The 72,089-nt window shown below is 41.7% G+C and overlaps 2 protein-coding genes across 4 annotated transcripts; both read right to left on the bottom strand.

The window, feature by feature from the left end:
• Positions 1-31,376: 31,376 nt before the first annotated feature.
• LOC112216257 (cysteine/serine-rich nuclear protein 2) lies at positions 31,377-43,623 on the bottom strand. The gene is made up of 5 exons (XM_024376107.2): positions 42,900-43,623; positions 39,287-39,459; positions 37,805-38,067; positions 37,234-37,530; positions 31,377-34,868 (listed from the first exon to the last, which is right to left on the bottom strand). The coding sequence occupies exons 2-5, from the start codon at positions 39,444-39,446 to the stop codon at positions 33,876-33,878; spliced, it is 1,713 nt and encodes a 570-aa protein (XP_024231875.1). The 5' UTR covers positions 39,447-39,459; positions 42,900-43,623; the 3' UTR covers positions 31,377-33,875.
• Positions 43,624-44,250: 627 nt separating this feature from the next.
• Positions 44,251-57,224, bottom strand: LOC112216256 (transcription factor CP2). Of its 3 annotated transcripts, XM_024376104.2 has the most exons (18): positions 56,901-57,224; positions 56,144-56,379; positions 54,970-55,121; positions 54,772-54,848; positions 54,513-54,618; positions 54,194-54,300; positions 53,852-54,004; positions 53,634-53,744; positions 53,282-53,370; positions 53,049-53,097; positions 52,132-52,158; positions 50,336-50,380; positions 47,163-47,256; positions 46,946-47,036; positions 46,705-46,811; positions 46,357-46,499; positions 46,159-46,210; positions 44,251-46,052 (listed from the first exon to the last, which is right to left on the bottom strand). In XM_024376104.2, exons 2-18 carry the CDS (start codon positions 56,263-56,265, stop codon positions 46,015-46,017), a joined length of 1,563 nt encoding a protein of 520 aa, XP_024231872.1. In that variant the 5' UTR covers positions 56,266-56,379; positions 56,901-57,224; the 3' UTR covers positions 44,251-46,014. The 3 variants fall into 3 exon arrangements, with proteins under 3 accessions (XP_024231872.1, XP_024231873.1, XP_024231874.1); XM_024376105.2 differs by lacking the exon at positions 52,132-52,158; XM_024376106.2 differs by lacking the exons at positions 50,336-50,380; positions 52,132-52,158.
• Positions 57,225-72,089: the final 14,865 nt, after the last annotated feature.

The following is a 72,089-nucleotide window of genomic DNA, read 5'->3' as shown; positions in this document are numbered from 1 at the left end:
CCAGAATACAGCAGTAAATCACCCAAACCCCAGACCCAGTCCCAAACCACTGGGCACCAGAAATATTATTTACAGCCGTAATAGTTTCCTTATGTGAAAAATCGTTGTTTTCTTTTTATCTTTATGACTGATTTGTTTTATTCTACATTCTCTACATTCTTCTACAATTCTACATTCCAAAGTATCTCTATTTTTATTGGCTGGATTGACCTCTTGTGATAATAAAGGAAAACAACTCTGAAACGTAGACCCACACACTGACACACAAGAGGAAGCAATATCCCTTTGCAGCAGAATATCAGTTTAGGAGCAGAACTGTTACTCAGTTCATTCTTAGTGGAGGAGAGTTCTGGATACTTCAATTCTCACTGAGATCCCTTTCCCTCTTAAAGCCCCTGGAACCCTGGAAGGACCTGTAAATATCACAGTGAGGTCATCACAAATGGTTATTCATGTAAGTACAGTTCCCTGGTGAAGAGGAGCCTGGGGTATTATGACAGCCAGCCACCCATTATGACAGCACTCTCCTTCCATCCGTCTGTCACCTGTTTGATTCTTGCTAGTTCTGTTTCCACAACAGCAATCTGAGATAGGATTTTAGGGGAGTCGTGTGCGTGGCTAGGAATAAGAGAGATTCCAGAAAAAAACTGTGCATCAAAGAGGAAAAAAAATAGGCATCCCGGACCTCTTCCACGGGCTTCTCTATATTCTCTCCTGGTGTCTTACTTTCATTCACTTCTAACATACCTGTTTTATGCCAAAGTTCCTTGGAAAGAAATCATTAACTATATCGCCACCCAAGCAGATCACTCCAAAACAGGAACCAAACTTTGTGACACTGGACCCCTGTGGTGACACCATAAAGGCAGATCATTCTGAAAATGTTTACATCCTATATGTATGAGCTCACAGTGGGAGAAATTACACAAGAAAACAATGACATGGGGGACTCTCTCTCCCCCCTAAAATAGTACATTAGAGCGTTAGTGGAACCTTTCCAATGAATAACCAAAACACAACAACATGATATTTCTCAATAATATACATTAGTCTAGACTGTGAATACCAAACATTAGGAACACATTCCTAATATTGAGTTGCACCCCCCCTTTTGCCCTCTGAACATTCTTAATTCGCCGGGGCATGGACTACAAGGTGTCAAAAGGGTTCCACAGGGATGCTGGCCCATGTTGACTCCAATGCTTCCCACAGTTGTGTCAAGTTGGCTGGGATGTCCTTTGGGTGTTGGACCATTCTTTATACACACTGGAAAATGATGAGTGTGAAAAACCCAACAGCGTTGCAGTGCATGACATAAACCGGTGTGCCTGGCATCTACTACCATACCCTATTCAAAAGGCACATAAATCTTTCATTTTGCTCATTCACACTCTGAATGGTACACATATACAATCCATGTCTCAATTGTCTCAAGGCTTAAAAATCCTTCTTTAACCCGTCTCCTCGCCTTCATCTATACTGATTGAAGTGGATTTAACAAGTGACGTCAATAAGGGATCATAGACTGACTGGCTGAATCTAGGTGAAAGCTATGTCATGGAAATGTTTTGTATACTCAGTGTATATCAGTGTTTCCCAACTCCAATCCTTGAGAAACCGAAACAGCAAACATTTTTAAATGTTTTAATTTAACCTTTATTTAATTAGGCAAGTCATTTAAGAACAAATTCTTATTTACAATGATGGCCTACCAGGGACAGGGGCCTGGGATTACAAATAAAATAAATAAATAAATACAATATAAATATAGGACAAAACACACATCACAACAAGAGAGACAACACTACAGTCGTAGCCAAATGTTTTGAGAATGACACAAATATTAATTTTCACAAAGTTTGCTGCTTCAGTGTCTTTACATATTTTTTTTATCAGATGTTACTATGGAATACTGAAGTATAATTACAAGCATTTCATAAGTGTCTGTCACGCCCTAACCATAAAGAGCTTTTTATTTTCTATGTTGGTTAGGTCGGGGTGTGACTAGGGCGGGTCATCTAGGTAATTATATTTCTATGTTGGCCTGGTATGGTTCCCAATCAGAGGTAGCTGTTTATCGTTGTCTCTGATTGGGGATCATATTTAGGCAGACATTTCCCCTTTGTGTTTTGTGGAATCTTGACTTTGTATACAGTAGTTGCCTGTGAGCACTATAGCAGCGTCGTGTTTCGTTTTGTGCATTCATTGTTTTCTTTGAGTTTCACTTCAAAATAAAGAGGATGGAACCATACCACGCATTATGACGATCGTGACCGTGTCAAAGGCTTTTATTGACAATAACATTGTCAATATTTGCATGGTTGACCCTCGATTTTTCAAGACCTCTGCAATCCGCCCTGGCATGCTGTCAATTAACTTCTGGGCCACATCCTGACTGATGGTAATCAATGCTTGGAGTTTGTCAGAATTTGTGGGTTTTTGTTTGTCCACCTGCCTCTTGAGGATTGACCACAAGTTCTCAATGGGATTAAGGTTTGGGGAGTTTCCTGGCAATGGTCCCAAAATATCAATATTTTGTTCCCCAAGCCACTTAGTTATCACTCTTGCCTTATGGCAAGGTGATCCATCATGCTGGAAAAGGCATTGTTCGTCACCATACTGTTCCTGGATGGTTGGGAGAAGTTGCTCTCGGAGGATGTGTTGGTACCATTCTTTATTCATGGCTGTGTTCTAGGGCAAAATTGTGAGTGAGCCCACTCCTTTGGCTGAGAAGTAACCCCACACATGAATAGTCTCAGGATGCTTTACTGTATAAATATGACACAGGACTGATGGTAGCGCTTACCTCGTCTTCTCCAGACAAGCTTTTTTCCGGATGCCCCAAACAATCGGAAAGAGAAAATGACTTTACCCCAGTCCTCAGCAGTCCAATCCCTGTACCTTTTGCAGAATATCAGTCTGTCCCTGATGTTTTTCCTGGAGAGAAGTGGCTTCTTTGCTTCCCTTTTTGACACCAGGCCATCCTCTAAAAGTCTTCACCTCACTGTGCGTGTAGATGCACTCACACCTGCCTGCTGCCATTTCTGAGCAAGCTCTGTACTGGCGGTGCCCCAATCCCGCAGCTGAATCAACTTTAGGAGACGGTTCTAAAGTTGGTTGATTTAGGTGATTTAGGTTGATTTAGGTGCAATCTTACTGGCAGCAATATCCTTGCCTGTGAAGACCTTTTTGTGCAAAGCAATGATGACGACACGTGTTTCCTTGCAGGTAACCATGATTGACAGAGGAAAAACAATGATTCCAAGCACCACCCTCCTTTGAAAGCTTCCAGTCTGTTATTCAAACTCAATCAGCAAAACAGAGTGATCTCCAGCCTTGTCCTTGTCAACACTCACACCTGTGTTAACGAGACAATCACTGACATGATGTCAGCTGGTCCTTTTGTGGCAGGGCTGAAATGCAGTGGAAATGTTTTTTTGGGGATTCAGTTCATTTGCATGGCAAAGAGGGACTGATCACTCTTCATAACATTCTGGAGTATATGCAAATTACCATCATACAAACTGAGGCAGCAGACTTTGTGAAAATTAATATTTGTGTCATTCTCAAAACTTTTGGCCACGACTGTACATAAAGAGATCTTGAAAATAAAAGAGAGCTGCACACTCTAGGAGCTCAGATGCAAAAATTTAATTACCAACGTTTCGACAGCCAAGCTGTCTTCATCGGGGTATAATCACAAACACTGCGGGATGACTCGTTTATATAGTCTCGAAAGACACAGGTGTCTGTAATCATGGCCAAGAGTGGCCTAATATCATTGGTTAATAATCAAATGTTAAAATGTCATACAAAGAACAGCATAAAAACAACAAATGGATAGCATACAATCATAGATTAATTTGACTACACAAGCTTACAAACACTTACAATGGCAAAGTCACAATAATCACAAGAATGGCTTCAGATCAAAGTCTACGTTGAGACCGAAGGGCGCAAGGATTTTTAAATTAAAGATCCAGGCAGCCTCTCTTATTTTCAAGTTTTCTTCTCCGCTAGCCAGCACCTCGTCTTAAGAGGTGTGCGTTTCTTTTTCTTCTAGATGTATATAGAGATACCTAAGACGACAACACAGCATGGTAGCAACACAACAACAACATAGTAGCAACACAACATGGTAGCAGCACAAAACATGGTACAAAGGGCAAGAAGGTAGAGACAACAATATATCACACAAAGCAGCCACAACTGTCAGTAAGAGTGTCCATGATTGAGTCTTTGAATGAAGAAATTGAGATAAAACTGTCCAGTTTGAGTATTTGTTGCAGCTCATTCCAGTCGCTAGGTGCAGAGAACTGAAAAGAGGAGAGACCCAGGGATGTGAATGCTTTGGGCAACATTAACAGAATGTGACTGGCAGAATGGGTGTTGTATGTGGAAGATGAGGGCTGCAGTAGATATCTCAGATAAGGGGTAGTGAGGCCTAAGAGGGTTTTATAAATAAGCATCAACCAGTGGGTATTGCGAAGGGTATACAGAGATGACCAGTTTACAGAGGAGTATAGAGTGCAGTGGCAAATCTGATGGCCGAATGGTAAAGAACATCTAGCCGCTTGAGAGCACCCTTACCTGCTGATCTATAAATTATGTCTCCATAACCTAGCATGGGTAGGATGGTCATCTGAATCAGGGTAGTTTATCAGCTGGGGTGAAAGAGGAGTGATTACGATAGAGGAAACCAAGCCTAGATTTAACTTTAGCCTTCAGCTTTGATATGTGCTGAGAGAAGGACAGTGTACCGTCTAGCCATACTCCCAAGTACTTGTATGAGGTGACTACAGTACCTCAATCTCTAAACCCTCAGAGGTAGTAATAACACCTGTGAGAAGAGGGGCATTCTTCTTACCAAACCACATGACCTTTGTTTTGGAGGTGTTCAGAACAAGATTAAGGGTATAGAAAGCTCGTTGGACACTAAGAAAGCTTTGTTGTAGAGCATTTAACACAAAATCCGGGAAGGGGTTGTTGATGTAAATTGAGAAGCGCGTTGTCCTTAGGATCGAGCCTTGGGGTACTCCCTTGGAGACAGGCAGTGGCTGAGGCAGCAGATTCTCTGACTTTATACACTGCACTCTTTGAGAGAGGTAGTTAGCATACCAACCCAATGACCCCTCAGAGACACCAATACTCCTTGGCCCACAAGAATGGAATGGTCTACTGTATCAAAAGCTTTGGCCAAGTCAATAAAAATAGCATCGCAATATTGCTTAGAATCAAGGGCAATGGTGACATCATTGAGGACCTTTAAGGTTGCAGTGACACATCCATAACCTGAGTGGAAACCAGATTGCATACCCGCAAGAATACTATTGACATCAAGAAAGCCAGTCAGATGATTATTGACAAGTTTTTCCAACACTTTTGATGAACAGGGCAAAATATAACAGTTAGGATCAGCTTGATCTCCCCTTTAAACAAATGATGAACCGTGGCTGCCTTCCAAGCACTGGGAACCTTCCCAGAGAGGAATGACAGGTTAAAAAGGTTGGAGATAGGCTTGGCGATGATAGGGTCAGCAACCTTAAAGAAGAAAGAGTCTAAACCATCTGACCCAGATGTTTTTTGGGGGTCAAGTTTCAGGAGCTCCTTTAGCACCTCAGACTCAATGGAAGGGGTGGGAGATGAGGAAATGTTGGATGGGCAAGGAGGCATGGCTGAGTCAATTAGGAATCCTGACTTAATGAAGTGGTGATTAAAGAGCTCAGCCATGTGCTTCTTGTCAGTAACAACCACATCATCAAAATTGAGGGACATGGGCAGCTGTGAGGAGGGTTTATTCTCCAGGTTTTTAACCATTTTCCAGAACTTCTTGGGGTTAGACCCACAGAGAGAGAACTTCTCCTTAAAGTAGCTAACTTTGGCCTTCCAGATAGCCTGAGTGCGCTTAATTCTCATTTGCCTGAAGGATCCCCAGTCAGCCTGAGTATGCGTGTGCTGAGCCTTTCGCCAAATGCAATTCTTGAGGTGGAGTAACTCTGCAAGATCACGATCGAACCAGGGGCTGAACCTCTGTTTAATTCTCATTTTCTTTATTGGGGCATGTTTGTTAACAATACCTCTGAAAATATAACAAAAGAAGGTCCACGCGTGTTGGTCCAAGTGTTGACAAACTCACCCTGATTAAACTCAACCAGATATTGACGATTAGCTAAAAAGTTGAATTAGGTGTGTTTTTCCAGGGTTAAAATATAAATGTGTAATGTTGGGGGTCCCGGAGGCCTGGAGTTGGGAAACATTGGTCTATATTATCTCATCAATTCCAAACATCTTCTACACTTCCCAGATCATTCCACTAGTGGAAAGAACCCACCCTCCTACGCCATAAGGCCTGCATCGAGATATACATTTCCATGACACCAACAGAGAAAAAAGCCAAGCCAAGCACAGTGTGTGGAAACTCTTACCAGTGGAGGAGACATACAGGGCAAAGCTTTGTTTTCACAGGTAGTCTCTCTTGTGCTACTGTGTAACAGGAAATCAGGTCATTATAAAGTTAAAAACATGGATTAATAAATGTGCCTTCTACTGAAACTTAAACCTCCATAAACAGCAGTCCAGTTGGTCCCCTGCTGGGAACGAGTCGCATTACTTCTTTCCAACGTGCAAGACAGAAATAGAAAGAAAGTCATTAGCAACAGTATATGGTTTCAATTAACTTGTGAGGTGAACTGGTCTGCCATTGCAAACGTTGAGATTAGCCATAAATAGGGACTTTTTCATCTGATGGAATAAGAGTGTTCATCCACCCTTTCTCAGCTTTACAATCACATATGCCTCCTCTGATTCCCACCACTGTTTGATTAAATGTAAACCTATACCTCCTCCTCACTCATGCTCTCAAGAGTCCCTTGACTCTCCAGGGTCAAGGGTCAGAGCAGGGTCAGCAGCAATATGAAGTGGGAGAAACAGCAGCACAGGGTATGGAATGCTGTGGGATAAAGTGGCAGAATACAGCTGTCCAGATTCAAAAGAGGACCGACAGCATCAAGTAACAGTCATGGCTTTATCAAATGGAAGTGGCCACAAGAGGCAAAGGTAGAAAAGAGCATCAGACAGGGTAGTGTAAAGCAGTAGGGAAAGCACAGTGGTGTCCAGCAGCAATCATCACAACAGGAGATGCAGCAAGCCACAGCATCCTAAACAGAGCCGATGGACAGACAGATGGACTCAGAAGCTGTTGCGTTGCATCCAGGGAGTCCAGCTGAGGTAGCTTTCCCATGAAAGTCTTTATTTCACACACATGCTAACACGCACACACACACACACACACTCACTCACTCACTCACTCACAGAGAGAGAGACAGAAAGAGAAACATCCTCTCATATCCTCTCATTAGCTGGCTTCCTAAGAATGTGCTATTCAAGATGAACTCACCACAATGGAAACTGGCCAAAGAAAACAGGTAGATAGCAAAGTGGGATAACTCCTCCATGCATCACAGCAGCTCTTTCTGAAGGCAGGCGTGCATCCCAGAGATACAGAACCTATTACACAATGAGTCATGTGTCTCTCTCACCAGTTCCCCAGTTCAAGGTTTTGCTTAATCTGATGAGTGTGACTGACTCAAGAGAGCGCAAGTTTGTTAAAATGTGAATTAGTCTACTTCTTCTTTGGTTTTGAGTATGTTTCTCATCTGGATTCACACCCCTCAGCTACAGAAGAAGAGAGACAAGCTGAATGAGTGGGAGGTCACTCTCAGTCATACTATGAAAATACAGTAATAAAACATTTGATATCTAAAGTGCTTTTCATGTACATCTCAAATTCACTGTGGGTTCTTTCCATTTCATGCCTGAATGCTGGATATGATTATCAAGATTGAGGTCATGAGGTCATGAGGTCATGATTCATTATCATTATAATGCAATTACATAAGATGATTTCCCTAGCCATTCGTCAGCATCAGTGCTGTATCCACCATCCCCACGACCCCGATTAAGTTAACATTATCCTCTACAATTGATCTCAGACCTTTGACCCTCAGGGGAACCCTGTTCTTGACTCCACTGTGTCCAATCACCGGAAAGACACTGTGTTAAAGCAATTTTACACCAAAGAGAAAGTTGCAGATTGATTTTAACCAAATCTAATACACAGACGATTAGAGGTGAAATTGTACTTATTTGCATCAAATGCATAATCACAGAATGACTTTAGACCAAACACTCAGCCTAGGCAGACGGATTGCCTCCCACATTACAAATGCTCCAGCGTGTTCCAGTGATGTTGCCCTGGGTCTGGGATTTCCAAGACTAGCCAAAGTATAGACCATTGCCACATTCCCACTTTGTCCAGACATATGTGGTAAAGTCACTTGTCTTCTGTAAGATATAAGGTATTCAGATGACGTGGTCCCCTGATTATTGTAAAGAAACTATGTAAGCCTATAGACATTCAAACATCCGCCTCTCTTAGGGAGAGCTGGGAACAGGGCCAACTGCTTGTTAATGGCCTGGATGCTTGTATTGCAGCAGCAGCCACTTACTTGATAGAAACAAGAACTGAGTAGTAACAACGTGTATGATTAAACATTACATAAAAAACTACAGTAAATTTGCTGTTCAAGCTGTTTTTCTAAATTGTGTATGTTCCAGACACAGACTGCATGGCGACTGCAGCCCATTGTTAGAGCAGTTGGAAGTAAAAGTTGACCAAGTTCTCCGTAGAGACAGAACAGGGAATGTTTGCCAACCATTTTTTAGCCGACACAGCTGTTTTTCCTGCTCCCAAGGGCATAGCTTGGCAATGCGGTCATCTTTTTGCCTTTGTTTAGTTCCCTTCTTTTTGCTTGCTTTGGCATCATCGTTCCTTGCCCCTGGGCTAAAAATCGAAATCATCTGGTTTTAGTACAGTCGTACCCATATAGCAGCCGATAACTGTCACAGAAGAGCTATGGATGGAACAGCAGTCATCTCAGCTGCACAGATTATAATTGTAAGGTCCTTGATTGGGGGAAAAATGACTCAGATGAACTGAAAGAGTGGTGAAACATAAGTGTGTGTGTATTTGTGTGTTTGTGTGTGTGCGTGTGTGTGTGCGTGCATACACACACACGTACAGTTTAATGCTATTGTTCAATAGAGTTTGTGTGCTATGGAAAATGGGTTCTCCTCAGTTGAAGTTAAGTGTGTGCTATTAAACTGGTCCCCAATATAATGTACTTATGGCACTCTGAGTCAGACTATCACTGAAAGTGGACTGTATTGTGAAATTTAGGGCCCAGTCAGAAAATTTTTCTCTTTTGAGTATGGTTGAGGGACTTATGGAATGGTATGTCTATGCCTTTTGGCTCACTCCCTTTTGGCATAGAGGAAATAGCAGCTGTCATACAAATGGAATGGTGTCCAACATTAACACACACACACACACACACACACACACACACACACACACACACACACACACACACACACACACACACACACACACACACACACACACACACACACACACACACACATACACACACACACACACACACACACACACACACACACACACACACACACACACACACACACACACACACACACACACACACACATCAAGCATGTTTTCTCTACAGTGCTTCGTTTTTTCAGGTGCTGTAGTTTGGGTAGCCATCACCCATTTTGTATTATATGTTACGAATTACAATTTGCAAAGCGTACAATATGTTACGATTTGCAAAACATACAATATCTTATGAATTTGCAAAACGTATGATATGTTACGAATTGGCTAAAGTTAGCTAGCTGGCAAAGGTTAGCTAGGCTAGGTGTTAGGGTTAAGGTTAAGTTTAGGAATTAGGTTAAAAGGTTAAGGTTAGGGTCAGGGAAAGGGAAAGGGTTAGCTAAAGGGTTTAAGGTTAGTGTTAGGGGAAGGGTTAGCTAACATGCTAAGTAGTTGCAAAGTAGCTAAAAAGTAGTAAGTAGTTGAAATGTTGCTAATTAGCTAAAGTTGTCTGTGATGAGGCTCAAACTTGCAACCTTTGGGTTGCTAAAACATTCACGTTATGTGCCCACCCATCCACCCTGACCAACCACCCTAAGTAAGCATCTGTCTTATGTAACCATACCAAATATAACATATCATACTATTTTGAATGTCCCATATTTACATTTAGTATGTTAAGAAGTTGTCTATGAGACCAGGCTGGCACAGCAGGAAATGCAAACTTGTAGGGTTTGAGGTTTAAAAAGGCTTCTAAAGTTTGTAATTTCCACTTTAAAATGTCAGTCTTGATTTAACCTAATGAAAACTGTATCAACCCTTACAAAAAATGTCCTGTAGCAAACTGGCTCAAATTAAGATCCTGCATCTATATAACTCTCGGTTCCCCCAGCATGTGAAGACCAGAGAGGAAGGAAATAGCCATTGGCAACTTTAATTAATAGTACAATTTTAGAGGGAATGAGCTCAATGAAATCCTAATGATGGCATAGCACTGACATTGCTTACAGAGGGAGCACATTCTTTCCAGGCCCTGAAGCAAAGTTTGCAGATTGGTACACTGGAGCTATGGGGTGTGGCACCCCTCCACTCACTTCTCTCCAGCTCTCTGACCATTACTTACAACAGGCTAGGGTATAACCAGAGAGGGAGACAGGTTTTGTATTGCTGTGTGAGTATTGAAACTAGTGTTTATTCTCACATGTTTTAATCATTATATAACGATTGTGATCATGCCCGATAGGTTATTTCCCCCACATATAAAGCTCTTCCACAGCCCTATACTGCACTCTCTTCCGTCATCACCCCTGATGCTATCAGCTCTAGCTGAGCTCTTCCGGCCATTGGAAAGGCTACACAATGCACAGACAGAGAGGCAGGAAAGAGTAAACGGGTGATACAGTGCAGTCTGAGCCATGGACTTCTGCCACAATTGTTCCAGAGGTCCTGTGTGTGTGCTGGACCAACATTCTCCAGTCACTCTGAATGATGGTTAATGTAATAATGCCACACACAGGCTGGGATCTCAGATGGAGGGGCTGGGACTGCATGGTGATAATAAGGCTTAAGGGTGGCAGTTACAGAGAGTGAGGGTGAGGTAGAGGGCAGTTAAAGAGAGTGAGGGTGAGGTAGAGTTCAGTTAAAGAGAGTGAGGGTGAGGTAGAGTTCAGTTAAAGAGAGTGAGAGTGAGGTAGAGTTCAGTTACAGAGAGTGAGGGTGAGGTAGAGTTCAGTTACAGAGAGTGAGGGTGAGGTAGAGGGCAGTTACAGAGAGTGAGGGTGAGGTAGAGTTCAGTTAAAGAGAGTGAGGGTGAGGTAGAGGGCAGTTACAGAGAGTGAGGGTGAGGTAGAGTTCAGTTACAGAGAGTGAGGGGGAGGTAGAGTTCAGTTAAAGAGAGTGAGGGTGAGGTAGAGTTCAGTTAAAGAGAGTGAGGGTGAGGTAGAGTTCAGTTACAGAGAGTGAGGGTGAGGTAGAGGGCAGTTACAGAGAGTGAGGGTGAGGTAGAGTTCAGTTAAAGAGAGTGAGGGTGAGGTAGAGGGCAGTTACAGAGAGTGAGGGTGAGGTAGAGTTCAGTTACAGAGAGTGAGGGTGAGGTAGAGTTCAGTTAAAGAGAGTGAGAGTGAGGTAGAGTTCAGTTAAAGAGAGTGATGGTGAGGTAGAGGGCAGTTACAGAGAGTGAGGGTGAGACTGGTGAGGTTGTGAGGCAACAGCTGTCAGAGAATGTCAAACTATTTTACACCTTTATTCTTGGAGTATAAATTCCAGCATGTGTGCTGCTGTAACACCACCCTCCAGCTTGGCTTGGGGATGTATGTGGCTATAGTATCTCATGACAGATGAAACAGGCCAGACCGTACAGAAAGACTTGGTTCACTTCTGGATGCCGATATAACTTTGGTATAGGTCCAAAGGAAGCATATTTTACATCACTCTGTGTGCACCCTGATCCTTGACCTCATAGCCAGCTGCAAACTCCAAAGTCCGTTTTTTTCCACATTGGCAGCATGAATCAACTGACAGGAAGTCACTTCTACACAGCGGCGCTCATGGGGAATAGAGGAGAGACGTTGTGTCACTTTGCCCAGCAAGTAGCTTCCTGACATTAAAGTGAAAGGGAAAAATATTATCAGTTCCCCAAATAAAAGCATGTTCTAAGCATTTAGCATAACTAAAGGGCAGCATTGCCTTTCTTAGACAGGTGAAAAGGGTAGGAGTATTTTCTTGTCCAGGAATTAGAAGTGAGAAGAGTTGAAGTCTCCTCCTTTAGAGGAGAGTGGGGCCTTTTAGAGGAGAGTGGGGCCTTTAGAGGAGAGTGGGGCCTTTAGAGGAGAGTGGGGCCTTTAGAGGAGAGTGGGGCCTTTAGAGGAGAGTGGGGCCTTTAGAGGAGAGTGGCGCCTTTAGAGGAGAGTGGGGACTTTAGAGGAGAGTGGGGCCTTTAGAGGAGAGTGGGGCATTTAGAGGAGAGTGGGGCCTTTAGAGGAGAGTGGGGGCTTTAGAGGAGAGTGGGGTAAGTTGAGCACAAAGGGTTAGTAGAGCCACCCCTTCCAACTGGGCACACATTGGTTGAATCAACGTTGTTTCCACCTCATTTCGTTGACCCAACGTGGGATGGACGGTGAATTGACATCTGTGCCCAATTGACATTGAGTTGTTTCTAGGAGCCAATGGCCATGGGGCAAGTTAAACCAATGGCCACCATACCCCCAAAAAATGATTATATTTTGTCAGTTTTATAGATAATTTGTATAGTGTCTTTGCAATGTGTCATGCATATGAACTCAAAGAAAATGAATATGTGCAGTACCTGCACAAAATGGAGGCTATGATAGTAGCAGAGGCACACACTCTCTTAATCTGATGACAGAGTCTGAACTTGCTAAACAATATAAAGAATCTCACGGACCAGTTTCATGGGCTTGGTAGCCTCAAATGCAGAGAACTTGCCTACAAAATGGCACATGGAAATAACATCCCTGTCCCAGACAACTGGTCAGAAATGGAAGGGCATGTGATATTGAACAGAGATCTAAATCTGAATGTAGGCATACATTTAAGATATGTAATATACCACACCCCCATTCCATGAATTAAACTTTGACCTACCAGCACCATCATCCACTGTCACAGGACACCATCACCCACTTTCCTCAAGGCGGCTCAATTTACCTTGTCCCTATGCTCAACTTATCCCATACCCAGGGTAAGTTGAGCCAAGAGACCACTTTTTATTTGACAAGTAATGTTTCCAAAGCTGTTATGTTTACATGAATTGTGATTATTACCAGGGATACACAACCTCCTGCGATATATGTAGATATCTTTGTAAAAAATGGCTCAAGATACCCCACGCTCCCCTCGATTAGTATATTGATGAATGGCTAGCAGCAGGAGATCATGACAGATGTTATAACCCAGGGAGAGAACATCAACATAAACAGAGGGCGACAGCTGAAAATCTAATACAGTTAAAGGAGGCGAAGCGAGCACTAGACGGATTGCTGACAGAGAAGGTAGAAAGAAACCTACGATTTTTAAAACAAAGATACTATGAGAATGGGCATAGGGCCAGTCGACTTCTGGCATCTCAACTCAGGAAACGGTCTGGGTTGACAATTGCCCAGAAAATGTAAAGCAATCATTTAGACGAACTATCTAAATATCTAAAACCTTTGCTAAGATCTATAAGACATTGTACTCTAACACAGACGTGGGGATGTCAACAGAATGGATCCCTTTTTGGATTTCATTAATTTACCCAAAATAGATCAAGCTGCCTCAAAAACCATTGATTCTCCTATAACAAGGGAAGAGATTGAGGAATAATAGGAGTCCTGGATCAGATGGCTTGGCTACTCAAATGAGTTACTGACCTCATTAGCCCACTGTTGGAATGGGCCTATTCTCTTTTTTTTTTTTTGAATTTTACCCCCTTTTCTCCCCAATTTCGTGGTATCCAATTGTTAGTCTCATCGCTACAACGGGCTCGGGAGAGACGAAGGTTGAAAGTCATGCGTCCTCCGATGTGTATCGGAGGACGCATGACTTTCAACCTTCGTCTCTCCCGCACTGCTTCTTAACACAGCGCACATCCAACCCAGAAGCCAGCCGCACCAATGTGTCAGAGGAAACACCGTGCACCTGGCAACCTTCGTTAGCGCGCACTGCGCCCGGCTGGTGCGCGATGAGACAAGGATATCCCTACCTGCCAAACCCTCCCTAACCCGGACACCGCTGGGCCAATTGTGCGTCGCCCCACGGACCTCCCGGTCGCGGCCGGTCACGACAGAGCCTGGGTGCGAACCCAGAGTCTCTGGTGGCACAGCTGGCACTGCAGTACAGCGCCCTTAAACACTGCGCCACCCGGGAGGCCCGGAATGGGCCTATTCTCATGTTGTGCAGAAGGAGGAGCTCCCGCTATTCTGGAAGAAGGAGATTATATCTGTCCTCTACAAAGACTATAAAGATCCCACAAAATGTGCCTTATACAGGTCAACTGTACTTCTAAATACAGACTGTAAACTCCTGACCTCCATATTGGCTAAACAGTTGGAGGCAGTGATTACAACAATAATACATCCAGATCAAACAGGTTTTATTTATTGGTCGTCACCTACCTGACATCATACGTACATTCCTTTACATTATGTCCCACTCCATTCCCCAACCAGTGCCATCCATGGCATTGGCGCTGGATGCTGAAAAGGCAATCGAACGAGTGTCATGGCCTTTTCTCTTAAGAACATTGGAAAAATGTGGATTTGGTCTGAATTTCATTCAATTAAATCAGTCATTATACTCTGCCCCACAAAGCAAAGTCCGAGAAAATGTCCGCTTCTCTCGGTCCTTCCAACTGGAACGAGGATGTAGACAAGGTTGCCCTCTATTGCCACTACTGTTTGTCATACGCATTGAACCCTTAGCTTAAATAATAAGGAACAATACTGATATCAAAAGGATAACGGTTGGGTCTGATACGCATAAAATATAATTGTACACTGATGATGCTGTGGTACACATGTCTGACCCTGTGAATTCTGTCCCAAAGCTCAAACAATTTTGAAACAATTCCTCACTGAACTTCTGGAGAGAGTTTGCTGCACTGAAAGTAAAGGGGCTGAATAATTTTGCACGCCCAATTTTTCAGTTTTTGATTTGTTAAAAAAGTTTGAAATATCCAATAAATGTCGTTCCACTTCATGATTGTGTCCCACTTGTTGTTGATTCTTCACAAAAAAATACAGTTTTATATCTTTATGTTTGAAGCCTGAAATGTGGCAAAAGGTCGCAAAGTTCAAGGGGGCCGAATACTTTCGCAAGGCACTGTATCACCCCCTATATAAAAACATTGCTCTCTTTTAAGTGGCCGAATGAAGGTATCACATATCTAGGAAATACTATACCTGCAGATCTGGATAACTTATACAAAGCCAACTACACCAAGCTGATAAATAGAATCAAAAGAGATCTGGACTGCTGGTCTGTGTTGCTACTCACCCTATCGGGAAGGGTATAATCAATAAGAATGAACGTATTACCTAGATTCCTGTTGCCCTTTCAAACACTTCCAATGTCACCATAAAAATATGTTTGTGCTATTTATTAGACAAACTTATCTACAGATTTATCTGGCATGGAAGACATCCCAGGGTCAGATATAAAGTACTACAAATGTCAAAACAACATGGAGGGTGGGGACTACCTAATCTGAGACACTGGTTTGGATCGCAATTTAGGGCCATGACAGTATGGATGTCTAAAGCTGTAGGTTCAAGGTGTCTGGAAATATAAAAGTCTGAATGTCATCGGTCCCTCAATCTGTATTGACATTCACTGAGGACCCCCGTTATTCACATTAAGACCACAAGATGTCAGCAAATTATTTCCCCAACACTTTCCCTGGCTGCCACTGCTATTGCTCAAAAAACATGTCCTCTGTGTCATTACAACTTTTGGAAATATTTCAACTAAACGATTTTGTGATAAGTTATTCACATTTTTTGAAATTCTTGAAAATTTGTAGATATAATCCAATTTAAATGTGGTGGATAAATAAATAAATAATCCACTTGTTTAGAGAGACAAATGTCAATCATTTTTGAGTACTGAATGCTAGAAGGGGAGAAGCCGTTGCCAGATTGGAAGACCTGATGCACAGTGGGCCGTGGGAAAATCTAAGTCGTTCTACACAACATCTACTGATCGTTGCACACCTGTGCTGAAAGACCTCTAAAAATCAGCATTATGTGTCTGTTACTGTGCCTGCTCTTTACTCAATGCCAAAAATATAATAAAATAAAATGTATTGGTCACATACAGATGGTTAGCATATGTTAATGCAAGTGTAGCGAAATGCAAGCAGTAATATCTAACAAGTAATCTAACAATTTCACAACAACAAAGGAATGAATAAGAATATGTACATATAAATATATGGATGAGTGATGGCCGAACGGCATAGGCAAGATGCAGCAGATGGTATAGAGTACAGTATATACATATGAGATGAGTAATGTAGGGTATGTAAAATTATATAAAGTGGCATTGTTTAAAGTAACTAGCGATACATTTATTACATCCAATTTTTTATTATTAAAGTGGCTAGAGATTTGAGTCAGTATGTTGGCAGCAGCCTCTCAATGTTAGTGATAGCTGTTTAGCAGTCTGATGGCCTTGAGATAGAAGCTGTTTTTCAGTCTCTCAGTCCCAGCTTTGATGCACCTGTACTGACCTTGCCTTCTGGATGATAGCAGGGTGAACAGGCACTGGCTCGGTTGTTGTTCTTGATGATATTTTAAGCCTTCCTGTGACATCGGGTGGTGTAGGTGTCCTGGAGGGCAGGTGTTTTGCCCCCGGTGATGCATTGTGCAGACCTCACTACCCTCTGGAGAGCCTTATGGTTGTGGGCGGAGCAGTTAGCAGGGACGTCGCTTAGCCCCCCTAAATAAATCAATATATCAGTCAATATATTTTCTCTGTGATTTCTTCCCTCAACCTTTTGCTCTCAACCGTTCCATCGCATCTTAAACTTCTTACCAGGCAGGCACTAGAACCTGGGGGAGGCTGCTGCTGCAGAGCAGAGGCTGCTGCTGCAGAGGCTGCTGCTGCAGAGGCTGCTGCTGCAGAGGCTGCTGCTGCAGAGGCTGCTGCTGCACTGCTGCAGAGGCTGCTGCTGCAGAGGCTGCTGCTGCATGCGCTAGTGACCATTAGGCCTACCTGTAGCTAACATTTTGGTTAACGTTAGCTACTGCGGTGGCTTGAGACTGCTAGCTAACAGTAAACAGACAGGAAAAGGCTCTGACAGGACGGATTCATGCAGATAGGCTACGATGTGAATTTGTGGTAAATTAGAACAGAGAGAGAGAATATTCACTACTATCGACTTTGGTCATAATCAAAGCTTTGTTAAACAAAACATTTTTATGTGAGGTTGCCTGTAAGTTACAGTGTAACATACGTTGCAAGCTAGCTAACCGTAACATCTTTTAAATTTGACATAAGTTATGTGGCGATGATATCTAATTAACATTGTATTTAATGTAGCTTTGCGATCTGTGCCAGGCTATAAATGAGACAGATGATGTAACATCATGCACATATCTTTTCATACTCAAATGCTTTCATTCAGTAGGTCCCTGCAAAACAATAATCACATTGGTCATGTGTAGAAAAAGGGACATAGAGTTGATCACAATGTCATTGTATTATCCTCAATTTCTCAACTGTACAGTTGTGGCCAAAAGTTTTGAGAATGACACAAATATTAATTTTCACAAAGTCTGATGCCTCAGTTTGTATGATGAATTGCAAAGTCCCTATTTGCCATGCAAATGAACTGAATCCCCCCAAAACATTTCCACTGCATTTCAGCCCTGCCACAAAAGGACCAGCTGACATCATGTCAGTGATTATGACATCATGTCAGTTAACACAGGTGTGAGTGTTGACGAGGACAAGGCTGGAGATCACTCTGTCATGCTGATTGAGTTCGAATAACAGACTGGAAGCTTCAAAAGGAGGGTGGTGCTTGGAATCATTGTTCTTCCTCTGTCAAACATGGTTACCGGCAAGGAAACACGTACCGTCATCATTGCGTTGGACAAAAAGGGCTTCACAGGCAAGGATATTGCTGCCAGTAAGATTGCACCTAAATCAACAATTTATCGGACCATCAAGAACTTCAAGGAGAGTGGTTCAATTGTTGTGAAGAAGGCTTTAGGGCACCCAAGAAAGTCCAGCAAGCACCAGGACCGTCTCCTAAACGTGATTCAGCTGCGGGATTGGGGCACCACCAGTACAGAGCTTGCTCAGGAATGGCAGTAGGCAGGTGTGAGTGCATCTGCACGCACAGTGAGGCGAAGACTTTTGGAAGATGGCCTGGTGTCAAGAAGGGCAGCAAAAAAGCCACTTCTCTCCAGGAAAAACATCAGCGACTGACTGATATTATGCAAAAGGTACAGGAATTGGATTGCTGAGGACTGGGGTAAAGTAATTTTCTCTGATGAATCCCCTTTACGATTGTTTGGGGCATCCAGAAAAAAGCTTGTCCGGAGAAGACAAGGTGAGTGCTACCATCAGTCCTGTGTCATGCCAACAGTAAAGCATCCTGAGACCATTCATGTGTGGGGTTGCTTCTTAGCCAAAGGAGTGTGCTCACTCACAATTTTGGTCTAAGAACACAGCCATGAATAAAGAATGGTACCAACACATCCTCCGAGAGTAACTTCTCCCAACCATCCAGGAACAGTATGGTGACGAACAATGCCTTTTCCAGCATGATGGAGCACCTTGCCATAAGGCAAGAGTGATAACTAAGTGGCTCAGGGAATAAAATATCTATATTTTGGGTCCATGGCCAGGAAACTCCCCAGACCTTAATCCCATTGAGAACTTGTGGTCAATCCTCAAGAGGCGGGTGGACAAACAAAACCCTACAAATTCTGACAAACTCCAAGCATTGATTATGCAAGAATGGTCTGCCATCAATCAGGATGTGGCCCAGACGTTAATTGACAGCATGCCAGGGTGGATTGCAGAGGTCTTGAAAAAGAAGGGTCAACACTGCAAATATTGACTCTTTGCATCAACTTCATGTAATTGTCAATAAAAGCCTTTGACACTTATGAAATGCTTGTAATTATACTTCAGAATTCCATAGTAACTTCTGACAAAAATATCTAAAGACACCGAAGCAGCAAACTTTGTGTCAATTAATATTTGTGTAATTCTCAAAACCTTTGGCCACGACTTTTGTCGTGGAAATTTCCTGTATTTACCAAGTCATGAGAGCAAACCACACACAAGTCAGAGTTAGTTATCACAAAGTCCATCTTTAATTATATGAGCTCCATCACAACCCTGTGACTCTCAGATCAATTAATTCAGTGTCTATAAATGAATTCTCTGAGAGTCCCTTACACATTGCAACTGAGATCCTTTATAGCAAAGACACACATAGCCAGACAGCATTAGCATAATTTATCGTTCAGCTTTGTCTCCTAAACTATGTTCTTTTCTCAAACTCAGAACCTAAACAAATCCTCCATATCAACAGGCAAATATCAAATCCATCCTATCTTGACAAGATCACAGAGACACATTGACTGGCACACAGACATTGTGGAGCCAAGAGATACACGCTTGACCTCTCCCCTCTCTCTGGCCCAAGCAACTTAGTCTTGACAGAGAACAGATACTGCAACCCCGCCACAGTATTATACAAAAATAAACATTCTGATGAGAAGTAACTTACAAACATATGATGAATATAAAACATCGCATCACCGGGGGCAAACTACCTGCCCTCCAGGACACCTACACCACCCGATGCTACAGGAAGGCCATAAAGATCATCAAGGACATCAACCACCCGAGCCACTGCCTGTTCACCCTGCTGTCATCCAGAAGGCGAGGTCAGTACAGGTGCATCAAAGCTGGGACCGAGAGACTGAAAAACAGCTTCTATCTCAAGGCCATCAGACTGTTAAACAGCCACCACTAACATTGAGTGGCTACTGCCAACACACTGTCAATGACACTGACTCTACTCCAGCCACTTTAATAATGGGAATTGATGGGAAATGATGTAAATATATCACTAGCCACTTTAAACAATGCTACCTTATATAATGTTACTTACCCTACATTATTCATCTCATATGCATACGTAGATACTGTACTCTATATCATCGACTGCATCCTTATGTAATACATGTATCACTAGCCACTTTAACTATGCCACTTGGTTTACATACTCATCTCATATGTATGTACTGTACTCGATATCATCTACTGTATCTTGCCTATGCTGCTCTGTACCATCACTCATTCATATATCCTTATGTAAATATTCTTTATCCCCTTACACTGTGTATAAGACAGTAGTTTTTTTGGAATTGTTAGTTAGATTACTTGTTCGTTATTACTGCATTGTCGGAACTAGAAGCACAAGCATTTCGCTACACTCGCATTAACATCTGCTAACCATGTGTATGTGACAAATAAAATTGGATTTGATTTGATTTGATCGTACCTATGTTACCAACTAATTCTGATTATTCCCCACACTGTAGGCTAGCTAACTACTAACGTTAGATGGATATATGGAAATTCTTCAAGAGAGGCAGTGCCAGCAGCTCTGTCGAAGGACAATCCGGTGAAAAATTAAGATTTTACCAGTTCAAACAAAAAATAGGAGGTACACTTTGATGTGTCCATCCACAAAATAAGCATCAAGAGAGAAGCAGGAGGAGCAGTTCTGTAATAGGCTGTAATATTTGTTTGGGATCTTACTTTTTTTTATCAGATTTTATTCCGAATATTTTCTGTTTTTCGTTTAGCTCATTAGTTGAATTTAGTTTTGCCCCATTGTGGATTATACTGTTCCATGTGTCTGAATTATTGGGTTAATTTTTAGCAACAATTAACAAAAGGGTGAAACTTTAATGGTATTTGACCAGCATGCATTCTCATTTCTCTCTCTTTCTCAAAATAAAATCCCAAAAGAATTTTGGCTATATAGTACAGACATTTTTGTGCCTTTTGTTGGTGTTGGATGGATGGGGACAGGGTGGACTTCTTTATTTGGATAGAATTTAAGTAAGTCATATTAAATCAGTGTCTTACCACAAACTATGAGACAGGTATACTTTTAGCCAACCTTCTCCAAAAATAACCTTATTTTGATAGATTTTACACCCTTTGTTACTCAAAAAATACATGATGAAAAGTGGGGGCTTTTTAAAAAATCCTGGGGGGAGTATGCCCAAACCCACCTAAAAGAGGCTTAGCCCCCTTATCCATGATTCTTTAGTGGTGTCCTTGCTCAATGCCATCCTGGATTAAAGAGACTGAATGATCAATCGGGGAATACATTATTTTAACCTTATGCCCTACAATTTCTAATCACTCCGACGAGACCATCATGTCAATACCACAAGGAACTTGGTCTCTCTGCAGTTGCATTTGTACCACTCTGAAACGCAAGTGGACCTACAGTACATTTGTACCACTCTGAAACGCAAGTGGACCTACAGTACATTTGTACCACTCTGAAACACAAGTGGACCTACAGTACATTTGTACCACTCTGAAACGCAAGTGGACCTACAGTACATTTGTACCACTCTGAAATGCAAGTGGACCTATAATACATTTGTACCACTCTGAAATGCAAGTGGACCTGCAGTACATTTGTACCACTCTGAAACACAAGTGGACCTACAGTACATTTGTACCACTCTGAAACACAAGTGGACCTACAGTACATTTGTACCACTCTGAAACACAAGTGGACCTGCAGTACATTTGTACCACTCTGAAACACAAGTGGACCTACAGTACATTTGACGGCATACTTCCAAAATCTCAAACTCTTGAATTACTTTATTTCTGTGTCAAAAGACTCTCAGCTCGTTTCATTGACAATGGTGCTGGCTCCGCCAAGTCCTCATGCATTGGACAACAGATATATTGTTATGCTTTTATTGTTCATCTCTGGTCATGTGCGACCAAGCCCTGGGCCGGTAGATACCATGCGATCTCTACCGACTCCCTATGATTTTAAAAACAGAGCAGGTTTTGGCCTTTTGCATGTTAATGTTAGAAGTCTATTTCCAAAAATAGACATGATGAGAATATGGGCCAATACGACAAATGAAGACATAATCGTTTTATCAGAAACTTGGCTAAAGAAATGTGTCAAATAAGTTGATTTCTATTGATGGGTACACGGTTTTTAGAACGGATCAGATGAGTAAAAGAGGAGGGGTTGCAATTTATGTGAAATCCAAGTTTAACACCTCTGAAATTCTCTCGATTACCAAAGCCAAACATTTTGAATTGCTTGCGGTTAAAGTGAACCGCCCTCGGCTGCTACAGACCGCCCTCGGCTGCTACAGACCGCCCTCGGCTGCTACAGATGCACTTCACTCTCTTTCTGATGTCCTGCACAAGCTAAATTACTCTGAATTCATTATTTTAGGAGATTTGAACTGGGAGATGCTTACATCTGTATTGGACTTTTAAAGAACTGTGTGACTCTCTGAATCTCGCACAATTAATTCATGCGCCTACAAGACCGAATCCCAGAGCACCTAACAAATCAACTCTATTGGGCACTATTGTAACGAATATCCCTCAAAAATACACATCGACTGGGATATTCTGTAATGATGTCAGTGATCACTGTGCAATTGCTTGTGTTAGAAATACAAAAATGATCAAAGCCAAACCACGTTATATTTTTAAAATACATTTTAGACAGTTTGATGAGCAAGCGTTCTTACATGATCTGTACCATAATATTGACAGAATATTGACATGTTGACAGCCACTGCCTGGGACTATTTTTATATGAGATTTGTGATAAGTATGCCCCTGTGAAGAAATGTAGAATCAGTGGAAGGGACAATCCCTGGTTTTCTGATAACTTGACAGAATTAATTAGAAAGAGAAATGTCTCTTGGGCTCAAGCTAGACATACACATGCTCCTGTTGACTGGGCCTCCTTCAGAGTGCTAAGAAACAAATGCACAGGATTGATCAGGAAGTCCAAATCAGATTACTATTTAAATGCAGTCACAGAGAACCTAAACAACCCTACCAAGTTCTGGAAGCCAATCAGATCAGTGTCAGGTTCTAATGTATCCCCTGGCCTTCCTGACCATTAATGATGGATTCTAATGAAGTGAAAGATAAAGCCGATATTGTAGGGGCTTTTAACAAGCACTTCATATCTGCTGGTTCAGTTTTAGATAATGGTGGGGCCCAGGCCTCTAATGTAAGCTCTTTTAGAGTAAACTATGATATGGGCCCTCATGTGAACCATTTTAACTTTGAGCCTGTTTCTTATGCTGATGTCTACAAAGCACTGAGGCAATAGACACTAAAATGTCTGCAGGTCCAGACAACCTCTTAAAGATAGCAGCTGTTCAGTTATTACTGAACCTGTAGCTCACATTCTCAACTTGAGTCTACTTACCCAGAATTTGGAAATCAGCTTATGTCCTCCCTCTGATGCTAATAACTATCGTCATATCTCTAAACTCCGTATCCTGGCCAAAGTCTATGAATCCCTAGTGAACTCACAGTTAAAAAAACTCTTAATTCAAAATATCATACTGAGCGGGGTTAAGTCTGGCTTTAGATCGAGGCACAGCACCATAACTGCAGCTGTAGCAGTGACAAATTACATCATAAATGCACTTGATAAATAGCAACATTGTGCTGCTCTGTTTGTCGATTTATCAAAGGCATTTGATTCAGTTGACCATGAATTGTTGCTAGCTAGACTCAGTAACACTGGTCTCAGTGAAGGGGCAGTACATTGGTTTAGGAACTATCTTTCTGACAGAACACAATGTGTGTATACTGACAATCACAAGCCTAGCTTTCTTGAGATGAATAGAGGTGTGCCCCTGGGTTCCATTTGAAATCCTGTGTTGTTCTCAAATTGTATTAATGATTTGGGATATGGGATGCAACCAGCAAAGTTCCATCTATATGCAGATGATATATGCAGATGATAATGTACTCCTTCTCTGGTTCAGGCTGTTGAAGAGCTCCAGACTGCTGTTCTGTCACTGCAGGCCTCCCTTTATGGTCTCAAACGGTTCTAGAATGTACAAAAACTAAATACATGACCTTTACCAGAGCTAGAACTCTGACCAGAGAACGTTAGCATTGTCACATCTGGTAGATTATCCATCCACAAGTTGTTCATATGGATAATCTTGTGAGGAAGCTTAAATTGAAATTGGGTTTTTATTTTCGTAATAAGGCTTACTTCCCGCTTATGGCTAGAAAGAAGCTTGTTGAGGCCACTTCTCCCTCTGTAATTTATTATGGTGGCTTGTTGTATATGCATGCAGCCTCCTATGGCTTACAGAGATTGGACTCTGCTTATCATGCATCCTTGCGCTTTATTACAAATGCCAAGTCACTCACCCACCATTGCACCTTGTACCAAATGGTGGGTTGGACCTCACTTTATATGCGCAGAAAGCTACATTTGTATGTCTTCATCTACAAAGCTATTTTGGGTAAACTCCCTCTGTAGTCTGGTCTCCTTCACCACCAGCAGTTACCATACCCGGTCTGCTAGGTGGGTGCTACTTAAAGTCCCCAGGACATTTACAGTATTGGGCAAAACTGCCTTATCATCTTGTGCACGAGGCATTACAAGGCATCCCCTCGGCCATAGAACAATATTTAGCTAGAGTTCAGGGGAATCAATACGCTGAGAAACCAACAAATAACCTATTCAGGGCTTTATCAGCCATTAAACAAGATAACACATTTATTCTTAGACAGAGGTGGGAAGGTAAACTTAATCAAGATAATTGAAGAGACCTGGTTAGATATATTCTCTGAAGTTCATAAAGTTAACAATGCAAATTAATGGAAGGAATTTCAGTGGAATTTTTTTTCTTCTCCAGAACTCTAAGCTAAAATGAGTTCAAATCAATCAAGTTGTTGCTGGAGAGAGTATGGAGAGGAGGTGGCTACCCATCTACATATTCATGGGAAATGTCAAAAATCAGATAGCTTTTGAGTGTCAGTTTTCAATATGATTGATAAGGTGTTTGATTTTCAAATGCTCAGAGATCCAATGTTAGCCATTTTTGGATCTAAGTTGGACATGGTGTTAGAAAGGAAAAAACATTATTTGTTACAAATACTTTTCAATGCGGCTAAAAAAGCTATAACATTAAGATGGCTCCAGAAAGAACCTCCAACTGTCACGGATGACTAGGAGTGGAAGATAGGAATCAGGTGCAGAGAGCAGAGGGTTCACGGAAAAATGCACTTTATTCTGGCACAAAATGGTCATGCCCAAAACACAGGACTGAAAACACTGACCAACCCAAAACACAGGGTAACACGGTCCGGAGCACAATAACACCTCCGATCCAAAACATAAACACAACATAAGAACAGGTGCAACTCATAAGACTAAGCTAACAGTAAAGGGAAAAGGAATCGGTGGCGGCTAGTAGACCGGTGACGAGGTGCAGTTAACTCTAAATTAACTTATCCTCTGCAGCAGAGTTAACTCTGGGTATTCCTTTCCTGTGGCGGTCCTCATGAGAGTCAGTTTCATCATAGCGCTTGATGGTTTTACGACTGCACTTGAAGAAACTTTCAAAGTTCTTGAAATGTTCCGCATTGACCTTCATGTCTTAAAGTAATGATGGACGTTTCTCTTTGCTTATATGAGCTGTTCTTGCCATAATACAGACTTGGTGTTTTACCAAATAGGACCATCTTCTGTATACCACCCTTACATTGTCACAACCCAACTGATTGGCTCAAATGCATGAAGATGGAAAGAAATTCCACAAATTACTTTTTAACAAGGCACACCTGTTAATTGAAATGCATTCCAGGTGACTACCTCATGAAGCTAGTTGTGAGAATGCCAAGAGTGTGCAAAGCTGTCATCAAGGCAAAGGGTGGCTAATTTGAAGAATCGAACACTTTTTTGGTTACTACATGATTCCATATGTGTTGTTTCATAGTTCTGATGTCTTCACTATTATTTTACAGTGTAGAAAATAGTAAAACAATGAAGAGAAACCCTTGAATGAGTAGGTGTGTACAAACTTTTGACTGATACTGTATATAGTAACTGATTCCTTCAAAGTATGTGCACAACCCAAACCACTCTGTGTGTGTTGTTGTCCCTTTGTTTTTGTTTAGGTTTATTGTTTTTATTTACACTAAAAATGTTATGGAGAAATTTGTATTTGTTGCTATAGGTTACGTGTCTTATTTTTCAACAACAATCGGTGTATGTATGTTGGAATTTAACAATTAAAAAAATAAATGTTTTAAAAACTAAGCCAGGGCTTTGGTCTGGTGGTGGCTGAAGGGTGTTCTCCCAGTTTGTGTCTAACGTGTAAATACCCTACAGGGATCACTCTGGAGGCTCTGCTGCAGTAGACCGTGTCAATATGACGAGTGTTTTTTGTACTCCATCAAATTGCAATGGAGACCTTTGGAAGAGATGTGGCTTCACAGTGTAGCAGAGAACATGCTGCTGATAAACAGAGAAAAAGTTAGGGCTTTGAATAATCTGCTACCAGTGCAGATTTATCACGGAGTCAAAACAAAACGAGACTAGGGAGACCCTATGCTTTTTGTTAGAATTAAAATAGACATAAGCTTGTCCATTCAAAACCAAGGGCTGTGTTCAACACAAATGTATAGACAGCCTTTGACATGGGCAGATAGAAGTAGGCTGCAGTACAGTACAAGCCGGGGTGCAGCACTTTAAAACTGATTCAATTCTTCCCTCTAGTGGCCATATAATATAACACAGTAACCCATGGTTACCATGATGACTTGTCCTGGTGGTACTACATGGAACAAATATATAAATGCAACATGTAAACTGTTGGTCCTATGTTTCATAAGCTGAAATAAAAGATCCCAGAAATGTTCCATACGCACAAAAAGCTTATATCTCTCAAATGTTGTGCACAAATTGGTTACATTCCTGTTAGTGAGCATTTCTCCATTGCCAAGATAAATATCCACCTGACAGGTGTGGCATATCAAGAATCTGATTAAACAGCATGATCATTACACAGGTGCACCTTGTGCTGGGGTCAATAAAAGGCCACTCTAAAATGTGCAGTTTTGTCCCACAACACAATGCCACAGATGTTTTTTCAGGGAGCGTGCAATTGGCATGCTGACTGCATGAATGTCCACCAGAGCTGTTGCCAGATAATATAATGATAACTTCTCTACTATAAGCCGCCTCCTACGTTGTTTTAGAGAATTTGTCACGAAGTCCAACCGGTCTCACTACTGCAGATCATGTGTATGGCGTCGTGGAGCGAGTGGTTTGCTGATGTCAGCATTGTGAACTGAGTGCCCCATGGTGGCGGTGGGTTTATGGTATAGGCAGTTATAAGCTACGGATGACAAACACAATTGCATTTTATCCATGGCAATTTGAATGCAATGAGATACCGTGATGAGATCCTGAGGCCCATTGTCGTGTCATTCATCCACCGCCATCATCTCATGTTTCAGCATAATAATGCACGACCCCATGTTGCAAGGATCTGTACACAATTCCTGGAAGCTGAAAATGTCCCAGTTCATCCATGGCCTGCATACTCACCTGACATGTCACCCACTGAGCATGTTTGGGATGCTCTGGATCATAGTGTACGACAGCGTGTTCCAGTTCCCATCAATATCCAGCAACTCCGCACAGCCATTAAAGAGGAGTTGGACAACAGTCCACGGGCCCCAATCAACAGACTGATTGATCAACTCTGCATGAGTCAAATGGTGGTCACACCTGATGCGGACTGTTTTTGATCCATTCCCTTTTTTCAATGTATCTGTGACTAACAGATGCATATCTGTATTCCCAGTCATGTGAAATCCATAGATTATTGCCTAATTTATTTATTTTAATTGACTTATTTCCTTACGAACTGTAACTCAGTAAAAAAAAAATGAAAATTGTTGCATGTTGCATTTATATTTTAATTCAGTATAGTGTGAGTATAATGCTAAAATGGCTTTGCTTGAACCTACACATTGTTGGATAGAATTGGTCGTCCATGCCGCTATCCAAATTCATGTGTCACTTTGGCCCTGGAGAGATCATGTGCATTTCAGTGTATATTAGGGTCAGTGTCCCATACCTGTCCTGTTTGGTGCTGTCCAGCCACTGCAGTTTTCAGCCTAGATCTTATCCAGGTAGAGGGTGAAATCACTGGTGAATGTTCCACCTGATTGGCTTTTGAAGATGTTGATGACTTTGTCCCTTTCACAGCATTAGTGAAAGCCACCTGGGAGAGACAATGAGTGATATTAACCCCACAATGATCAAGAGTCACAGAGAAATGTAGAACCTCATAATATAAAAACAGGAGTCATATTTTTTTAAATCTTTTAATTGACATTTTTTGTATAAAATGTTTTGTCCACTTTAGGCAACAGTTAGCATAAGAGTAATTATCACAGCTTTGAGATGAAGTCCAACCAAACCTCAGTCAATCTTTTCAGTCATACATACTGTACCTCTGCTCTCACACACAGACAAACATAATAATCATATTATTAGTGGGTTGGATTTCATTTAGTGCAGTGGTCCCATACCTACATCCATTCATAGGAAGCCAAAGATGAAGACTCAACAATAGGCAGCTATTCAGTTTCACTCAACAATTCCTTAAAGGCCGGAACTGTGTTACGGTAAGCAATGGTGGAAAATACATCTATTTGATTGAGAAGATCACTACAAGTCTCTTCAGAATGAATCCGAGCTGAAGTTTCCAATTAAATCTTCTAGAAATTGGTGGATGATGAGAGCAACAAATCCGGTTGAAAACCACTGCTTTGGTGCAACTCTTAAACATGATTATATTATTAAGACAATATCACACCCCTCATGCACAGCATCTCATCCTGTGTTAGTTAGGCCCATATAATGTACAGAAAAAAGGGTTCCAACGGGTTCTTCAGCTGTCCCCATAGGTGAACACTTTTTGGTACCATGTAGAACAATGTAGAACAAAATGGTTATTCAAAGGGTTCTCCTATGGGACAGCTGAAGAACCCGTTCAGGTTCTAGATAGCACCTATTTTTCTAAGAGTGTACACGATACACTGGGCAAGATGGCAACAAGCTTTAAAATAGATAATCAGTTAAAGGAGCACAACATCAGGAAAGGATGAAGACAATGTGCACGATGTGTCGGCACACTCACATACATAGGTCAGTACAAACAGACACAACATAAAAATACATTTAAAATAAAATAAAATGTTATAGGATTGTGATTATATATACTGACATGTACAGTATGTCATTCCATAATTCTCTCAGACGCCTTAAAGTAATGCTTCCCTCACCACAGAAACGGTTGATTAAAATGCATTTTCTGTGGATTTCAAACTTTCAATCGGAAACGTCCATGATTCAATGTCCATCCAGATACACTTAGTCCTCAAAGTAATATTTTGTGTAATGGCAGGATTTTTTAAATTATTGTAAACCTATAAGAACAGCACCTTTTAGGAAATAATATGACTACTCATATGCATACCCCACTCCCAGGCCCCCAACACACACGCACACACACTCAAACAAACACACATACACACTCAACAAAACTTCTACAATTCGGGTTTTGTCATATCCTCTTTACATTATTATTCTGTAATAATACTTCAAACACCTCAGACTTTCCTTTTCTTTTGACTCTTTAAAATTATATTTTTTAAATGACATCTTATGACGTAAAATAGCTGTGTTTCATAGCTGTGTTTCATCCTACTCTGTAAAAAAAGATCTAGTTGTTTCAACTAATTATTACTAAGGACAGTTGAAGTAAGAAGTTTACATACAAACAAATACATTTAAACTCAGTTTTTCACAATTCCTGACATTTAATCCTAGTAAAAATTCCCTGTCTCAGGTCAGTTAGGATCACCACTTTATTTTAAGATTGTGAAATGTCAGAATAATAGTATAGAATGATACATTCAGCTTTTATTTATTTCATCACATTCCCAGTGGGTCAGAAGTTTACATGCACTCAATTAGTATTTGATAGCATTGCCTTTAAATTGTTTAACTTGGGTCAAACATTTTGGGTAGCCTTCCACAAGCTTCCCACAATAAGTTGGGTGAATTTTGGCCCATTCCTCCTGACAGAGTTGGTGTAAATGAGTCAGGTTTGTAGGCCTTCTTGCTCGCCCACGCTTTTTCAGTTCTGCCCACAAATGTTCTATAGGATTGAGGTCAGGGCTTTGTGATTGCCACTCCAATACCTTGACTTGGTTGTCCTTAAGCCATTTTGCCTTAAATTTGGAAGTATGCTTGGGGTCATTGTCCATTTGGAAGACCCATTTGCGACCAAGCTTTAACTTCCTGACTGATGTCTTGAGATGTTGTTTCAATATATCCACATAATGTTCCTCCCTCATGATGCCATCTATTTTGTGAAGTGCACCAGTCCCTCCTGCAGCAAAGCACCCTCACAACATGATGCTGCCACCCCTGTGCTTCACGGTTGGCATGGTGTTCTTCAGCTTGCAAGCCTCCCCCTTTTTCCTCCAAACATAATGATGGTCATTATGGCCAAACAGGTCTACTTTTGTTTCATCAGACCAGAGGACATTTCTCCAAAAAGTACGATCTTTGTCCCCAAATGCAGTTGCAAACTGTAGTCTGGCTTTTTTTAATGGCGGTTTTGGAGCAGTGGCTTTTTCCTTGCTGAGCGGCCTTTCAGGTTATGTCGATATAGGACTAATTTTCCTGTGGATATAGATACTTTCGTACCTGTTTCCTCCAGCATCTTCACAAGGTCCTTTGCTGTTGTTCTGGGATTGATTTGCACCTTTCGCACAAAAGTACGTTCATCTCTAGGAGACAGAACACATCTCCTTCCTGAGCGGTATGACGGCTGCGTGGTCCCGTGGTGTTTATACTTGCGTACGATTGTTTGTACAGATGAACGTGGTACCTTCAGACATTTGGAAATGGCTCCCAAGGATGAACCAGACTTGTGGAGGTCTACAATATTTTTTCTGAGGTCTTGGCTGATTTCTTTTGATTTTCCCATGATGTCAAGCAAAGAGGCACTGAGTTTTAAGGTAGGCCTTGAAATAGATCCACAGGTACACCTCCAATTGACTCAAATTATGTCAATTGGCCTTCTAAAGCCATGACATAATTTTCTGGAATTTAACTAGCTGTTTAAAGGCACAGTCAACTTAGTGTATGTAAACTTCTGACCCACCGGAATTGTGATACAGTGAATTATAAGTGAAATAATCTGTCTGTAAACAATTGTTGGAAAAATTACTTGTGTCATGCACAAAGTAGTTATCCTAACCAACTTGCCAAAACTATAGTTTGTTTACAAGAAATTTGTGGAGTGGTTGAAAAAATGAGTTTTAATGACTCCAACCTAAGTGTATGTAAACTTCTGACTTCAACTGTAACTGGTTCCATAGCCGTTCTTTTGTTTACTCAACTTTTTTTAGTCCAAGTGTTACAGGAACTAAAAAAAAATGTTGGCCCAAACTTAAAGAAAACCTGGGCAAAACATTCTGTCCATTTAAAATGTGTTGGCTCAACTCTCATTTGTTCATTCAACTATAAATTGTTACTTGGGCATGTTAACTAAAAACATCTGTGCAACTGGTTACACACACACAGTACTTTTCACATACAATGTTTTCAATGTACATATTTGACATTATGCATGTTCATTTATAAATAAATTATTCAATATGTCCTCACCTGAGATTTGAACTCACAACCTCTTGGATCATGATAATCCGATCTCCCTGCTACACCACCATATCTATGTCAATTATCAGTTAATCTCTCACCATTTTGATTTAGTTATTTCAACAATTTTATTTTTTTCTGTATAGTTGTCTAATGCTGGTGCGGTATATTACTCTGTTTTAATATTACTGCATAATCACTATAATAAACACAGGTTTTTATTGAGTGTACATTTAGATTCAAACTGAGATTTACTTTGAAGTGCAAGGTGTAGCAAAACATCAGTCATTGTGACAGACAAGGTGGTGTAGCAGGTAGATTATAATTCCGTGCACCAAGAGGTTGTAATTTTCAACCCCAGCTGAGGCCATGTTGAATATTAATTACTGTATGAATGAACATGCACAATATAATCATGTATTTCAACTTGTGTCAAATATGTCAATTGAAAATATTGTATGATAAAAGCGCTACGTGCTTTTAACATACAATTTGTTGTATATTACATTTGTTGGGGTTCAGGTACCACTTGGCACAAAAGGTAAACACAAAAACAGCTGTGGAACCAGTTACTTAATAATAATTAGTTGAAAGAACTAGATTTGTTTTTACAGTGTAGAGCTTTGCCCCTACAGACTCATTATATGAGGTCTATTCTGTCCCATCCTCACATGGACTCTGACCACCTGTACGATGATCTGACATGCTAACTAAAAACAAAGACAGGTTTCTTTCAGTCGTGCATAAAACAGAGATCAAAGACTTCTTGCGCTCAATATCAACAGCATCACAATTTTACAAAGACGAAGTGTAATATATCACTATAACATTGTAATGGTCACTATTATAGGTCAACTGTCTTTTAATAAATAAACTGTGCTTGCGTGAGAGGTCTAAGATAGGTATACCCGGAGAGACGCTATTTAGAAAGAGAAGCCGGTGCAAACCTTCTGATTTTAACAAATGTTTTACCATTTTGCCCCAATGCAGAAAGGGGCCCATATTACCCTGTGCCTATGCTAATTGACCACAAAGTGCATATAGATCATACAAGCAGCTCTTTCAGCTCTGCCTTGCCCATTGCAAACTCTTATACAGTACACCAAAAACAAGTATATCCAGGATTGTTTTTTAGGTCTATTCTCAGTCAGAGGGGGAGGTGGGGAATAGATACTACCAGTGGCCCTAATTTGGCTTCAAAACAAACAGCTGTAAGAAGTATACCAGACTAACGTGACGTTTACAATGCTCACTAAATACTCACACTTTTTTAAGACAACTGTTGTTTATTTTATCGGTCTACAGTATAGAACAGGGCACATATTCTTCTTAACCCCACCTCCTTTCAGTTGTACAACTGACTAGGTATCCCCCTTTCCCTTGTTTAATCAAGCCACTCGAATCCACTGAATGATTCTGAAATGCTCCCTTGAGGAGCGGCAGGTAGCCTAGTGGTTAGAGCGTTGGGCCAGTAACCAAAAGGTTGCTGGATCGAATCCCCGAGTTGACAAGGTCTGCCCCTGACCCAGGCAGGAACCCACTGTTCCCCGGTAAGCTGTCATTGTAAAGGTTAAAAACATTTTTTAAATGAAAAGGCCCAGAGCCAATGTTAATGATCACACCACCACATTGTCTCTTTGTGGTGCCGGGAACTAAAAACAACACAACTTAGTTCTCAATGACTCAATTACACCTCCCACACAAACATGTCATTTCTTTCGTTAAGGCCAAAATGGCTGCCAAATGGCACCATATTCCCTACGTAGTGCACTACTTTTGATCAGAGCCCTATGGGCACGGTCTAAAGTAGTGCACTATAAAAGGGAAAAGGGTGCCATTTGGGACAGGTCCCATGATCTCCACCCCTTTAAAATAAGAGCATTTCATTGACATATAACTGAAACGACAGTACTGCTGCAGGGAAAGATCTGTGTGTGCTTTCAGGATGACTTTCCCTCCTTTACTTTAGTTTTTAATGGAACTGCTCATTTTTTTCAAATCGATTATCGTAGTAATGATGGTTATTATTAGGAATTCTAACCTTGTAACATCATACTCATTTTTGATAACTACACTGTCTATCCATGTAGTGTAGGCTTTATTCAGCTCAAAATAAAGCTAATGTGCAAAACATCTGCAGAGGTGCTAGTACTACACCTCAGGGGGCAGTGGTGGGTACATATCTCCTGTGGCCAGACAGGCCACTTCCTGACACTGCCCTTCTGAGGAGCTCTGCTGGGGGCTGAATGGTACCTCCTTAGCCTCCTCAGCCCCCACACCATTCTCTGAGCACAGAGCCACCGGAGGCGAAAACTCGCCCTCATCCTGCCCGCAGGTAATACCTCTATGCTCCACCCTCTCTTGCTCCTCTCCTCCCCCTGGTTCTTTATCTACACACTCCTCCTCCTCCTCCTCCACAGGCTGAGACTCCTCAAACGGCTCGTTCTCCATGGGACCTAACTGGTAGTATAGCAGGGAGGAGGCCGGGTCTTTGAGGCCACCACGAGGGTTGTCCCCTTCCCCCTCCCAATTTCCCTCCTGGTTCTCTGTGATACAGAGCAGGGTAGCCCCAGTGGGGAATGGGCCCTGGAGGAGGGAGATAGGGACCCCCTCCATCCCAACCCCCACCCCATGCTCCCCAGACAGCTCCCCCTGCAGGGCCCCAGGCAGGAGGCACAGAGCCTGCTCCCCCAGGCTACCTGCTCCCCCCCTGCCCCTCTGCGCCTCCTCCTCTTCCTCTTCCTCCCTCATCCTCTCCTGCTCCTCGGCACTTTGCAGGTGGAGCACGGCGATCTCGTTCTCCCGCTCCAGGCAGGCCTGCTCAGTCAGGAGGTCCTGAGCCTCCAGGACCATCTGGACCTCTCTCTCCTCTGTCTCTAACTCAGAGTCCAGGCCATGGGCCCCTGTGGACAGGTCAGGGTCTGGGGAGGGAGGCCTGGTGGAGGAGGGGGAGGAGAGCAGGTCAGACTCATACTGCTCCCCAACACCCGACCGCTGCCCCAACAGCCTCCTCTTCTCCAGGTCCAGCTTCATGATGGTGTGCAGGTAGTGTGTTCGCACGCGCAGAGGATTGAATTCGATGCGGCCCGCCGAGTTCCTACAGCCGTCCCGAGAGCAGCCACAGGGGAAAGACATCCTGTCCACCTGGGAAGAGAACATATGTGGAAATAGAGAGAATATACGCAGTTATAGTGTATTTTACTGAATATTATATGTCTGTAAGGCATTGATTTCCTGTTCATCTTAATACTAATGCTGCCATCTGTACTAGGGTTGAAAAGCAGGAACCAGCATACCAAGATTTCCCACCCAAACCTACTCCCTTTTCCCGGGATAAATAACTGTGAGAAACCGGGAAATTCTAATACATTATTTCTATGAACAGCATGACATGAAATGGAACTGTTAAATTATATGTGATGTCTAAATGTGGCATCTCTAGGGCCACCTCTCTGCTATCTGCATGATCAATCATCAACGCTCAGGGTGGGGACAGACAGCGCATCTCAGTATGGAGCGCACTTCACAATATATGTATCATCAATCTCATCATGGTAAAAACAATATTGTGAGGTAGGCCTACATTTGCTGCAGCATAGCCTATGCTACAGAAATATAACAACTGAATGCGTGTCAAATTTACACATCTCCATCTAGCATTCGGGATAACCTTATTTTTAACGTAAAGATTTTTTGTAAATTAATTGCAGCTGCAGTTATAAAACAGCCTATCACACAAATGTCATTGTGAGCACTCTCTCGCAGTCTTTCTGTCTCAATCACTTCCATTCAAATTGTATCCAAAACAGATCATCATGTTCAAGATTGATATGTATATACAGTAACCAGTCAAAAGTTTGGACACACCTACTCATTCAAGGGTTTTCTTAAATGTTACCATTTTCTACATGGTATAGTCATGTAATAACCAAAAAAAGTGTTAAATCTAAATATATTGTATGTTTTACATTCTTCAAAGTAGCCACCCTTTGCCAAGAGTATGCAAAGCTATCATGAAGGCAATCTCTCAAACAGCTTCATGAGGTAGTCACATGGAATGCATTTCAACTAACAGGTGCGCCTTGTTAAAAGTTAATTTGTGGAATTTCTTTCTTTATTAATGCATTTGAGCCAATCAGTTGTGTTGTGACATGGTAGGGGTGGTATACAGAAGACAGTCCTATTTGGTAAAACTTTTTTCTCCCCAATTTCATGGTATCCAATTGGTAGTTACAGTCTTGTCCCGTCGCTGCAACTCCCGTACGGACTCGGGAGAGGTGAAGGTCGAGAGCCATGCATCCTCCGAAACACAACCCAACAAAGCCGCACTGCTTCTTGACACAATGCCCATCCAACCCGGAAGCCAGCCGGCATAATGTGTCTGAGGAAACACCGTACACCTGGCGACCTGATGAGCGTGCACTGCGCCCGGCTCGCCACAGGAGTCGCTAGTGCGCGATGGGACAAGGATATCCCTACCGGCCAAACCCTCCCTAACCCGGAAGACGCTGGGCCAATTGTGCGGCAGTCGCGGCCAGCTGCGACAGAGCCTGGACTCGAACCCAGAATCTCTGATGGCACTGAAATGCAGTGCCTTAGGCCACTGTGCCACCCCAAGAACACAGTGGCTCCATCATTCTTAAATGGAATTAGTTTGGAACCACCAAGACTCTTCCTAGAGGTGGCTGCCTGTACAGACTGAGCAATAGGGGGTCACTCTGAAAGAGCTCCAGAGTTCCTCTGTGGAGATAGATGGTTGTCCTTTTGGATGATTCTCCTATTTCTGCAGAACTCCACTAATCAGGCCATTATGGTATAGCCACTCCTCAGTAAAAGGCACATGACAGCCCACTTGGAGTTCTCTAGCATGATGAAACCAAGATTGAGTCAACCTATTAATTATAAAAATGTAAATTTGTCCTATTGTATTTCCAAATTAAAATCTAATTCGCTAGCCTACAATTATAACTTTGTAGTCCACATGTCCTGCACCAGCATGGCATGTTCTCTCCCAGCTTCACGGTTTGAAGGAAGTGTGTCATTCCAGTCCATATAATACAGTATAATACAGTAATACAGTCCACACTCAAAAAGATTAGCCTACTGGAGCATGTTTCATTTATTTACCCAAGATAGCATCACTACATCTATGGGCTTTTATGTTTTTCTGACTTGTGCGTAATGTGCGGTAGCCTATAGGGTATATCATAGGCTATGTATTGGATAACGGCAACTTAATTTGGGCATGGGCTCATAAATGTCTTTAATATATGTCTCCTCAGGCTGAGGTAGCAACAGGCTTGAATTTTTATGCAGATCAAAACTTTAATCAAATCCAGACATATTTATATGCTTTAAAATTACAATTCCGGTTTGGGCAGGAAAATACCAGGTTACCCAGGAGAAAAGTGATTTATTTTCAGGATGGAACATGTCAAATACTGGCAAAATATTCAATCCTAATCTGTACTGAGTGCTGTACAAATACATCTCACGCACAAACACACACCTGGCACTTGATGCCAGCCTGGCTGCAGCCACAGTGGCGGGGGTCACAGTAGAAACGACAGTCACAGCCACACTCCTCCCTGGACAGCCTGATGGTCCGAAGCTCAGCCTTCTCCCGGGCATCTATGCGGGCATTACCAGAAGCCCTGAGGAGAGCGCGGCGCCGTTTGGTGGGCAGTGGCTGCAGGAAGAAGCAGTCATCCACCTCCACCCCCTCCACGTCAAGGTCATCGTCTGATACATTGTCGAGGGTCAGCAGGTCAGCCTGGGCACACTCCACCGTACCATTACGTGTCAGCTGGAGGTGATGGGGTGAATACAGAATACATACAGAACATTAAGACAAACAATCACACATACAAAGCTCACTAAGGATGGAATTCTGACTGTGGATGCATGCACATAACTCAAGTTTTAGTCCAAATCTTCCATTGATATCAACACATGATTTATGCAATTGTAAAGTTAAATGTGCATGCATCCAAATTATGATTCTAATCTGAACAGGGATTTCTCATTTAAACCCAAGGAGGTCCATTAAAATGTAATTAAATATCCATGTTTGACCTCACCTTCATCTTGCGAGCGTTGAGCTTCTCCTGGCGGAGGTGTTGGCGCAGGGCGTGGCGGTGACTGGTCTCCTGCTCGCAGGCAAACTCTCCCAGGGTGTAGCTGCGGATGGAGCAGTGGTGGCGAGCCATGCCCAGGGAACTGCCTCCCTGGCTGGGCACGCTGGTGAAGCCCTGCTGCCTGGGGAAGTAGTATACCGTCACCACATCAAACCGCACCCGCTTCCGGCCTGGAGAGGGCTTGTGACGTCTTAGGATGGAGGTCGCTGGGTAGGGAAGGAGGAGGAGAAAAGGGTAAGGGTGGATGACTAGTTTCCATAAACAGGTTATAACCACAGATAGTATAAGGGTTATTATAGAGTAATATTCCACCATACACTTTAACACCAAGCCTATTTTAGCTGGACTTGAAATTCACTTTTCATTTTGCTAACTATTTGCCTAGTGCAGTCAGTAGGCCTACATTGGCCTACAAGTCTTTGGCTCACACAGACAGCATCGTGAGGAAGGCGCAGCAGCGCCTCTTCAACCTCAGGAGGCTGAAGAAATTCGGCTTGTCACCAAAAGCACTCACAAACTTCTACAGATGCACAATCGAGAGCATCCTGGCGGGCTGTATCACCGCCTGGTATGGCAACTGCACCGCCCTCAACCGTAAGGCTCTCCAGAGGGTAGTGAGGTCTGCACAACGCATCACCGGGGGCAAACTACCTGCCCTCCAGGACACCTACACCACCCGATGCTACAGGAAGGCCATAAAGATCATCAAGGACATCAACCACCCGAGCCACTGCCTGTTCACCCCGCTGTCATCCAGAAGGCGAGGTCAGTACAGGTGCATCAAAGCTGGGACCGAGAGACTGAAAAACAGCTTCTATCTCAAGGCCATCAGACTGTTAAACAGCCACCACTAACATTGAGTGGCTACTGCCAACACACTGTCAATGACACTGACTCTACTCCAGCCACTTTAATCATGGGAATTGATGGGAAATTATGTAAATATATCACTAGCCACTTTAAACAATGCTACCTTATATAATGTTACTTACCCTACATTGTTCATCTCATATGCATACGTTGATACTGTACTCTATATCATCGACTGCATCCTTATGTAATACATGTATCACTAGCCACTTTAACTATGCCACTTGGTTTACATACTTATCTCATATGTATATACTGTACTCGATATCATCTACTGTATCTTGCCTATGCTGCTCTGTACCATCACTCATTCATATATCCTTATGTACATAATCTTTATCCCCTTACACTGTGTATAAGACAGTAGTTTTTTTTTGGAATTGTTAGTTAGATTACTTGCTCGTTATTACTGCATTGTTGGAACTAGAAGCACAAGCATTTCGCTACACTCGCATTAACATCTGCTAACCATGTGTATGTGACAAATAAAATTTGATTTGATTTGAGTAACTTAGCCAACAAGTACTGCAAGTTTTACCGTAGCCTAGCCCTTACGTATGAGTGCAGTACTGGAGGGGGGGTTGAGGCTATCACAGCTGTCAGCGCTGTCACTGCTGGAGATATCATCGTCTGAGTCCTTGGGCGTAGAGTATGGAGAGCCACTGTCCACCTCCTCGAATCTTCGCTTGAGGCTGAGAGACGAAACTGCCTCCATGGAAACTTGGCGTCTGAAGGTGGAGAGACAGACAAACTTATGGTCAGAGACAGGAGGTTGGCAGTCGTCACAAAGAGAGAAAAAGAGAGAGAGCGAGTGTGTATCAGTCTGGCACATGAGTAGGTACACCATTGGAAAGACTTCATGAATACAATAGCGAAGGTGAGTAAGGCATATAACATAAGACTTTCATCAAGCCAAGGCATTTGAGAATTAGACAGTAGGCATAATAATAATACATACAGTTGAAGTCGAAAATTTACATACACTTAGGTTGGAGTCATTAAAACTCGTTTTTCAACCACTCCACAAATTTCGTGTTAATAAACTACAGTTTTGGCAAGTCGGTTAAAACATCTACTTTGTGCATGACACAAGTAATTTTTCCAACAATTGTTTAGACAGATTATTTCACTGTATCACAATTCTAGTGGGTCAGAAGTTTACATACACTAAGTTGACTGTGCTTTTAATCAGCTTGGAAAATTCCAGAAAATGATGTCATGACTTTAGAAGCTTCTTATTGGCTAATTGACATCATTTGAGTCAATTGGAGGTGTACCTGTGGATGTATTTCAAGGCCTACCTTCAAACTCAGTGCCTCTTGGCTTATCATGGGAAAATCAAAAGAAATCAGCCAAGACCTCAGAAAAAATATCGTAGACCTCCACAAGTCTGGTTCATCCTTGGGAGCAATTTCCAAATGCCTGAAGGTACCAGGTGCATCTGTACAAACAGTAGTACGCAAGTATAAACACCATGGGACCATGCAGCCCTCATACTGCTCAGGAAGGAGATGCCTTCTGTCTCCTAGAAATGAAGGTACTTTGGTGCGAAAGGTGCAAATCAATCCCAGAACAACAGTAAACGACCTTGTGAAGATGCTGGAGGAAACAGGTACAAAAGTATCTATATCCACATTAAAACGAGTCCTATATCGACATAATCTGAAAGGCTCCTCAGCAAGGAAGAAGCCACTGCTCCAAAACTGCCATGAAAAAAGCCAGACTACAGTTTGCAACTGCATATGGGGACAAAGATCGTACTTTTTGGAGAAATGTCCTCTGGTCTGATGAAACAAAAGTAGAACTGTTTGGCCATTATGACCATCGCTATGTTTGGAGGAAAAGGGGGAGGCTTGCAAGCCGGAGATCACCATCCCAACCGTGAAGCACAGGGGTGGCAGCATCATGTTGTGGGGGTGCTTTGCTGCAGAAGGGACTGGTGCACTTCACAAAATAGATTGCATCATGAGGCAGGAAAATTATGTGGATATTGAAGGAACATCTCAAGACAGTTGGGAAGTTAAAGCTTGGTCACAAATGGGTCTTCAAATGGACAATGACCCCAAGTATACTTCCAAGTTGTGGCAAAATGGCTTAAGGACAACAAAGTCAATGTATTGGAGTGGCCATCACAAAGCCCTGACCTCAATCCTATAGAAAATTTGTGGGCAGAACTGAAAAAGCGTGTGCGAGCAAGGAGGTCTACAACCCTGACTCAGTTACACCAGCTCTGTCAGGAGGAATGGGACACAATTCACCCAACTTATTGTGGGAAGCTTGTGGAAGGCTACCTGAAACATATGACCCAAGTTAAAAAAATTTAAGGCAATGCTACCAAATACTGATTGAGTGCATTTAAACTTCTGACCCACTGGGAATGTGATGAAAGAAATAAATCACTCTACTATTATTCTAACATTTCACATTCTTAAAATGAAGTGGTGATCCTAACTGACCTAAGACAGGGAATTTTTACTAGGATTAAATGTGAGGAATTGTGAAAAACTGAGTTTAAATGTACTTGGCTAAGGTGTATATAAACTTCCGACTTCAACTGTACATCCTATGACGCTATCTGAATAACAAAATATATAAATCTCACTGTAACTGTTTATAAACATATGTTAATTAAATCAAATCTGGATCTGCAAGGTTGTAAGTACATTCTAAATAGCCTACAGTAGATTAAGAAGAATCCCCAGAGCACGTCTCTGGGCCGTGGAATGATTCCTCATACCACAACAGAGTGACATCAAGTTTTTGGTGTGGTCTCACACTCCTTTTATCTGTATTCTTACCCCCATCACTCTCTCCCTCATGAAAATCCTGCTTCCAAATCAGTGAGTCTGGAAAATAATCACCATGGCAACTAGGAAAGCAGCTAACTAGAGGTTTACATGAACAAGACAAACTAGCTGTTCTCTAGATAGGCAGCCTTATGTCCCTTTAGCTTTTCCTATAAAACATAGCGGGCCCCTTCAATAGCAGAGAATTTTGATGCCAGGGACAGGGGGTGGCTCTGGCAACAGCAGAGTGTCAAATAAGGCCATGCTGAGACATTTGAACAGACTCCCTCTATACATCTTTGTGACCCTTTCATGGTTTCAATGATCTTCACTATCATAGAAATAGCATCCCATCCCATGAGGTTAAAACCAACCGTTAGAATTCAGATGTGATTTTATGGCCCTATGGAAAATGCTGGACTGCAACGAATCGCTTCTCTGTTGAAGTTTTAGTGGAAGCTAGCCCATTCATTACTACATATAGAGATTGCATTGCAAGTAAATGTGTCTCCATTTGTCTTTTACAGTGGAAAATTGTTATATGGATATTACACGTTACGTATTGCCGGTCACAGAATTACCTTACAGGAGGCAGCACCAATCTCCTACACAAAACATCCTGTGGTTATTGCAAACGTCACAAAAAGATTTGACTGATACAATTACAACCATGCAGGTTAATCACAACCAAGAGGGTGGCCAGACAGCCAACATCAGTTAATGGCTAGCCTATTACATACAGAGAACAATGTATCAGGCCTTGGTTTTCATACTGTGAGCTAGCTGGTAGGCCTAATAAAACAAAAGCTGTTCGATACATCTGTACATTATTTAGCCTGGCATTAAACCACCAGGTTGCAGTCATGGCGATCAGAAAAAAATAACTGACACATCTCATGATGATGACCTAATCCAATTGAACCAAATTAAAGTAGCATAGACTATTCTAGTATCGGGAATGACAATAATGTGCAACGGCTAGACTCAATCTTCTACAATTATAAGAGTAAAAGAAGACTAGCCTATAGGCATATTGTTTGGTAGGCTACTGCAGAAACTGTGAGACTGTGCCTTGTTTCCAAAATTCCTGACTGCGTGCAATATAATTTGTAGGAGCGTCCTAAAGATACCCAGTCTACTACGTGCTGATAACAAACCTTAAAAACGTCTGAGTGCCGAAAACGACAACAATCTATATTTTGTAAATGGACTGACGCTCGACAGGCTGGGTGCAGTAGGAAATAATGTAGCTAAATCTAATTGTCAGACATAGGAGCCTCTAAAGACCCCGTCTCTCCAGCATACCACCTCACCCCCATCACTAACATACAATGGCAAATTGTCCAGGCTCATGAAACGTTAAACCCAAGTGCCTTCCTTACCTTAAGCAGAAAAAGGATCCTCTTCTCCCGATCAACTGCTGAACGTTCCTTTTATTCACGGAGGATTGTTCATGGATCTTGTAACGCCCTATTTTAGATTTTTTCCAAATATTTTTCCCTGACAGTCTTAGCTTCTTTCTTTCGAGATTTAATGTTAGGCTAACGATTGTTTTTAAGTACAACTGTTAATTTGTTCAGCATGAATGCTTATTTCTGCATTTGTAGGCTACACCGACTTCAAGCAGATATTGGACTACATAAAGGAAATGTATTTATGGTCGCTTCCAGGAGTGTATGTTCCATTTAACTTTGACGTAGCAATCCTGTATAGCCGGGGCAGACGGTGGGAAAGAAGGACGTCAAGTTTAGTTAACATTTATTAGGCTATTGACATTATTTTCTGCTAAGTTGTAAAAAAAAAAAAAAAAAAAAGGGAGATAACTGCCGGATGCCTTATCTTCCAGGTTTGAGCCTTTAAATGCTTGCATTGGAAGAGCATCCGCTGACATCTGTATTCGTTTATCCTTTCTTTTCAAGAGCGGTTTCAACCGGCCCAACGTCGTTTTTCTTCAAGTATAATGGCCGTTATCCCCCCTCGCCTTATTTGGTACAGAAATGTCAAAATGTTACAGAATTTTATCCGATTGACGTCCTCCTTTTCCTCGCCTCTGCCCCGGTTTGTTACAATGTAACAATAGAATAAAGAACGCCACCGTGTAGCCATATATACTCATTGTGACATCACAAACAGACCATGCACCACGTATCCTGGGAAGTGTAGTCCTAATGATCCCTTTGTCCATTCTTGGCGATCATGCGTTGGATAACCAAGTTTTAAATCATTATTCTAGTAATAATGATAAACAATAAAACAATTTTAGATTACACGAATGACTTGGTTATATTTTAAATCATCGTTTTGGAGTTATATAACGCGTATGTTTCTTTCACACATTCCTCTCTAGGTGTTCCCTCGTACCAAAAAGACCATAGCAACCATCATGGTTACCAAATGCACATAAAACAACGTATGAATAGGAGTATTTCTGGCAAGGGGTTATACTTATCCAGCTATTGTGCCGAACAAGGTGTCCAAGGACAGACCAAACACATTCAATGTATAAAAACACTTTTTTTATATATATTTTTTAATCTACATTATATGTTTAGCCAATATTAGGACATTCAAAGTTAACTCTGGAATTATTTTCAGGCTTAAAATTACCTGCTTATACAGAACTCAAAAGCTTGAGGAATAATACAATTAAAAAATATATTTTAAAAAAACATGTTTTTCTCAATGGTGTCCACACGAAGCTAGGCATTTAAAAAAAAATACAAACAGGCCACGAATGGGTAACTAGTTTAATCATTCTGATGACTTGAGAGGGGCAAAACTGGACAACATCTAAATATCACGCAATCAATATTCTGGAAGCGTTCAGTTGAACTTGATTGAATGGGAACCAACTCTAGCTTTACACATGCAGGTTTATCAAGCCCTATACAACCCACTGCTATGTATTAGTGGCAATATCCAAAAACGATGCAAAGAGTTGTTCTCTAAACATATGTTAGAAAGGTTATAAAACAGCTAAAAGTAAGACATGATTCACATATTTTAAACAAATATCTACTTAAAATAAAGGTTTGAGAATTGTCCAAAACCTTTGTAATGAAACTGTAAAGTGATAAATACAGTATGATGGTAAGTAGGGATAGCAGGCAAGACAGAGACTGGTAAGTTGCTGGTGTTGCCACTGTGTGGTGTCACTAACAAAGAAAGACAGTGTGTCAATCAGCTAAATGTTACATTCACATTTGAGTCAATTAGCATTTTTTACCTAGTCGGCTCAGGGATGCGAGGGCCATATCATGATCAACAGACCAGTATCCTGACACGGTCTTGACAGTGTTCAAAAGCTGCACAGATGTTCTCTCACAAGTAATAGAGGAGGACACAGGAAAACAGGACAGTAGGCTTTCACAGGAGCACAGCACTCACTGGAAGAGGACAGAGGGGTTCTCATGGGCCGTTTCTCAATTAGATTTGCTCAACTCCTGCATCCTCTCTTGCCTCCTTTTGAAAAAAATCGAGGAGAGGTGGTGAGGAGATTGAACGTGGATGAAAATACTTGTTTGAAATAAGCTCCTTCTCCACTTGCATGTCATCAGGCAAATTACATTTATAAGGGGTGGATTCCAAAATAAATGTTGTGCAAGACATTTTATAGATAAAAGGATAAGTAGCATATCACTTAAATGTGTGCATGATTTTCTCCCATGACAATACAAAACGCGTTTTTCATTGGGGATGTGGCAAATATCAAAACTCTTGTGGTAGAATACACTTGTGCTTCCTCGCCAAAAGGAGGCTACTGAGGAGGGGAGGATCATCTTCCATTTGCCTTCTAAGGATTTGACACAGTCCTCGACCACTTATCAGTTTCCGGGTCAGAGGAGAGAGAGAACAGAGGACAGACTTACGCCCAAACAAGAAAAGGACATAGGTAATGAAAGGGACACCAGCAGCCTATTAAGACACCACTTCCTGTTAAGGTTCTCTTTCCCGTGTCGTAGCTACGTAACCATGGCCACGGTCCTCACAAACTGAATCCTTGATGTCAAGCCAGGCAGCCTAGCAGTAGGAGATGGAGACCAATGTACAAGAACTCTGTATCTCTTGTTGTGGATCCCGTTTCATGTGACAGCAAACTCCTTGATTCTGAAGCATAGAACTTCGGCACACCAGCTGCTCATCATGATGCACTAACAGTGGCAGGGTATCTTCATTCCATTCTCTTTTTCAAACACATGAGCAGTGAAGGAGGAAAATGCAACCATTTTAAAAGGGTTTCTAGCAAGGGAGGAAACTGAAGCGTGTTGCTTCAATATGGCAGCTCAAATAGAGTCAGTCACCCCTTTAAAATAAGACAATAAGGTATCAAGGATGGGCAAGATGCTTAAGTCAACATTCCCCATAGCAAGGGCCTCAGAGAATCGAACAGGTAATCTTCAGCACAGTCCAGGAATATCAGGGGCAGAGCCTGTAGAGGGGCTTGCAGGGTTGAGTGTAAAGGACAGAGCAGGGGTTAGGCAATCCCCCAGACAGTCTTCATTTCAGGATGATGTGGTAGCCGTCATTCGTCTCGGCTGTTGATAAAGAAACGGAGCCAAAGTCATGAAGAGTGATACAGAAAACATTTCTCAACTCCCCAATATTTGCGGTAAAAAAAAATGGATTGAATGACTCTCATACCTTTCATTGTGTCCAAAACAAAACATACTTCATCCTGGAAGTTTTGAATCATCTGTGAGAAATTAGAAATTCCATCTTAGAGGCTAGGAACAGTGTACACATTAGGACTCAGACTTAAGGAAGACTGATCCAGAAACAAAAGACTGTCTAAAAATCAGACCCTATTCAGTAGTGCACCACTTCTGAGACAAGCCATACCTCGTCACTGACCAGGACATGTATACCAGTGGGTCCCTGTTTAAAGATCTGACTGATCTGTCTGGGTGAGATGTTGAATAGCTGAGCGATCTTCTCTGTCAGCTCAACTGCTGTCAAGTCCTCCAGGTAGATGGCATGGTACACTGCAAAAGAAGACAGAAGTGTACAAGGATATATATTGTCAATCATTTTCATAACACCCTATGTAGCTAACAGTGTATTATGCTGTAACATCACTGCTATCATTATGCTATCATTTGGCGCATTGCGCCGCCATCAGCAAGTAAGTAAGTAAGCAAGCAAGCATGTGTTATGAATGCTTTATAAATAGAACACACACACACACACCGAAGAAAGTGCTGCTAGCTGTGTCTCCGTTCTCATGTTTCTGCTGCTGTTCCCGAGCCTGCTGGGACTCCTGGCACACATACACCGTCAGCCTGGGACGTACCACTCTGCACGCACACACAGAAATAAGCTGACACAAGAAACTTCTCACACTCAATCATTTATTAAATTCAATAGGCATTTCCATATTGCAGTATGAATGGTGCAATATGGAAGTAGAGTGGTAAGGAAGTACACCTACCGGCCTTTCAGTGCGTTGAAGAGCCTAATACCATCTGCTGGCCCACAGATCTGAATGACATCTTCCCTGGTCAGCTTCAACAGATCTGCCCCTGGAACATAGAACAAATCAGCCTAATACTCAAATAATATATGTCAGACTGTTGTCATGTTGTGGAAGTCAAAGTTGAGAATATAAATTCACTGCAAGAAATTATATTATATAAAATTACCCTTACCTGAGAAATTAGTAAAGAGCCGACAGAACGGTGAAAAGCGGTTTCTATGTAGCCACTGCTGAGCATCCTGTGGTGTTGCCGCAGGTAACAGGTTCTATTTGTTCCAAAAGAGACACAGACAGACAGAGACGCAGAAATTTGAGGCAGGCAGGGCAAAAGCCATGTGATGTTGTTAAACATTGGATTGGTTTGAAAAGTGTACAATCAAATCCACTCTAAGGTCAGATACAGTGGGGCAAAAAAAGTATTTAGTCAGCCACCAATTGTGCAAGTTCTCCCACTTAAAGATGAGAGGCCTGTCATTTTCATCATAGGTACACATCACATATGACAGACAAAATGAGAAAAAGAATCCAGAAAATCACATTGTAGGATTTTTTATGAATTTATTTACAAATTATGGTGGAAAGTAAGTATTTGGTCACCTACAAACAAGCAAGATTTCTGGCTCTCACAGACCTGTAACTTCTTCTTTAAGAGGCTCCTCGGTCCTCCACTCGTTACCTGTATTAATGGCACCTGTTTGAACTTGTTATCAGTATAAAAGACACCTGTCCACAACCTCAAACAGTCACACTCCAAACTCCACTATGGCCAAGACCAAAGAGCTGTCAAAGGACACCAGAAACAAAATTGTAGTCCTGCACCAGGCTGGGAAGACTGAATCTGCAATAGGTAAGCAGCTTGGTTTGAAGAAATCAACTGTGGGAGAAATTATTAGGAAATGGAAGACATACAAGACCACTGATAATCTCCCTCGATCTGGGGCTCCACGCAAGATCTCACCCCGTGGGGTCAAAATGATCACAAGAACGGTGAGCAAAAATCCCAGAACCACACGGGGGGACCTAGTGAATGACCTGCAGAGAGCTGGGACCAAAGTAACAAAGCCTACCATCAGTAACACACTACACCGCCAGGGACTCAAATCCTGCAGTGCCAGACGTGTCCCCCTGCAAACTTCTTAAGGATTATGCAAAATACTGTTCCCACGAAGGAACAGCACTCAGCGGATTTCAGAGCGCCACCTATAGTTTTTGATAAAACTCATAATTTCATGAAACTTTCATTAAAATACACATTCAAGGTAGTGAATTAAAGCTACACTCGTTGTGAATCTAGCCACCAAGTCAGATTTGTAAAATGCTTTTCGGCGAAAGCATGAGAAGCTATTATCTGATAGCATGTACCCCCAAAATACTGCAACGTCACCTAAACAGACAGATTTTGCGGTAGACGGCGCTACCCAAAACGCATAAATAAAATATAAAACATTCATTACCTTTGACCATCTTCTTTGTTGGCACTCCTTGATGTCCCATAATCAATATTGGGTCTTTTTTTCGATTAAATCGGTCCATATATAGCCTAGATATCGATCTATGAAGACTGTGTGATAAACGGGAAAAAATAGCGTTTCATAACGTAACGTCATTTTTTAAAAGTTAAAAAGTCGACGATAAACTTTCACAAAACACTTCGAAATACTTTTGTAATGCAACTTTAGGTATTAGTACACGTTAATAAGCGATAAAATTCATCAGGAGGCGATGTAAATGCTATAGGCAATCGTCTGGAAAAAATGACCGGAAAAACCTCGACCAAAACATCCTGTTTCAGGTCGGAGGGAATCGGTTCCCTTGGGTTGGTTCGACCAAGAATCAAATCCGAATCAAATGAGGAGACTCTATACATCCTGTGGATCGATGTATAGCTCGGCCTCATTTAATACGGTTCACCTTCAACAATTCATGTAAGTGGCGCATGGATATTTTTTCCACTTTCAGTGATCAGATTTTCCTGCGCTTTTCGATGAAACAGACGTTCTGTTATAGTCACAGCTGTGATTTAACCAGTTTTAGAAACGTCTGAGTGTTTTCTATCCACACATACTAATCATATGCATATACTATATTCCTGACATGAGTAGCAAGGCGCTGAAATGTTGCGCGATTTTTAACAAAAAGCTGCGAAAATTCGCAGCCTCCTTAAGAGGTTTTAAGCCAGTACATGTCCAGGCCCGTCTGAAGTTTGCTAGAGAGCATTTGGATGATCCAGAAGAAGATTGGGAGAATGTCATATGGTCAGATGAAACCAAAATATAACTTTTTGGTAAAAACTCAACTCGTCGTGTTTAGAGGACAAAGAACGCTGAGTTACATCCAAAGAACACCATACCCACTGTGAAGCATGGGGGTGGAAACATCATGCTTTGGGGCTGTTTTTCTGCAAAGGGACTGATCCGTGTAAAGGAAAGAATGAATGGGGCCATGTATCGTGAGATTTTGAGTGTGAACCTCCTTCCATCAGCAAGGGCATTGAAGATGAAACGTGGCTGGGTCTTTCAGCATGACAATGATCCCAAACACACCGCCCGGGCAATGAAGGAGTGGCTTCGTAAGAAGCATTTCAAGGTCCTGGAGTGGCCTAGCCAGTCTCCAGATCTCAACCCCATAGAACATCTTTGGAGGGAGTTGAAAGTCCGTGTTGCCCAGCAACAGCCCCAAAACATCACTGCTCTAGAGGAGATCTGCATGGAGGAATGGTCCAAAATACCAGCAACAGTGTGTGAAAACCTTGTCAAGACTTACAGAAAATGTTTGACCTCTGTCATTGCCAACAAAGGGTATATAACAAAGTATTGAGATAAGTATTTGGTCAATAACAAAAGTTTATTTTCCATCATATTTTGCAAATAAATTCATTAAAAATCCTACAATGTGATTTTCTGGATTTCTTTTCTCATTTTGTCTGTCATAGTTGAAGTGTACCTATGATGAAAATTACAGGCCTCTCATCTTCTTAAGTGGGAGAACTTGCACAATTGGTGGCTGACTAAATGTTTTTTTGCCCCACTGTATATACAGCCAGGTATGAGTAGTTTCTCCGAGCTAACCCATCCCACAACATGCTAAAAGGAGGAATAAAGCCCCATTACAATGACAGAGTAGATAAAATATCATTGTAGCAGTTATCCACTTCTACACAGAAACACACAAAAATTAATTTAAAAAATTGTTTGTCATCTTGTTCAATTGTTCTACACGCAAACAGATCTGCTCAGAGCCTGGTCAGAGAAGTAGTGTGTGCAATACATATCCCACCTTTGCTTTAAAAAGGCAAAACGATTCAACATTCAAACTCGAAAAATCATAACATAAATTAATATATACCTGATGGACACTTTCACTGTCTCTTGTAAGCAGATGGGACGACAACTGTAAGGCAGAATGTCTCTCAATTTTTAAATTGTATTTTATCATCATGTAGCAAACCCCCCCCCACTAGCACCAAAAAACCTTGCTTATGTATTTCTGTCTAAAATGGGGGTAAAACACAAGGGGTGATATTTTGACAGTGCAAACAACAAGGCTATTGTCAAAATACATACCGTCACTGTCAACCCTCAGCGCTGCATTTATTTCAAAACTAGTTTACATGACTATTACGTACATCATGGAGAGGTGTTGTTATAAATACTGGTACAAGTACTCAGAGTATTAAAGGAGCCTGGTCCCAGAACTATTTTAGCTCTTGCCAACTCAATTGCCAATGTTTGGCATGACAATGAGTGACAAGGAGTTTGCATGATAGCACAAACAGACTGTTTTTAGCCTGAGTGCCAGTCTTCTTTGACACAAACACCACTTATTTGTGATGTCAAAAATTCAAGTGGGCCTTAGGGAGAGTTAAGGTAGATGTTGCTGCCTAAAAATTATTACAAACTACTCAAAACAACTGGATACATACAGTACCGGTCAAAAGTTTGGACACACCTACTCATTCAAGGGTTTTTCTTTAAATTGTACTATTTTCTACATTGTAGAATAATAGTGAAGACATCACAACTATGAAATAACACATATGGAATCATTTAGTAACCAAAAATAGTGTTAAAAAAATCTAAATATATTTTATATTTGACAATCTTCAAAGTAGCCACCCTTTTCCTTGATGACAGCTTTGCACACTCTTGGCATTCTCTCAACCAGCTTCATGAGGTAGTCACCTGGAATGCATTTCAATTAACAGGTGTGCCTTATGAAAAGTTAATTTGTGGAATTTCTTTCCTTCTAATGCGTTTGAGCCAATCAGGTGTGCTGTGACATGGTAGGGGTGGTATACAGAAGATAGCCCTATTTGGTAAAATACCAAGTCCATATTATGGCAAGAACAGCACAAATAAGCAAAGAGAAATGACAGTCCATCACTTTAAGACATGAAGATCAGCCAACGCGGAACAATTGAAGAACTTTAAAGTAACTCCAAGTGCACGGTCTGATTTATTTAGAATTCAAGGCACACTTAACCAGCATGGCTACCACAGCATTCTGCAGCGACACACTATTCCATCTGGTTTGCGCTTAGTGGTACTATCATTTGTTTTCAACAATACAATGAACCAACACCCCCCCCAGGCTGCGTAAGGGCTATTTGACCAAGAAGGAGAGGGATGGAGTGCTGCATCAGATGACCTGGCCTCTACAATCACCCAACCTCAACCCAATTGAGATGGTTTGGGATGAGTTGGACCGCAGATTGAAGGAAAAGCAGCCAACAATTGCTCAGCATATGTGGGAACCCCTTCAAGATTGTTGGAAAGGCATTCCAGGTAAAGCTGGTTGAGAGAATACCAAGAGTGTGCAAAGCTGTCATCAAGGCAAAGGGTGGCTACGTCGAAGAATCTCAAATATGTTCTGATTTGTTTCACACTTTTTTGGTAGAAAATAGTACAAATAAAGAAAATCCCTTGAATGAGTAGGTGTGTCCAAACTTTTGACTGGTACTGTACTTATCAGCATTATCAGACAGCAAGCAATAGGGTTAATAAGTGCAATCAATAATTTAAAGATTATATATTATACATCAGTGAATATTGCACACTCCCACATTCTGTTTGAGTCTGTCTAAACCATGAAGTCTGCATCTTTAATCAAAGTCAGACATTTAGAAAATGTTGGAAACTTACAATCGTATCAGTCAGACAGCTTTCAATCTATATTGGATAATAATGCGGGAGAAAGAAGGGAGAAAAGGTGTACATACCCTTTATAAAACTGAACTGATAGGTGCATAGACATGGATGTATAGGCTTATTTCAAGGTCTGTTTCCTTCTATCAACCGTATTAATCATTTGGGATGTGCATCATACAATAGATTCTTTATGGAGGACGACAGTCTACTGCATTAGTTAAATGGTTGCCTTGATGAACCGAAAAACAAAGGGCATGTTTCATCCATGTATTAGTAACTGGGATCTAGGAACATGAATGGGGGGAGAAAAAAAAAAAAAATCACAATTCTTGCACTAAATAATAGAACTGTTCAAAGCAAATAGAACTCATCCAACTTGTGACATTTCTCATTCTGCAGGTTCTTATAAAGTAGTCTGGTATTCTAACCCAAATCTGACGAGACTTATCCATGCATTCCCTTTCCTTTTCCCAAAGAATTTCAGACAGAAAACCAAAACAGTATTGCCATATATATTCATTATTTTGTTAAATATGTTCGACTACATGCAAATGTGATCAATGGAAAATGGGTACACAAATAGACAGCTCTCTCATGCGAAAACATAATGATGATGTCATGTTAAAGTGTGTGCTGCTTTGAAATTAAAACAACGTGTAATGATTGCAAAGTCATTCGCAGCCTCAGTCCTCATTCTTTCAGTTTAGTTTAATCTCCCACTACAGACACTTTCTACAGTATTTCACTAGTCCTGCTGCCAACAGCAAAAGCAAAAGCATGACCACAATGTGTCAACTTCAGTTATGTGAAAGAAGCTGGACTTTAAACATGCAGATGTGGGGTTAGTGAGAAGGGATGGAGCAGGAGATGAGCCTTGAGTGGGTTTAGGACACACAAGGGGACGTACTTACATCTGCCACCTGAACAACTGGCTCTGGCTGGTGACCGGGGGATCCATTTCTGGGAAGAACAGAAAATTTACTTGAAAATGTTGGGAGGGACATTCTGGGAGTAGATGGAAAACAAACAGAAATTCCCAAATCAAACAAAAACAACTGTTGTATTAGGCATTGCACCCCCATAATATTTTATAAATTGGCAGTGTGGTTCAGAACAGGCTGCATGTTTATGTCCTGATCCCTACCCCTCTGCCACTGGAAAACTGTTGTGTGTGCTGTTGAAGCCAGGCGATGGAGAGTTATTGACATAGGTGACCTCTGGCCAGGGAGAGCACTGCAAGAGAACATTTCTGTTATTCTAGTAGAGAGGGACCTAGGCTCTACTTAATCCAGCTCTCCAGATGTTAGTTCTTGATTTCAGAAAGAAATCCTGTGTTGTGCATCATTTCTATACATTATGATGAAATTATTGATACAAAAATTAAATGCATCATTTTGTTTGTGTTTCTTCATCTCTTAGACATACTGACTACTGCCACACCCCTTCTCCAAATCCCTCCATCCCTTTTCCCATTCACTCAACACACTGACTCCAACCTCTGTTAGGATGGTGGTTTCATAGGATGGCTGGTATTTCTCCTTCTCCTGAGGCGCCCTCTTCTCCATCTTCTCTCTGTCCGTCTTCTGCTTCCTGTCTGCACCTTTAGGCTGCCACAGGTGAGGTAAAGTTATGTTTATTATGGATAGCACCATGACAGGGATCAAATGAAGCTAACATCTAATTTTCAATGTTTTTGCTCAGACTTTCTTCTCACCTTGAAGACTTTGACCTGACAGCTGGCAGAATGCTGATGCTCTGTATACTCTTCGCCATCATTCTCTTTGAAAGTGTCAATCTGAATGCGAAAAGGCACGCCCTTTTCTCCCCCATGCTTCCGCATGGTGAACTCTGTGCTGATGCAGTGAACCTAAAACATGGAATTGTCATGACTATTTGAAAACTGGTGGATGTTGTTTTATTCAATAAAGGAGAGAGAGCTCTATTTTTTTGAAACCCATTTGTTTCCATTCCATTCAGACAGCCTTGGACTGATGTTAGACGATAAGCTATGACCAACCTTATGAAAACAACTGTGTGGGTGTGTTTATCATGCTACCTGGATAAAAACAGAGGTTCTTTTTGATGGGTCCCACAGGAACTCCACCGTGTTAAGCTGAGTAGGGTTAGCCCTGGGGTCGACCATGCCAACTGACATGGGGATATCTGCAATGGAGCAACACAAGACAAGTTATCAGAAGGATTGTGTGAGCAAACTAAGTACATGTTATGCAGACTGTTGTCAATCATCATTTAATTCAGTGAAGATACAGCTCTGTGTTATTTAAAGCAATTCCAGTTCCACAGTCTTAAAAACAGCCCCTTCAGTCCTTCTTCACCCAGAGTAGTCCAATACCCTTCCAAGACAGAGAACTCACCCAGGTCGAGGATGCGGTCTCCAGGCCTGTTCCAGCGCCAGCCCTCCAGCTGCTGGTGCTCTGTGTACTGAAGACGCCGGTCATGGAAGACCACTCGGATGATGCTCTGAGGACACACAGAAACATCGCTGAGGAACCAGGAAGTACCTGCACTACTGGTAGAAAACATAGGAAATGATGGCATTGGAATGGGCCCAGACAAACAAAAGCTCACTCCCATGCCTATGGTCATGACTCATTGTGTTCTTGTTCATCTTACCTTCACCATTTTGCCAGTGATTTCTGGGAGTTCCCCCAATTTCCGATTGTCAAGCATTCGAATTTCATAAGACTGTCCTGAAATCAAAAGACAAAAGTTCATAAACATACCACATCATTGTCTTGCTATTTCTTTAAATTAGCAACAAATTCACAAGAAAAGCACAATCATGAAAATGGAACACAGACAGATGCTAACCTTGGTTGAGGTAGGTAAGTGTTTCATCGTGCAGTTTGATGGCAGGCGAGGTTGCTGCACACAGAACATACTGGAAAGGAAGAATCTTGTTCTCACTGTCAGGCGGCAGGTTGGACTCCTCCTGCTTAAAGATGGGTAGGGCCAGCACATCGCTGAAGAAAGAGACGCAAGACAACATGGTCAATGAACTGGCAAGCCAACATCTTTTACAAGCACATGATATTGGCATAGTATCAACATGTCTGAAACAACTCAACAGGCCTTGAATCTCCCTAGTATGAGACTGAGGGAGGAGACTCATTTCTTAAAATAACCTCCTTTGTAAATTCTGTTATCCATACAATAAATGTGGACATAGATAAATATATCATTAGGAGACACTGGAAAAAGGAGAAGTGATTTATAACAGTTCCCTTCTTTACAGTTAATTAGTTATGATGGTAAAAACTTGTGAAAAACAAATCAACTACCTTGGTATCCGGCCTGGGTATCTCATCCCCTCTCAACATAAGAATTTCACTGACAATAAGGCACTTTCCAGGCACTTCAGTATCATGTAACAGAACACTTACAAAACTAACAAAAGAGCAGTCTGAAAGAGAGAGCCGTATCCCTTACACCAACTGTTCCTGACTCTGCAAAATCCCAAGTCTGACTGAGAATATAGCCCCCTCTTTCCTGGAATAAGAACAACCCTCAAGAGAGAACTGATGGAAGGTTAGGCCTATGCATGATCAGTGCATACTTTTGGCAGACATTATGCTAATTTTCTCACAGATGAAACATTTGATCTCCATACAGTTTTCTGTTTGCAAAACTAGAATATGTAACAAACAGAGTGGACGGTGTTTTGTAGACTTTACCCTTTGCCAAAATAAAAAAATTAAAAACTGTGTTGTTTAGGAGTGCAAGGGCAAATTTAGTTATTGCACACGTGCACTTCACACAGTAGGCGTTCCCTAACTGAAATATGCAAATAAATGCTACAACGAGCCAATAGGCTCGCACTAGATGGTGCATGGCCCTGCCTACATCCTTGCTTGTTCTGTCCACCATGATTAATTTGCTCCCATTGGAAACGAAAGGCTCTGGTCTTCGGTTAGTTACAGAAAAGATTTATTTCAATTCTAACATATCAGTGCATTTTCAATAGACTTCCAATGATGATTCATACCTCATACTGTATGCCCCAGCTCCAAGCTCCTGTCCAATGCCAGAGAGACTGGCATCAAAGTCCTGGACCAGGCCTGACTCAATCACCTCATCAGTGAGCGGCAACTTCAGAGCCCAAGCCATGGCGACGATACGTGAATCTGATTCCAGTCGAATTTGTCTCAAATTCTAATCCCTGGCCTCAAAAATCCAATCTGCTAATTTCTTAAAGCCTGGCAGATGTCTGCTGCTACCAAACTGGAAGAGAAAAGCCATGATAGATATAATGGTACCAAACGGTGTATGTCAGTTTAGCAAGTAGAGTGTAAAGACTTTTTTTTTTAATATAGGCCTAGCAAATTAACTGACAGATCATGGATAGTTAGCGATTCCAGATTGTGTGCACAACAAAAAGTAATCACAGCAGACAGGTACTTAACTTTCCCTGACAGTCCCACATGGAAGATATTGAAGCTAGAATGACTGATAACGTATATGGTGTGTGTAACCGTAAATGTAACATTGCTAGCCATGAAAATGGGGCATACGTATACAAACTGGCTAGCTCAGCAGCTGAGGACCTGTCGGACTAAACTCCACCCCACCGTGGCGTTTAGTCCGCTATTGGGGAACTTGACTGTGAATGAATGTTAGCTAGCTAACCGTTAACTACTAAACAGGTCAACACATGCCACACACAACAATAGGTTTGTGTTAAATATGAAGTTCGATTATGATAGCACTTCTAGTAATGAGATTACGTTAGCCATCGAATTTACCTTAGAAACCCAAGTAAATTGGCTAGCTACTGTAGCTAACTCTGCGACCGTTTCATTCCATGTCTCAGATGCTCCCTCGTTCTCGCACTATAAAATAGCTACCTAGCCAGCAAGCTACTCTTCGGGAAAGCAGCCCTGTGGACACGGATTATTTGAATATAACGAGCACTAATTAAGTCGTGTATGGTAGTTAATTAAATCTACATTAAAATGTATCGCTATACAAACACAAGTCACAAATCTAATATGCTTCTTTAGCTAGCTAGACAAATAGATAATTTTCGCAAAGCAGTTAAGAATAACTGAGTACTTCCGGGTCACGGATTTTTGGAATCCTTCAGAATAAGAGTCCCATCCTGTATACTTTGTAAATTAATAATTTGGGGAGAAATTATGGAAATGTCCACAATTATCGATACATTTCATGCTAGTTATCGTACAAAAATTATCAAAAGTATTTATATAAGATAATATGTGATGTATTTGTTTATATAAAACTACGAACTAATATGACCACTATGTAGAAAGGTGAGACTCACAAACATGGATGGTGTTCTCAGTTTTACTCCGTGACCCCACGTGTCACAGGATTCATCTAAAGTTAACCGCTACAAATGAATGGAAGTATAGAAGTACTTTTGTGCCAACAAAAATAAGGGGTTAAATATGTGAAGAAGAAAAAAAATACTGTAATGACAATAATAAATATATTTACAATACCAGTCAACACACCTACAATTTTCAAGAGTCTTTCTTTATTTTTTACTATTTTCTACATTGTAGAATAATAGTGAAGACATCAAACTATGAAATAACACATGGAATCATGTAGTAAGCAAAAAAGTGTTTAAGATTTGAGATTCTTCAAAGTAGCCACCTTGCCTTGATGACAGTCTTGCACACTCTTGGCATTCTCTCAACCAACTTCACCTGGAATGCTTTTCCAACAGTCTTGAAGGAGTTCCCACATATGCTGAGCAATTGTTGGCTGCTTTTTCTTCACTCTGCAGTCCAACTCATCCCAAACCATCTCAATTGGGTTGAGGTCGGATGATTGTGGAGGCCAGGTCATCTGATGCAGCACTCCATTACTCTCCTTCTTGGTCAAATAGTCCCCTTCACATCCTGGAGGTGTGTTGGGTCATTGTCCTGTTGAAAAACAAATGATAGTACCACTAAGCACAAACCAGATGGGATGGGGTATCGCTGCAGAATGCTGTGGTAGCCATGCTGGTTAAGTGTTCCTTGAATTCTAAATAAATCACTGAGTGTCACCAGCAAAGCACCCCCACACTACTACACCACCTCCTCCATGCTTCACGGTGGGAACCACACATGCAGAGATTAACTTATGGACTTATTTACGCGCTGCTGTGCGGTTTGTTGCTAACGTTACTTTGATACCTGCCAATTTTACAGTTTTTACTTTTTAATTACCATAAAAATAAAAAAATCCCTCGCTCAACTTTTTTCATTCAACTTTTTCACCTCGGACGCTTTATCTGGACATGGTTCTACATGACCTCCACCAGCATTAACATTAACATTATGCCTTCTAATTGCAATCGCTGTACTCATAATATACAGGAGAACGATCGCCTTATGGTGAGGATAGCTGTGCTGCAAGCCCAGCTTCAGACGCAATCGTTAGGCAAGGGTAATTTAAGTGTAGGAAAGAATGAAACAGAGTCTGTGCCACCAATAAGTACAGATAGTAGTATAAATACCCTCGCACAGTCCCCGCAGCCAGACAATTTTCTCATGGCTTCTGGAAGGAAATGCTGTAGGAATGCTCAACCGGTCTCGCTCATTCAGCCGACAGAAGCTTTAAACCGGTTTTCCCCATTCAGCAATGAGTCGGAGTCAGAGATGGAACCTTCTCTGGTCTCTCCTCCACCCGTTACGGGTCTGAGACACCGATGCCTCCCACAATTAGCTCTGACAAATTGAAAACCCTAGTCATTGGCGACTCCATTACTCACAGTACAGTATTAGACTTTAAAAGAATCATACAGCGATCATACACTGTTTACCGATGTTAAGGCTAATTTGAAGATGGTGCTGGCTAAGGCTAAAACTGGCGAGTGTAGAGAGTATAGGGATATTGTTATCTATATCGGCACCAACGATGTTAGGATGAAACACTCAGAGGTCACCAAGTGCAACATAGCTTCAGCGTGTAAATCAGCTAGAAAGATGTGTCAGCATTGAGTAATTGTCTCTGGCCCCCTCCCAGTTAGAGGGAGTGATGAGCTCTACAGCAGAGTCTCACAATTCAATCGCTGGTTGAAAACGGTTTCCTGCCCCTCCCAAAAGATAGAATTTGTAGATAATTGTCCCTCTATCTGGGACTCAGCCACAAACAGGACCAAGCCTGGCCTACTGAGGAGTGACGGACTCCATTCTAGCTGGAGGGGTGCTCTCATCTTATCTATGAACATTGACAGGGCTCTAACTCCTCTAGCTCCACAATGAGATAAGGTGCAGGCCAGGCAGCAGGCTGTTAGCCAGCCTGCCATCTTAGTGAAGTCTGCCACTAGCACAGTCAGTGTAGTCAGCTTAGCTATCCCCATTGAGACCATGTCTGTGCCTCGATCTAGGTTGGGCAAAACTGTTCGCTCTAGCAATCTCACCAGAATAAAGACCTCCTCTATTCATGTCATTATTGAAAGAGATTGTGATACCTCACATCTCAAAATAGGGCTACTTAATGTTAGATCCCTCACTTCCAAGGCAGTTATAGTCAATTAACGAATCACTGATCATAATCTTGATGTGATTGGCCTGACTGAAACATGGCTTAAGCTTTATGAATTTACTGTGTTAAATGAGGCCTCTCCTCCTGGTTACACTAGTGACAATATCCCCCGCGCATCCCGCAAAAGCGGAGGTGTTGCTAACATTTCGATAACACATTTTTTTTTTTTTTTAATTTTTTAAAGACTGCATTTTTGTCTTTTGAGCTTCTAGTCATGAAATCTATGCAGCCTACTCAATCACTTTTTATAGATACTGACCCACTCCAAAAAGCATTCGGAGCCATCATTGACTCAATGGGTTTTGTCCAACATGTCTCCAAACTTACTCACTGCCACAGTCATACTCTGGACCTAGTTTTGTCCCGTGGAATAAATAATGTGGATCTAAATGTTTTTCCTCAAAATCCTGGACTATCGGACCACCATTTTATTACGTTTGCAATCGCAACAAATAATCTGCTCAGATCCCAACCAAGGATCATCAAAAGCCATGCTATAAATTCTCAGACAACCCAAAGATTCCTAGATGCCCTTCCAGACTCCCACCACCTACCCAAGGACGTCAGAGTACAAAAATCGGTTAACCACCTAACTGAGGAACTAAATTTAACCTTGCGAAATACCCTAGATGCAGTCGCATCCCTAAAAACAAAAAACATTTGTCATAAGAAACTAGCTCCCTGGTATACAGAAAATACCTGAGCCCTGAATCAAGCTGCCAGAAAATTGGGACGGAAATGGCGCTACACCAAACTGGAAGTCTTCCTATTAGCTTGGGAAAGACAGTACCATGCAGTAGTCACTGCTGCTCGATCATCCTATTTTTCCACACTTAATTGAGGAGAATAAGAACAATACATAATGTATTTTTTATACTGTTACAAATCTAACTAAAAAGCAGCACTCCCCAAGAGAGGATGGCTTTCACTTCAGCAGTGATAAATTCATCAACTTCTTTTGACGAAAAGATCATGATCATTAGAAAGCAAATTACGGACTTCTCTTTAAATCTGCGTATTTCTCCAAAGCTCAGTTGTCCTGAGTCTGGACAACACTGCCAGGACCTATGATTAAGGAAGACATTGAAGTTTTTTAATACTATATCTTGACACATTGATGAAAATAGTCATGGCCTCTAAACCTTCAAGCTGCATACTGGACCCTATTCCAACTAAACTACTGAAAGAGCTGCTTCCTGTGCTTGGCCCTCATATGTTGAACATAGTGAACGCCTCCCTATCCACCAGATGTGTACCAAACTCACTAAAAGTGGCAGTAATAAAGACTCTTGAAAAAGCCCAACCTTGACCCAGAAAATATTTAAAAACATTGGCCTATATCGAATCTCCCATTCCTCTAAACATTTTTAGAAAAAGCTGTTACGCAGAAACTCACTGCCTTCCTGAAGACAAACAATGTATATGAAATTCTTCAGTCAGTTTGGTAAATTAACTTTTAATGGTGTCAGACCAAGGCTTTGCATCTGTCCTCGTGCTCCTAGACCTTAGTGCTGCTTTTGATACCATCGATCACCACATTCTTTTGGAGAGATTGGAAACCCAAATTGGTCTTGTCTGTCGGAAATATATCAGTTTGTCTCTGTGGATGGTTTGTCCTCTGACTCTTTTATGGGCAGAGGCAACTCATTTCATTCTGAGGCTCCAGTATACAAGAAAGTACCTTTCTCAGCATTACTCCTGAACCTGTTTAAGCACACATCAGCAACACCTGATATGGTGCTGTGATAGTGTGCATCCCTAACACGAGGAAAGTAATCACTTAAATATCTGGGGGCAGGATCATAAATACTCCTGTAAACCAAACCTAATCTAATCTGGGACACCCTAGCCTCAACAGGCAGCCAGTTTAGTTCCTGAAATCAGCTCCTGCTTATGTGAGTAAGTCGACTCACCTTCAATACTACCCTGATCAGCTTATTCTGGGACATCTGGAGCTTCCCCTTCATAAGTTTAGATAAGCCCCCAAACCAGGAAGTACTAGCGTAATCAAAATGGCATTGAATGAGGGCAGTAGCTAGCACTTTCATGGAGTCCTTATCAATCAGCGTGGACTTTTCAGACAAAAACCTAGTCCCGGCATTAACCTTCCCTAGCATTTTATTTGCCATGCTCACACCTCCCAAGCTTCCATCAAGGGGATCCAAAAATAATTGCCTCAGTTTTCCCTGTGCAGAGATAGCTTATTATCTCCAAGCCATTTGCTAACATTAGTAAGCTCTATGCTAAGTATGCTCTCCAAAGTAGTTTTACTTTTGTGAGACAACAAAAGTGTAGAGTCATCCACATAAAGAACAAGACAGCAAGAACAAGCATCTTTCATATTGTTAATATGCAATAAAAACAGCAGAGGCCCAAGCATGCGCCCCTGCGGAACGACACATCTCATTGGTTTTGCCTGAGACAGTGAACCTCTACTACTTGGTCCCTTCCTGATAAATAGGACTTTACCCAGCCAAGAGGGATACTTACTGAGTCACTGGCTTACTGGTGCCCTTCCATGCCGTCCCTAGGAGGGGTGCGTCACTTGAGTGGGTTGAGACACTGACATGATCTTCCTGTCCGGATTGGCACCCCCCTCGGTTCGTGCTCTGGGGGAGATCTTTGTGGGCTATACTCTGCTTTGTCTCAGGGTAGTAAGTTGGTGGTTTGAAGATATCCCTCTAGTGGTGTGGGGGCTGTGCTTTGTCAAAGTGGGTTGGGGTTATATCATCAGATGGGGCCACAGTGTCTCACGATCCCCCCTGTCTCAGCCTCCAGTATTTATGCTGCAATAGTTTGTGTCGGGGGCTAGGATCAGTCTGTTATATCTGGAGTATTTCTCCTGTCTTATCTGGTGTCCTGTGTGAATTTAAGTATGCTCTCTCTAATTCTCTCTCTCTCTCTCTCTCTCTCTTTCTCTCTTTTCTCTCTTCACTCGGAGGACCTGAGCCCTAGGACCATGCCTCAGCACTACCTGGCCTGATGACTCCTTGCTGTCCCAGTCCACCTGCTGTCCCCAGTCCACCCCACCTGCTGCTGCTCCAGTTTCAGCTGTTATGTCTGCGGCGATGGAACCCTGACCTGTTCACCGGACGTGCTACCTTGTACCGGACCTGCTGTTTTCCGACTCTCTCTACCGCACCTGCTGTCTCTAACTCTGAATGATTGGCTATGAAAAGCCAACTGACATTTACTCCTGAGGTGCTGACCTGTTGCACCCTCTACAACCACTATGATTATTATTATTTAACCCTGCTGGTCATCTATGAACTTTTGAACATCTTGGCCATGTACTGTTATAATCTCTACTCAGCACAGCCAGAAGAGGACTGGCCACCCCTCATAGCCTGGTTCCTCTTGAGGTTTCTTCCTAGGTTCCTGCCTTTCTATGGAGTTTTTCCAAGCCACCACACTTCTACATCTGCATTGCCTGCTGTTTGGGGTTTTAGGCTGGGTTTCTGTATAACACTTTGTGACATCGGCTGATGTAAAAAAGGATTTATGAATCAATTTGATTGATTGATCATCCTTTCACATACTCTGGATCTCATAAATACATAGCGGGTGGAACCAAAAATCTCAAATTTGGACTCATCAGACCTAAGGACTGATTTCCACCTGTTTAATGTCCTTTGCTCGTGTTTTTTTTGTGTTTTTTTTGGTGAATTTTACCCCTTTTTCTCCCCAATTTCGTGGTATCCAATTGTTTAGTAGCTACTATCCTTGAAGGTCATGCGTCCTCCGATACACAACCTAACACAGCGCCATCCAACCCGGAAGCCAACCGCACCAATGTGTCGGAGGAAACACCGCGCACCTGGCAACCTTGGTTAGCGCGCACTGCGCCCGGCCCGCCACAGGAGTCGCTGGTGCGCGATGAGACAAGGATTTCCCTACCGGCCAAACCCTCCCTAACCTGGACGACGCTAGGCCAATTGTGCGTCGCCCCACGGACCTCCCGGTCGCGGCCGGTTACGACAGAGCCTGGGCGCGAACCCAGAGTCTCTGGCCCTGCTCATGTTTCTTGACCCAAGCATGTCTCTTCTTCTTATTGGTGTCCTTTAGTAGTGGTTTCTTTGCAGCGATTTGACCATGAAGGCCACAGTTTCCTCTGAACAGTTGATGTTAAGATGTGTCTGTTACTTGAACTCTGTGAAGCATTTATTTAGGCTGCCATTTCTGAGGCTGGTAACTCTAATAAATGTATTCTCTGCAGCAGAGGTAACTCTGGGTCTTCCTTTCCAGTGGCCTTTCTCATGAGAAAAAGTTTCATTTCAGAGCTTGATGGTTTTTGCGACTGCTCTTGAAGAAACTTTCAAAGTTCTTGAAATTCTCTGCATTGACTGACCTTCATGTCTTAAAGTGATGATGGACTGTCATTTCTCTTTGCTTATTTGAGCTGTTCTTGCCATAATATGGACTTGGTCTTCTACCAAATAGGGCCATCTTCTGTATACCACCCCTACCATGTCACAACACAAATGACTGGCTCAAATGCATTAAGAAGGAAAGAAATTCCACAAATAAACTTTTAACAAGGTACACCTGTTAATTGAAATGCATTCCAGGTGACAACCTCATGAAACTGGTTGAGAGAATGCCAAGTTTGTGCAAAACTGTCATCAAGGCAAAGGGTGGCTACTTTGAAGATTCTCAAATGTAAAATACATTTTGATTTGTTTAACACTTTTTTGGTTAATACATGATTCCATATATGTTATTTCATGTAGAAAATAGTAAAAATAAAGAAAAACTTTGGAATGAGTAGGTGTGTCCAAACTTTTGACTGATACAGTATATACAGTTGAAGTCGGAAGTTTACATACACCTTAGCCAAATACATTTAAACTCAGTTTTTCACAATTCCTCATATTTAATCAGAGAAAGATTCCCTGTCTTAGGTTAGTTAGGATCACCACTTTATTTTAAGAATGTGAAATGTCAGAATAATAGTAGAGAGAATGATTTATTTCAGCTTTAATTTCTTTCATCACATTCCCAGTGGGTCAGAAGTTTACATACACTCAATTAGTATTTGGTAGCATTGCCTTTAAATTGTTTAACTTGGGTCAAACGTTTCAGGTAGCCTTCCATAAGTTTCCCACAACAAGTTGGGTGAATTTTTGCCCATTCCTCCTGACAGAGCTGGTGTAACTGAGTCAGGTTTGTAGGCCTCCTTGCTCGCACACGCTTTTTCAGTTCTGCCCACACATTTTCTATAGGATTGAGGTCAGGGCTTTGTGATGGCCACTCCAATACCTTGACTTTGTTGTACTTAAGCCAGGTTGCCGCAACTTTGGAAGTATGCTTGGGGTCATTGTCCATTTGGAAGACCCATTTGCGACCAAGCTTAAACTTCCTGACTAATTTCTTGAGATGTTGCTTCAATATATCCACATCATTTTCCTGCCTCCTGATGCCATCCATTTTGTGAAGTGAACCAGTCCCTCCTGCAGCAAAGCACCCCCACAACATGATGCTGCCACCCCTGTGCTTCACGGTTGGGATGGTGTTCTTCGGCTGGCAAGCCTCCCTCTTTTTCCTCCAAATATAACGATGGTCATTATGGACAAACAGTTCTATTTTTGTTTCATCAGACCAGAGGACATTTCTCCAAAAAGTACGATATTTGTCCCCATGTGCAGTTGCAAACCATTGTCTGGCTTTTTAATGGCGGTTTTGGAGCAGTGGCTTCTTTCTTGCTGAGCGGCTTTCAGGTAATGTCGATATAGGACTCGTTTTACTGTGGATATAGATACTTTGTACCTGTTTCCTCCAGCATCTTCACAAGGTCCTTTGCTGTTGTTCTGGGATTGATATGCACTTTTCGCACCAAAGTACGTTCATCTCTAGGAGACAGAAGGCGTCTCCTTCCTGAGCGGTATGACGGCTGCGTGGTCCCATGGTGTTTATAGTCATTGCGTACTATTGTTTGTACAGATGAACGTGGTACCTTTAGGCGTTTGGTAAATGCTCCCAAGAATGAACCAGACTTGTGGAAGTCTACAATTGTTTTTCTGAGGTCTTGGCTGATTTCTTTTGATTTTTCCATGATGTCAAGCAAAGAGGCACTGAGTTTGAAGGTAGGCCTTGAAATACATCCACAGGTATACCTCCAATTGACTCAAATTATGTCAATTAGCCTATCAGAAGCTTCTAAAACCATGACATATTTTTCTGGGATTTTCCAAGCTGTTTAAAGGCACAGTCAACTTAGTGTTTGTAAACTTCTGATCCACTGGAACTGTGATACAGTGAATTATAAGTGAAATAATCTGTCTGTAAACAATTGTTGGAAAAATTGCTTGTGTCATGCACAAAGTAGATGTCCTAACCGACTTGCCAAAACTATAGTTTGTTAACAAGACATTTGTGGGGGACAAAATGGCGCCGTAGAGAGAACACTGTGTTTCAGCGAGCTCCCGTGGCATTCGCAAATGTATATTTTTACATTAATCTCCTAGCTTGAAAAAGTGGTGGAATTGGCTAAATAAGTTATCCTACAATGAGTCTTGACGGCTATTTCTCAAAAATCTCTGACAACATGCCCAACAGAACTACTAAGAACTCAACCAAAACCACCAACCCTGTAGATGTGCATGAGGAGCTAGCTAACGTTAGTGAAGCTAACACCATTGTGGATCCAGGCACAATGGACCTGGTGATTAAAAAGATGACTGATAACATTACTAAAGTGATCGATGTTACGATAAGAACGGTCTTGGAAGCAATAGCAGGCCATTCAGCTGAACTACAGAGGGTTGTGAAAAGTGTTGTTGAGGCGGAAGGAAGAATTGCTGCAGTGGAAACTTCAACTACATCTATGGACACTAAGATAAAAGCACTTGAGAAACAGGTGCGCAAAATGGCGTAGCACATTGAGGACTTGGATAATCGAGGACGCAGATGCAATATTCGTGTTGTGGGACTCCCGGAAAATTCTGAAGGGACACGTTCAGTAAAATTCTTTGAGGAATGGATCCCTGGCTACCTACAAATGGACACTAAGGCTGGTCGTGTGAAGCTGGACAGAGCCCATCGCTCTCAAGCACCGATACCCGGTCCCAACCAGTGCCCACGGCAGGTGGTTATAAAGTTCCACAACTTCACCGACAAGCAGCGCGTCATGGACGCGGCTAGAAACATCGGCTCTGATGGTAGTCAACGTAAAAGTCCAAAGGTCTCATTCTTCAATGATTATTCCACAGCGGTTGTACGAAGACGCAAAGCGTTTGATGAGGCGAAGGCTCGACTCAAGAGACTGAAGATGGACTACGCACTGTTGTACCCGGCCACATTGAAGATTATGGTCAACGGATCGCCTAAAAAACTCTACACACCTGAAGAGGCTGCTGCGTTTATTGACTCTCTCGGGTAAATAACTTTAAGCTGCACCTCCGCAGCATTGGATAACTTTGTTTATTTTTGGTTGAATCTGATCATGAAACAGTGGTGTGAGTTCTCACGTACTCCGGCTCAGTATTATTCGTATCTTTATTATTTTTCTTGCTAAAGTAATAGCCACTATAGCTCAGGCTGAGATATGTGTGAATCCATATTGGTGCCCAGGCTTGGTTTTAGGTGGAAGAGCCTCAATCTTCTTCTATTGATTTTCATTTCCATACATATAAAGGATGAGGCTATTGAGCGGCAATGCGGACTTAAGAGTCTACATTGGAAAGTTGAAATCCCCTGCATGTTAGCTAGTGGGAAAACCCCCTTTTGGATCTTTACATGTTTAATTGTTGGGATTAGTATAGTTCGAGTTCAGGGTTCATATTGTTTGTTTATGCTCGGTGAGATAGAGGAGAGTTCAACACATGGAAAAAGGTACCACCCCACATTTACAGTAGGATCCAGTCTGGATATTGAATGGTCAAGGCACAATGGCAGGTAACAGACTGCGTGTATGTACATGGAACATTAGAGGGAGCCATAACCCCATTAAAAGGAAGAAGGTACTGTCTTTTTTGAAAAAATCAAATATTGATATTGCCCTGTTGCAAGAAACTCATTTGGATGATAAGGAGCACCTGAAATTACAACAAGGGGGGTTTGGTCAAGTGTTTTTCTCATCATTTACATCCAGAAGTAGAGGTGTAGCAATTCCGGTGAAAAAGAACTTACCACTTAAGGTCTTGATTTGTGTGAAAGATAAATTTGGTCGCTTTGTTATAATTAATGGTAATTTACAAGGGCAGAACATTTCCATAATGAATATTTACTTCCCCCCTGCTCATGCCTCTGATTTCCTCACTAAGGTATTTCTAGACTTTTCAGAATTAAATTCGGACACTGCAGTGGTTGGAGGAGATTTGAACTGCTTGTTGAACCCCCTTATTGATAAGTTTCCCAGCGGTATAGCTTCACTCTCTCCTCAAGCTAAGTTACTTAAAGCTATTTGTGATGATCTGGGGTATGCGGATGTCTGGAGAGCTTTTCATCCCTCCAACAGAGAGTTCACTTTTTTCTCTGCACCTCATGGATGTCAGACTAGAATAGATTACTTTTTTATGCCCAGGACGTCTTTGCAGTCTGTTTTATCCGCTAGGATAGGAAGCATAGTCATATCTGATCATGCTGAGGTGATCCTGGACATAAAACTCAACGGGGCATTCAATCGGTCAAGACATTGGAGGTTGAATACAACCATTCTTAAAGACCATACATTCACATCATATTTTATTACAGAGTTTAAAGCATTTTTCTCTATTAACTCTCAATCAACAGACAACCCCTCGCTCTTTTGGGAGACCTGTAAAGCGTATGCCAGGGGTCTGATTATGTCATACACAGCTACTAAGAGACGGAAAAAGCGTGAAAAGCAAAAAATGTTAGAGGGTGAATTAGGAACTAAAGAGAAGGACTACATTAAAACACCCACTCCTGCCCTATTAAAGGAAATATCAGTCATTAGATCAACGTTAGACTCTCTCCTAACACAGGACGCTGAAAAGAAAATGAGATTTGTCAGGCAAAAGCTATATGAACATGGCGATAAGCCAGGAAAGTACTTGGCATACCTAGATAAAAAGAGAGCCGACTCTCAGTCAATTGCTACTATTACTGATTCTGATGGTAATCATTTATATGAAAATAAATTGTTAAATGCCTCATTTAAGAAATTTTATACAAACCTTTATGCCTCAGAACTGCCAAATTAATGGAGAACTTTTTTTGTAAGATTGAGCTCCCTACTATCTCCGAAGAATAGAGGTCTCTCCTTAATGCCCCTATTACCGAGGAAGAGATAATGTTCGCAATTAAGAATCTGCAAAATGGTAAGGCCCCAGGACCAGACGGGTTTTGTTATGAGTTCTATAAAGAGTTCCATGGCCTGATCCTTGAGCCATTGCGTGATATGATTAACCACTCATTTTCAAATGACCAGCTCCCTCAAACACTGAGAGAAGCCAACATTTCACTTATTCTCAAAAAGGGAAAATGTCCAGAGTCTTGTTCCTCGTACAGACCAATTTCCCTTCTGAATGTGGATAGAAAATTGCTTTCTAAAATTCTAGCCACAAGATTAGAGGACTCACTGCCACTAATTGTGAAAGGAGACCAAACTGGCTTCATTAAGGGCCGTAAGTCATGCAACAATGTCAGGCGGATTCTTAATGTAATTCAAGCCTACCAACAAAGTGCTATGGATGGTCTTGTGCTCTCCCTAGATGCTGAGAAAGCATTTGATCGTGTGGAATGGTCTTACCAATTATTTGCTCTAAATAAATTTGGTCTAGGGGACAACTTTATAAAATGGGTGAAAGTTTTATATGATGATCCTCAGGCTGCTGTCCTTACTAATGGGCTAAGGTCAAATAGCTTTTCTATACACAGAGGTACCAGACAGGGCTGTCCTTTGTCCCCTCTCCTCTTTGCACTCGTTATGGAACCACTGGCCGAGGCCTTCAGGGTAACGCCTGCTATACAGGGGCTGCTCATTGGTGATGTTCACCATAAAATAAGCTTGTATGCTGATGATGTCCTGATATTCATCTCTAGTCCCGAGACTTCAATTACATCTCTTATTAATATTATTGAATTATTCAGCGAATTCTCAGGCTACAAGATTAACCTAACTAAGTCAGAGGCTATGCCACTTGGTAGCTTACACTCTGTACCTAATACTTCTCCCCCCTTCCCTTTTAAATGGTCTCCCTCAGGTTTCATGTATCTAGGTATATTTGTAACTCCTAAATTCCAGCAAATGTACCAATTTTGTTCCCTTGTTTGATACAATAAGACAGGATCTGGAGCGCTGGAACTCTCTCCCGATTTCTTGGTTGGGTAGAATATCCCTCTTGAAAATGAACATTTTACCTAGACTACTTTACCCAATCCAAATGATCCCAGTATTACTCTCCAATAAGGTAATAAAGGATGTAAATGGATGGCTAAGCCAAGCCAAGACTTAAGATGGCAATATTGCAGCTGCCAAGTTCTATGGGCGGCTTGGACCTGCCCAATATCAGGTTCTTTCAATGGTGTGTCCACCTTTGTTATATTTCTGACTGGATCACAAATGATGACTCCTCTATTTGGTTAGATATTGAGACTTCTCTTTCAAAATACCCCTTACAGGATCTGTTATTTTTCAGAAGTTTCAAGTCTGTAGAAGATCACTGCAATAATCCCGTTACACTTAACACGCTCAAAGTATGGAGGTCAGTTCAACGCTTCCTGGGAAGGTCCAAACTAACCTCTGCTCTTACCCCAATTCTTAACAACCCAGATTTCAGTCCAAGATTGCTGGATGCTGGCTTTAACTTTTGGCTTAATAAGGGCATACGCAGGCTAAATGACTTATTTGCTGATAAGATTTTATTGTCATTTGAGCAGATGGTCAGAAATACGACTCCCAAAGCAGGACTTTTTCCTTCTTCCTACAAGTAAGACATTATATTCTGAAGAGCACCACCTTAATTGGTAACCCTGATGTGTCTGTCATTGAAATAATGTTTTTTTTCCCACAACCGGGGGAAAATGTCTGTAAATCTGTTTTATGATACTTTAAGGTCCTTTTCTGCTGTCAACACACAGAGGTGAAACAAGTGTGGGAGAAAGAATTGTCTGTTACTATTGACGAAGAGATGTGGGGGACATTTGGAGATATGCAAAACAATATCTATATGTAATCGTGGGAAACTAGAGCAATCCAATTAAGAATAATACACAGATTGCATATATCCCCAAATCGCAGACATGCTTTTAGCCCCACTTCCTCTTAGCCCCTCAGTGTCTTAAATGCAAAACTGATACAGGCACCCTAACACATTGTTTATGGTCATGTACCAAAATACAAAGATACTGGTCTGGTGTTCTGCAAGAAATTGAAAAGATCCTAGGGGTTGATCTAGAATTGGACCCAGTTTCTTTACTGTTAGGTCTCCCTAGTATGCATGTTACTTCTGTGGGTAAAAGGAGGCTTTACAACATCCTTACCTTCGCAGCGAGGAAAAACAATCCTTTTCCAGTGGATTAGTGATAAAGTTCTATTAAAGATTGGCATAAGATAGTATTTGAATGGGTGCCTCTGGAATATCTGGCATTGCATGTACATTGCATTCTAAAACAGACCAGTTCTACAAAGTATGGGAACCTTATCTAAATTACCTAGAACCTGAGGTATCAGCTATTATGCTGCAAGGATTCTCTTAGAATGGCGGGGATCTATGTATTTCAGAACTACACTGTACGTTTCATGTGTGGAACCTAACTTCTTTGTTTAAACTGAGCTTTTTTGTTTAATTTCTGTTTGTAAGTTTGTTTAAAATGTATGTATTGAGAGACGCAATGATGGGGATGGGGTGAGAGAAGCACCGAGCGGGAAGAGGAAAATGGTGTACGTATGTATGGGAGTGTGTGGTATGTATGTGTGTGTATGTATGTGTGTACGCGTATATATGTGTATATGCATGTGTATATGTATATGTGTGTGTATATATATATATATATATATATATATATATATATATATATATATGCGCAGGTATGTGTAAGTGAGTGCTGTTTTTTGTGTGTTTTTTGTGTGTGCTTTGTCTCTGTTGTTGTATCTCTTAATATGGGTGAAAATTGTGAAATTCCAATAAAAAATACTGTTACAAAAAACAAGACATTTGTGGAGTGGTTGAAAAATTAGTTTTAATGACTCCAACCTAAGTGTATGTAAACTTCCAACTTCAACTGTAACTGGTTCCTATAGCCGTTTTTTTGTTTACTCACATCAAAACCTTATTCGTTATGATTACATTTTTGACTGTCTTTTTTGCCTTTTGTGAATGTGTTATTCAATGCGTTTCTATGGGCTATAGTAGTAAAGGCCAAATGTAATATTTTATCTAATACATTTTTTATACCTAGAGAGGTCCTTCTTAGACTTTTAAGAATTGTAAGGGCCGCATATTGAACATACATATTGCACCATACAC

The sequence above is a fragment of the Oncorhynchus tshawytscha genome, linkage group LG16 (genome assembly GCF_018296145.1).
Source record: "Oncorhynchus tshawytscha isolate Ot180627B linkage group LG16, Otsh_v2.0, whole genome shotgun sequence".
Lineage (NCBI taxonomy): Eukaryota > Metazoa > Chordata > Actinopteri > Salmoniformes > Salmonidae > Oncorhynchus > Oncorhynchus tshawytscha.
Note: the sequence above shows the minus strand (reverse complement) of the source record. Positions and strands in the feature narration are given on the sequence as shown.

Excerpts from the sequence above, each read along its gene's own strand:
- LOC112216256 (XM_024376104.2), bottom strand. The coding sequence starts at position 56,265 with ATGGCTTGGGCTCTGAAGTTGCCGCTCACTGATGAGGTGATTGAGTCA. Across the intron at positions 54,301-54,512 it reads AGACCGCATCCTCGACCTGG|ATATCCCCATGTCAGTTGGC; the intron begins GTGAGTTCTCTG and ends GCTCCATTGCAG. Across the intron at positions 50,381-52,131 it reads GCTGTCTGACTGATACGATT|TTGTCGTCCCATCTGCTTAC; the intron begins GTAAGTTTCCAA and ends TCTGCCTTACAG.
- LOC112216257 (XM_024376107.2), bottom strand. The coding sequence starts at position 39,446 with ATGGAGGCAGTTTCGTCTCTCAGCCTCAAGCGAAGATTCGAGGAGGTG. Across the intron at positions 38,068-39,286 it reads CTCCAGTACTGCACTCATAC|CGACCTCCATCCTAAGACGT; the intron begins GTAAGGGCTAGG and ends TTCCCTACCCAG. Across the intron at positions 34,869-37,233 it reads AGGCTGGCATCAAGTGCCAG|GTGGACAGGATGTCTTTCCC; the intron begins GTGTGTGTTTGT and ends TTCTCTTCCCAG.